This window comes from Triticum aestivum, chromosome 7B (genome assembly GCF_018294505.1).
Source record: "Triticum aestivum cultivar Chinese Spring chromosome 7B, IWGSC CS RefSeq v2.1, whole genome shotgun sequence".
Classification (NCBI taxonomy): Eukaryota; Viridiplantae; Streptophyta; class Magnoliopsida; order Poales; family Poaceae; genus Triticum; species Triticum aestivum.
In genome coordinates, this window is record NC_057813.1 from 215,658,980 (window position 1) to 215,721,907 (window position 62,928).

Consider the following 62,928-nt stretch of genomic DNA (forward strand, 5'->3'; position numbering starts at 1 on the left):
CTGCCACGGGAGGGTAGGACAAAATATGTCATGCAAGTTCTTTTCCATAAGCACGTATGACTATATTCCGAATACATGCCTACATTACATTGATGAACTGGAGCTAGTTCTGTGTCACCCTATGTTATAACTATTACATGAGGAATCGCATCCAACATAATTATCCATCACTGATCCAATGCCTACGAGCTTTTCACATATTGCTCTTTGCTTATTTACTTCATCGTTTCCACTGTTACAATTACTACAAAACTGCTACTGTTACTTTTGCCATTGTTACCGTTACTTCCATACTACTTTGCTATTAAATACTTTGCTGCAGATATTAAGTTATCCAGGTGTGGTTGAATTGACAACTCAACTGCTAATACTTGAGAATATTCTTTGGCTCCCCTTGTGTCGAATCAATAAATTTGGGTTGAATACTCTACCCTCGAAAACTATTGCGATCCCCTATACTTGTGGGTTATCAATGACAAAGGCAATAACGTATGTTGTCATTACGGTAAGACCGATAAAGAACTTCGTAGAATATGTGGTAACCAATATGAGAATCCAGGTTCCGCTATTGGTTATTGACTGGAGAGGTTTCTCGGTCATGTCTACATAGTTCTCGAACCCGTAGGGTCCGCACGCTTAACGTTCGATGACAATTTTGTATTATATGAGTTATGTGATTTGGTGACCGAATGTTGTTCGGAGTCCTGGATGAGATCATCGACATGATGAGGAGTCTCGAAATGGTCGAGAGGTAAAGATTGATACATAGGACGATGGTATTTGGACGCCGAAAGTGTTTCGGGATGCACCAGGTACTTATCGGGTCACCGTAAGGGGTTCCGAGCACCCCTGGCAAAAGGTATGGGCCTTATGGGCCAAGAGGGGAAACACACCAGCCACAAAGGGGCTGGTGCGCCCCCTCCCCCTCCCATATGGGCTTGCCAAATTGGATAAGGAAAGGGGAAGAAGGAAAGGAAAAAGGGAATAGGATTTCCCCTTCCCCCTCTTCCCTTCCTACTCTGAATAGGAATAGGAAAGGGGGAGGCCGAATTGGGAGGACCCCAAGTAGGATTCCTCCTACTTGGGGTGCCCCCTTGGCTGCCTCTACTCCCCTCCAACTTATATATATGGGGGGGCACCACTAGAACACACACCAACAATTGCTAGCCGTGTGCGGCGCCCTGATACGACCATTTTGCATCATGCTTTTATATCTATATTTATTACATTATGGGCTATTATTACACGTTATGTCACGATACTTCTGGCTATTCTCTCTTATTTTACAAGGTTTATCATGAAGAGGGAGAATGCCGGTAGCTCGGATTCTGGGATGGAAAAGGAGCAAATATTGGAAACCTATTCTGCATAGCTCCAAAAGTCCTGAAACTCTAGAAAGTCATTTTTGGAATTAATAAGAATTATTGAGCGAAATAAGTACCAGAGGGGCCCCACACCCTGGCCACGAGGGTGGGGGCGTGCCCACCGTTATAGGGCACGCCCCCTGCCCTGTGGGCCCCCTGGTGGCCCTTCGGTGCCCATCTTCTGCTATATGAAGTCATTTACCCTAGAAAAAATCAGAAGCAAGCTTACGGGATGAAACTCCACCGCCACGAGGCGGAACCTTGGCGGAACCAATCTAGGGCTCCGGCGGAGCTGTTCTGCCGGGGAAACTTCCCTCCGGCAGGGGGAAATCATCAACATCGTCATCACCAATGATCCTTGAGGGAGTCCTGGACTAGGGGGAGTCCGGATAGCCGAACTATCATCATCCGCCGGACTCCAAGACTATGAAGATACAAGATTGAAGACTTCGTCCCGTGTCTGGATGGGACTTTCCTTGGCGTGGAAGGCAAGCTTGGCGATACGGATATGTAGATCTCCTACCATTGTAACCGACTCTGTGTAACCCTAGCCCTCTCCGGTGTCTATATAAACCGGATGGCTTTAGTCCATAGGACGAACAACAATCATACCATAGGCTAGCTTCTAGGGTTTAGCCTCCTTGATCTCGTGGTAGATCTACTCTTGTAACCCACATCATCAATATTAATCAAGCAGGACGTAGGGTTTTACCTCCATCAAGAGGGCCCGAACCTGGGTAAAAACATCGTGTCCCTTGTCTCCTGTTACCATCTGCCTAGACGCATAGTTCGGGACCCCCTACCCGAGATCCGCCAGTTTTGACACCGACATTGGTGCTTTCATTGAGAGTTCCTCTGTGCCGTCGCGATCAGGAAGGATGCCTTCTCCCATCTTTAAAGACGGCACCGTCATCAAGAGAGCTTTGGCCGCCGGCCAAACTGTCCGGTTAGGTGGTTTTCTTATGACCGCATGTTCGGCCACCGGTCCGACAATGACCTCTCAGGTCATCAAAAGCGATCTTCACGTCAGCCCGGAATTGACCGAGCAGTTAGGTCCGATTGAGCTCTCCTCTGTAAACGAGCTCTTGGATCGCATCGCCGCCCTGGGAGTCACCACAGACTACGATCAGATTGGGCTTAAACCCGATCTAAGAGAGATTAACTCTCCTCAGGCCACCCACCACGTTGTCGTGGTAGAGGAACAATGCGTCAACCCTTCTTGTACGTTGAAAACCAACTACGTCCGGATTCCCGATCCCTCCAAGCCGGATTCCGGCGAAGGGACAGACGCTAATCAAATACTGAACTTAGAGTCAGGCATCGGACTAGATTCATTGGAAAGCATCCAGCAAGTCAAGCTTCCAAATCCGGAAACTTCTTGGCCTTTGAGCCTCAGATCGGGTGGGGTTCCAAACTTGATTCCACCCGCCCACCCAAACATAAGCGATCTATCTCGAACACGGCAAGAGCCCGATGAAACAGTAAATCATTACTGGGCCAGATTCCTCCTGGTTATGAACAGGATAAAGGACTGCTGCGAAGAAAGCGCGATTTCAATTTTCTGGAACAATTGCACGGACAAGGGAATCATGAACGCCATAAGTCGTCGCGAAGTTACACGCTTCATCGACCTAGCGACTATCGTACAAAAATACTGTGCGGTAGAGAGTGCCAGGAACACCGAAACTAGGTTTTGGGACAGTCCGGCCTTGACCACAACCCTAGTCCGAAGTAAAAGGGTGCGCCATACTCAAGCACCTGGGTTAAAAACCAAAAAGCAAAGACCCCCTAAAGGCATGGAACCGTACTGGAGGGCTGGCTCAACGGACCCTGCAAAATCCATAGTACGGAGGGCGCCACTCCAACACACAGCCTTCGAGCATGTTGGATACTACGGCAGGTGGCCAAAAGTGGCGAAGGCTTTTTAGCCCCGGGCAAACAGCCCAGCAGTACCGGTACGGTATTAACAGTCTTCGAGACTTTCGCATCAAATAACATGCGAAAACGAACAATCCGCGGCCTCACCGAAATCTACCAAGTAGCAACAGCAAATCCATGGAGTGACACGGCTATCACCTTCAACGCCAGCGACGAACCTAAATTCCGAACAGCTAGAGCACCAGCCGCATTGGTCCTCAGTCCGATAGTGGACGGATTTTGCCTTACCAAGGTACTCATGGATGGCGGCAGCAGATTAAACCTCATCTACGAGGAAACCCTTCAAAAAATGGATATTCACTGGAGCCGCATCAAGCGAAGCAGCACAACCTTCAGAGGGATAATCCCTAGTCGAGAAGTACGCTGCACAGGAAAAATCACACTAGATGTAGTGTTCGGCTCACCGGACAATTACAGGTCCGAGGAGGTCACGTTCCAAGTGGTCCCATTCGGCAGCGGATATCACGCTTTGTTAGGGCGAGAGGCATTCACAATCTTCCAAGCTATACCCCACTACGGGTACATGAAGCTCAAAATGCCCGGACCCAATGGGATAATCACTCTTGCCAGTGATCCAGATACAGCACTCCGCGCTGAAAATAAGACAGCCGCACTGGCCTTAGAGGCATTGTCCGAAGCCCTAGCGGCAGAGGAACTAACTATGCTGCGATCCACGGTGGATAGGGATGATGTGATACTCAATAAGAGGTCCAAGTCCACCTCTTTTAAACCAGCAGATGAAATAGTCAAATTTCAGGTCCATCCAACGGACCCCACAAAGACGGCCTCCATTGGGGCACAATTAAGTCCTGATGTCGAAGCCACACTACGAGAATTCCTTTGAGAAAATTGGGACATTTTTGCCTAGCACCCTTCAGACATGCCAGGAATCCCACGCAGGCTGGCAGAGCACAGGCTAAACATCCTAAAAGGATTCAAGCCAGTTAAACAAGCTCTTCGGCGATTTTCCGAACCCAAAAGACAGGCAATGGGAGAAGAGCTAGCCAAACTCTTAGAAGCCGGATTCATCAGAGATATAAAACATTCGGACTGGCTAGCGAATCTAGTAATGGTGCCAAAAAAGGACAAATCCTGGCGCCTCTGCATCGATTTTAAAGACCTTAACAAGGCCTGTCCAAAGGACCCTTTCCCCCTCCCTTGCATCGACCAAATCATCGATGCTACCGCAGGGCAGGATTCATTGTGCTTCTTCGACGCATACTCCGGATACCATCAAATCAAGATGGCGGAGAAAGACCAGGCCGCAATGGCATTCATTACTCCATATGGGCCATTCTGCTTCAACACAATGCCCTTCGGACTCAAAAACGCCGGCGCAACATATCAGCGCATGATTCAAACATGTCTGGCTACCCAGATAGGCAAAACAGTAGAGGCATACGTAGACGATGTGGTCGTCAAGACCAAACACGTCGAAACTCTAGTAGAAGACTTGAGGGTGACATTCGACAACCTCCGAGCATATGACATTAAGCTCAATCCGGAAAAATGCGTCTTCGGCGTACCAGCCGGAAAGCGCTTGGGCTTCATCGTATCCGGTAGAGGAATTGAAGCAAACCCGGCCAAAATCCGAGCTCTGTCACAATTGGATATTCCAAAAGACCTCAAACAAATACAAAAACTAACCGGATGCGTAGCGGCCTTAAGTCGCTTCATCTCCCATTTGGGAGAAAAGGCTCTGCCCCTCTACCGCCTCCTCTGGCGCACCGAACATTTCGAATGGACGGATGCTGCCACAGCCGGACTCGAAGAAATAAAGGCCATACTGGCAACAAATCCGGTCCTGGCCGCGCCCAACCTGGGCGAACCTATGTTATTGTATATCGCAGCAACACATCAAGTTGTCAGCGCGGTACTCGTCGTCGAGCGAGAGACAGAAGGGCACAGATTCCCTCTTCAAAAACCAGTGTACTACGTATCCACCGTTCTAACTCCATGCAAGTCCCGGTACGCACATTATCAAAAGATAGCATATGCGGTGTTCATGGCATCCCGGAAGCTGTGACACTACTTTCAAGAGTGTTCCATAATGGTGGCCTCCGAAGTACCTCTCAACGATATTATAAACAATCGCGACGCAACGGGCAAGATTGCAAAATGGGCTATTGACCTCTTACCATTTGACATAACCTATAAACCACGGCGAGCTATAAAATCGCAGGTTCTGGCCGACTTCGTCGCCGAATGGACCGAAGCCGAACTCCCTAAAGAATATGGTGCATACTCCAATTAGATCATGCATTTCGACGGATCCAAAATGTTGGCTGGCTTGGGGGCTGGTGTCGTCCTGACGTCCCCAACTGGAGACACAATCCAATACGTACTTCAAATAATGTACATGGACTCCAATAACGCAGCTGAATACGAGGCCCTTCTACATGGCCTCCGGATGGCAATCTCCATGGGCATTCAACGCCTAGAGGTGTGCGGGGATTCAAACCTCGCAATATCCCAAGTAAATGGAGACTTTGATGCCAAAGATCCAAAAATGGCAGCTTACCGCAACGCCGTCCTAAAAATGTCAGCTCGGTTCGAAGGACTCGAATTCCACCATGTAGCCCGGGATAATAACCAGGCAGCAGACGTGCTAGCACGCATCGGTGCGAAAAGAGATGTCGTCCCTCCAAACATCTTCCTGGAACGGCTCTTCAAGCCATCCGTGTTATGGGAAGAGGAGTCCAGAAATAACAATCTGGAGCCAGCTGCATCACCTAACTCAGACCATTCTGACACAATCGGCGGCTCAGCCAACGAAATAACATCTTTAGCTCACGAAATAATGGCAGTAATTGCCCCGTGGACAGAACCATTCCTAGCCTACTTAATTCGGCAGGAACTTCCCGAAGACCAAAATGAGGCCCGCTGCATAGTTCGGCGATCTAAAGCCTACAAGGTCCATGAGGGAGAACTTTATAAGAAAAGCACAACCGGAGTCCTTCAAAGGTGTATCTCCGAAGAGGAGGGGCGGAATCTCCTGGCTGAAATTCACGCTGGACTCGGCGGGCACCACGCTGCAGCCTGGGCACTCGTAGGCAAGGCCTTCCGTACAGGATTTTATTGGCCGACAGCCCGGGCAGATGCTCAGGACTTAGTCCAACGATGTGTCGGTTGCCAGCTCTTTGCTAATCAGAGCCACATGCCACCCACCGCCCTCAAAACTATACCCATTACCTGGCCGTTCGCGGTCTGGGGGCTTGACATGGTTGGACCCCTTAAAGGGGGAACCCACAAGCACAAATACTTATTGGTCATGGTGGACAAATTCACCAAATGGATTGAGGCCAAGCCGGTTAAAATGGCAGAATCCGGACCGGTGATAGACTTCCTATCCGGGGTAGTACACCATTTTGGCGTCCCCCACAGCATCATCACTGATAATGGCACGAACTTCACTGCCAACGAGGTTAAACTCTGGTGCAAAAACATGGGCATCAAGCTCGATTACGCTTCAGTCTATCACCCCCAAACTAACGGTCAAGTCGAGCGAGCAAATGGTCTAATCATGAGCGCCATCAAACCCAAACTAGTGCGGTCCCTCAAGGAATCTAACACGCACTGGGTAGAGGAGCTCGACTCCGTACTCTGGGGGCTGCGGACCATGCCAACCCGAACTATTGGATTCACACCATTTTTCATGATGTATGGCGCAGAGGCAGTTCTGCCTTGCGATATAATTCATGACTCACCTCGTGTGCGCATGTACGAAGAAAGAGAAGCCGAGTTGGATCGGCAGGACAGTTTGGACGCCTTAGAGGAGGAGCGGGACATGGCAAAGGCTCGTTCCGCATTCTATTAGCAGCAGGCTCGAAGATATCAAAGCAGAGAAGTACGGGCCAAAACTTACAATGTCGGCGAACTCGTTCTACGCCTGCCGGACAAGAAAAAGGACAAACTTAAGCCCAAGTGGGAAGGTCCCTTCATCATCGACCAAGTCCTGACCGGCGGAGCATACCGTCTACATAAAGCATCTGACAACCGACTCGAGCCGAACCCATGGAACGCAGCCCGTCTCCGAAGATTCTACGCCTAAACACCGGACTCAGAGTTCGTCTCACTCTCCCGTCCACCTTTTTATATTTTTTACTGTCTCTTGTCCCCCTCCTTCTTCCCACTTTTTTTCAATACCTTTTATAGGCTGATTTGCGCTTTGTTCGCACACACTTGATGTGCCCCTAGCACTCATTATACCTGGGGGCTTCTTTACCAGAAGCTTATTAATATGGGCTTCACGCCCAATACATGTGTCATACTTCTGCATGTACCTTTTATTCACCATTATATGCATCGATATGACTTAAGTTTTGGCCAAGCTGGGTTGCCTGGCTCCTGTGCTTACCCCTACGTTCCCGATTGTTCGGCTAGGAGGTAAAGGGAGCACCTCTGCGATTGTTACTGCCGGGTCAGCCGGATGTGTACCTCAGACTGGGTGAAGCCAAAAGCTAGCATTCTTAAGAGAATATTCGGTCGGTGACTTGAAAGATGATTTATTACTTACTTATTTATAAGCCCCCAGATGCTTTTTCTGCTATTTTCGTAGTCCGGCATTGCACCTTAGGGCATGCCTCCCAGGGAAAGGAACCCTTAACGGAACTATTCTCCCTGGAAGATGTTTCTTACTAACCATGTAATATAACATAACTAGTTGGGCACTTGTCTGATAAAGCAATTATGACACCGACGCCTTGTCTCCATGCATGCCCCGGTTCTTTTATAACCGTACGGGTATTCGGACACACTCCGGACTGTTGGGTCCCGAGGTTGAAGCGAAATGGTACGCAAAGACAAACGATCTACAATCCGGCTAGAAGGCATCTTACATGTCATTTCAAATTACATCGTCAAACCGACTGATTGTACTCCTCCTCAATCCCATCTAACAGTCTGTCTAATTTACAGTCCTGTTGGGAATATTTCGCGGCCAGTTCTACTTGGCCATACATCAAGCTCACAGGGATCTCCTTCTCATCAGGCCCCGCAGGTCCGACCTCGGCCATGTGGTTTGGGTCAGCCTTCGGGTAGCGCGTCTTCACCATGGCCCAGGCCTCCCTGGCGCCCTGACGGCAGGACGATATCTTCCACAAACGGAGGCGTCGCCGTGCTCCCTGGAGCTTCTCAGCAAGCTCACCAAGGCCCTCGGGTAGGAAGACGGATGGCCATAAAGCCTGAACGACGCCACTCATCGCCTGCCGAACACGTTGGAACAATTGCGCTAGCTCGGGAAGTTGGTCACCTGTTGACCCAGGCATTTCCTCCTCAGGGCGACCTGTGAGCACACCTAAAGACATATTTCTGTCAAACGACTTCCTCGCCGAATTCTTCTTTTCAAAGGAATTTGCTCAAGCACTTACTATAAATGCCGCGACGAAGTCGCTGATTCTCCTTCAAGGAGCCAGACAGCTGGGCCCGAACACCTTTCAGCTCTTCTCCTAGCTGGGTGTGGGCATCTTGGAGCTTGTTTCTCTCCTGCTGCACCTTCATAAGCACCCTCTCGCCAGCCTTTAGCTATCACAGTAGTTGTTGCTTGTCCGGATCTAGTCCGGCGCCCTCTGCAATATTATTGTCAGATTCACGCCGCACTTTGTTAATTAATTATCTTTTCAAAGTACGTCTTACCAGCGGGGGTCTCTGTGGCTCCCCCTGTGGCGGCCAGTGTGGCATCAAGTTGGGCCTTGCACTCTTGGAGCTCCTGGGACATATGGGTATTCTTCTCCGTAAGATCCTGCATAAAAATTGATCCTTAAATTAGTTATTTTAACCATTTTAAGTCTCGGGGGCTACTAGCATATATAACTATTAAAATTACTTACACGTATGTATTTCACATACTGCTCCGTGGCTCTGGTTAACCCATCTTGAGCGGCACGGAGGTGCGCGTTTCCCGCATCAAAGGCATTTAACGCCTCCAGGGAGAAACACGCGTCACGAAGAACTGTCCGGCGACGCCTGTGATTCATGGCCCTCTCCACCTCAGACCGGGTGGCGGACAGCCTGTCGGCATCCTCCGTCGGAGGAGCGTCCGACTCATGCCTTGTATTCGCCTCCCCTTTCGGGCCATGCGTTGGAGCATGGCTGGGGGAGGCTTGATTGGCAACCTCTCCGGACACTGTCCGGCGAGCGCTCTTTCTGGAAAAGTTATGAGCATTAATATACCTCCTGGGAATCCTTCCCTTAAAAAATAGCGGTGCTCCGTACCGTTGCGGCGACGTTTCAGTTCACGTCGCACTCCTCTTCCGCCTGCTGGGCCGGACTGACCCTTGTTGGCCGGTCGCCGCGGGCTCTACTTCCTGCCGTAAAGGCGCTTCCTGTCGAACACCATTGGTGCACGGTGGTCAGAACTAAGCATTAAAGAAGTAACGGCGCCAGGACTTCGGTCGTACTCACCGGGGAAGCCGGACACAAACCGGGGTAGTCAGCCATAATGGCGACTAAAGCATTATCTATGCTGAGCTGGTGGCACACCCCGTCGATCAGTTCCACCGCTAAGTCCGGATCCTCTTCGGAGGCCGGATCAAGGGACCTTTCTGGGTCTTCGGGTTGTGGGGCTGGGCTTTTTATGCCCTCCACATCCCGACGCAGTTCCTGTGTCAAAATCATACAATAAGACAATTGCCTTTAAAGGCACAGATATGCATGCGACCGCTTACCCAGCTCCGAGGGTTGTTCATGGAAAATCCGTTCAGAGGATTCGTGCGGAGGAAGTCCTCCTTCTCCCCCTTGTACAAGCCGGACAGGATCTTCACCAGATCGTCGGCCGAGCCAGGTCCTTTGCGGCCGTGATGGGTGGCGTCGTCGTCTCCGTTGAAGTCCCACATGGGGTGGCCCCTATATTGGAGCGGCTGCACCCCACGCATAATGCATGTGGCCATGACTCCGATCATGGTTAATCCGGAATGGGCTAGCAGCCGTATCCGGCCCATCAAGTAATGGACGCTACTATCATCTTCTCGTCGAGGGCTCCATGGGCGCCAACTTAGGCGTTTCTTCAGGGGAGCGTTGCTGAACTCCGGAAGGCCGATCCGGACTGGATCCGGTAGCGGAGCGTCCTCCATATAAAACCACTCTGAAGGCCAATCTTCGGACGTCTTCTTCGGGGTCCCGGATAGGTATCCGATCCCGGCGATGCACCATATTTCGGCTCCGCCCACTTGATATATCGACCCCTCGTGAGAGCGAGGTACGAGGCAAAACAGCCTCTTCCACAGTGCAAAATGGGGCTCAATGCCCAAGAACAGCTCACACAGAGGTACGAAGCCCGCGATGTGCAAAATGGAGGCAGGTGTAAGATGATGAAGCTGGAGTCCGTAGAACTCCAGGAGCCCCCAGAGAAATGGGTGTATAGGAAATCCGAGTCCCCTTATTAAGTAGGGGACGAAGCACACCCGCTCTCCTTTGGAGGGATTGGGGGCGCTCTCCGCCTGCTTCCCACCTTTGTAGGTGGCCAGTCCGGCTCGAACCGGAACCATGAAGGCCGGGGGAAGATATCCCTCTGCTTGGAGCGTCACTAACTCACTGTGCGGGACTGAGCATCTCCTCCAATCTCCTGGCTTAGGGCTGGGAGCGCGAGAAGAGGAGCCGCGTCGACTGTCCATGTTGGAATGGGTTTGGTGTCAGATGCGCCTCGATGAGTGCTTGCGGAAGGAGGATGATGTGATTTGGATCTGGATCCTCGCCTCTCTTATAGGCAGCTTATTTGCACAGCTAGGGGGTAAAACATAAAAATACCATGGCTTTTCGCATTCGTGCGACGCGTGGAAGAAGACCATTATTGGATGCGGAAGCCAAGGGGCGCAGCATTTATGAAGCAACCGGACACTATCCGGCAAACACATGGAGCATGGAGAAGAACACGCCTTGCAAACGCTGAACACAACATACGCGCCGGATTCGTCGTTATTGAAGCCTGGTTCGGGGGCTACTAAGGGAGTCCCGGACTAGGGGGTGTCCGGATGGCCGAACTATCATCATCGGCCGGAATCCAAGACTATGAAGATACAAGATTGAAGACTTTGTCCCGTGTCTGGATGGGACTTTCCTTGGCGTGGAAGGCAAGCTTGGCGATACGGATATGTAGATCTCCTACCATTGTAACCGACTCTGTGTAACCCTAGCCCTCTCCGGTGTCTATATAAACCGGATGGCTTTAGTCCATAGGGCGAACAACAATCATACCATAGGCTAGCTTCTAGGGTTTAGCCTCCTTGATCTCGTGGTAGATCTACTCTTGTAACCCACATCATCAATATTAATCAAGCAGGACGTAGGGTTTTACCTCCATCAAGAGGGCCCGAACCTGGGTAAAAACATCGTGTCCCTCGTCTCCTGATACCATCCGCTTAGACGCACAGTTTGGGACCCCCTACCCGAGATCTGCCGGTTTTGACACCGACAATCCTCTCATCGGGAGGGGGTCAATCTCCATCAACATCTTCACTAGCACAATCTACTCTCAAACCCTAGTTCATCTCTTGTATCCAATCTTTGTACCCAAACCTCAGATTGGTACCTGTGGGTTGCTACTAGTGTTGATTACTCCTTGTAGTTGATGCTAGTTGGTTTATCTGGTGGAAGATTATTTGTTCAGGTCCTTAATGCATATTAATACCCCTCTGATTATGAACATGAACATGCTTTGTGAGTTATTACATTTGTTCCTGAGGACATGGGTGAAGTCTTGCTATTAGTAGTCATGTGAATTTGGTACTCGTTCAATATTTTGATGAGATGTATGTTGTCTCTCCTCTAGTGGTGTTATGTGAACGTCGACTACATGACACTTCACCGTTATTTGGGCCTAGAGGAAGGCATTGGGAAGTAATAAGTAGATGATGGGTTGCTATAGTGACAGAAGCTTAAACCCTAGTTTATGCGTTGCTTCGTAAGGGACTGATTTGGATCCACTTGTTTCATGTTGTGGTTAGGTTTACCTTAATACTTATTTTGTAGTTGCAGATGCTTGCAATAGGGGTTAATCATAAGTGGGATGCTTGTCCAAGAAAGGGCAGCACCAAGTACCGGTCCACCCACATATCAAATTATCAAAGTAACGAACGCGAATCATATGAGCATGATGAAAACTAGCTTGACGATAATTCCCATGTGTCCTCAGGAGCGCTTTTCTCATTATTAGAATTCATACAGGCCTGTCCTTTGCTTCAAAAAGGATTGGGCCACCTTGCTGCACCTTATTTACTTTTGTTGCTTGTTACCCGTTACAAATTATCCTATCACAAAACTATTTGTTACCTACAATTTCAGTGCTTGCAGAGAATACCTTACTAAAAACCGCTTGTCATTTCCTTCTGCTCCTCGTTGGGTTCGACACTCTTACTTATCAAAAGTACTATGATAGATCCCCCATACTTGTGAGTCATCAAGACTCTTTTATGGCGCCATTGCCGGGGAGTGAAGCGCCTTTGGTGAGTGGAACTTGGTAAGGAAGCATTTATATAGTGTGCTGAAATTTACTGTCACTTGTTACTATGGAAACTAATCCTTTGAGGGGCTTGTTTGGGGTATCTTCACCCCGACCAATAGAGCAAAGAGTTGCTCCTCAGCCTACTGAACCTACTGAAAATGTTTACTTTGAGATTCCTTCGGGTATGATAGAGAAACTGCTAGCTAATCCCTTTGAAGGAGACGGAACATTGCATCCCGATTTACACCTATCTATGTGGATGAAGTTTGTGGATTATTTAAGCTTGCAGGTATGCCCGATGATGTTGTTAAGATGAAGGTCTTCCCTTTATCTTTGAAGGGAGATGCATTGACCTGGTATAGGCTTTGTGATGATACGGGATCTTGGGACTATAAATGATTGAAATTGGAATTTCACCAGAAGTTCTATCCTATGCATCTTGTTCATCGTGATCGTAATTACATATATAATTTCTGGCCTAGCAAAGGAGAAAGCATCGCTCAAGCTTGGGGGAGGCTTAAGTCAATGTTATATTTATGCCCCAATCATGAGCTCTGAAGAGAAATGAGTATTCAAAATTTTTATGATCAGCATTCTCTCAATGATCGCACCTGCTCGATACTTCTTGTGTTGGTTCTTATATGCTGAAGACTATTGAATTCAAGTGGGACTTATTGGAAAGAATTAAATGCAACTCTGAAGATTGGGGTTCCGACGATGGTAGGGAGTCAGGTATGCCACCTAAGTTTGATTGTGTTAAGTCTTTTATGGATACCGATGCTTTTCATGGATTTATCACTAAATATGGACTTGACTCTGAGATAGTAGCTTCTTTCTGTGAATCTTTTGCTACTCACGTTGACCTCCCTAAGGAGAAGTGGTTTAAATATAATCCTCCCACTAAAGTAAAAGTAGTTGCACCTATTGAAGTTGAAGAAAAGACTATCACTTATATTGATCCTATTGTTCCTACTACTTATGTTGAGAAACCACCTTTCCCTGTTAGGATAAAGGATCAGGCTAAAGCTTCAACTGTTGTTCATAAGAGTAATACTAGAACATATACACCTCCTGAGCAAATCAAAGTTGAACCTAGTATTGCTATGGTTAAAGATCTCTTGGTTGATAATATTGATGGGCATGTTATTTATTTCTGTGAACAGGGTGCTAACATTGCTAGACCCGATGCTAAGATACATAGACCTGTTGTAGGCATGCGTGTTATTTCTGTTAAAATAGGAGATCATTGTTATCATGGCTTATGTGATATGGGTACTAGTGCTAGTGCAATACCTCATTCCTTATATGAAGAAATTATGCATGATATCGCACCCGCTGAAATAGAAGATATTTATGTTACTATTAAGCTTGCCAATAGAGATACTATTTCACCAATTGGGATTGTTAGAGATGTTGAATTCTTGTGTGGGATAGTTAAATATCATGCTGATTTTCTTGTTCTTGGTTCCCCACAAGATAGCTTTTGTCCCATTATATTTGGTAGATCCTTCTTGAATAATGTTAATGCTAAGATTGATTGTGAAAAGGATGTTGTTACAATTGGCTTGGGGGATATGAAACATGAGTTTAATTTCACTAAGTTTCGTAGACAACCACATGATAAAGAATTTCCTAGTAAGGATGAAATTATTGGTCTTGCTTCTATTGTCGTGCCTCCTACTGATCCATTAGAACAATACTTGCTAGACCATGAAAATGATATGTTCATTTCTGAAAGAAGGGAGATAGATGAAGTATTATTTAAACAGGGTCCTATTCTGAAACACAACTTGCCTATTGAAATCCTAGGGGATCCCCCTCCACCCAAGGGTGATCCCATGTTTGAGCTTAAACCATTACCTGATACTCTTAAATATGCTTATATTGATGAAAAGAAGATATATCATGTTATTATTAGTGCTAACCTTTCAGAGCAGGAAGAGGAAAGATTATTGAAAACTCTGAAGAAGCACCGTGCTGCTATTGGATATACTCTTGATGATCTTAAGGGCATTAGTTCCACTTTATGCCAACACAAAATAAAATTGGACGAAGACGCCAAAACAGTTAGAGATCATCAACGATGTCTAAATCCTAAGATGAAAGAAGTGGTAAGAAAGGAAATACTAAAGCTCCTTGAGGCAGGTATAATTTATCCCATTGCTGATAGTGAGTGAGTAAGTCCTGTCCATTGTGTCCCTAAGAAGGGAGGTGTTACTGTCGTTCCTAATGATAAAAATGAATTGATCCCGCAAAGAATTATTACAGGTTATAGGATGGTAATTGATTTCCGCAAATTAAATAAAGCTACTAAGAAAGATCATTACCCTTTACCTTTTATTGATCAAATGCTAGAAAGACTATCCAAACATACACATTTTTGCTTTCTAGATGGTTATTCTAGTTTCTCTCAAATACGTGTGTCGGCGAACGATCAAGCAAATACTACTTTTACTTGCCCTTTTGGTACTTTTGCTTATAGACGTATGCCTTTTGGTTTATGTAATGCACCTGCTACCTTTCAAAGATGCATGATGGCTATATTCTCTGACTTTTGTGAAAAGATTTGTGAGGTATTCATGGATGATTTCTCCGTTCATGGATCCTCCTTTGATGATTGCTTGAGCAACATTGATCGAGTTTTGCAGAGATGCGAAGGCACTAGTCTCGTCTTGAATTGGGAGAAGTGCCACTTTATGGTTAATGAAGGCATTGTCTTAGGGCATAAAATTTCTGAAAGAGGTATTGAAGTTGATAAAGCTAAAGTTGATGCTATTGAAAAAATGCCATGTCCCAAGGACATTAAAGGTATAAGAAGTTTCCTTGGTCATGCCGATTTTTACAGGAGGTTCATTAAGGACTTTTCTAAAATCTCTAGGTCTCTGACTAATTTATTGCAAAAAGATATTCCTTTTGTCTTTGATGATGATTGTGTAGAAGCATTTGAAATACTTAAGAAAGCTTTGATTTCTGCACCTATTGTTCAGCCACCTGATTGGGATTTACCCTTTGAAATTATGTGTGATGCTAGCGATTATGTTGTAGGTGCTATTCTAGGGCAAAGAGTTGATAAGAAACTAAATGTTATCCAATATGCCAGTAAAACTCTAGACACTTCCCAGAGAAATTATGCTACTACTGAAAAAGAATTCTTAGCATTTGTATTTGCTTGTGATAAGTTCAGACCTTATATTGTTGATTCTAAAGTAACTATTCACACTGATCATGCTGCTATTAAATAGCTTATCGAAAAGAAAGATGCTAAACCTAGACTTATTAGATGGGTTCTCTTGCTACAAGAATTTGATTTGCATATTATTGATAGAAAGGGAGCTGAGAACCCCGTTGCAGACAACTTGTTTAGGTTAGAGAATGTTCTTGATGACCCACTACCTATTGATGATAGCTTTCCTGATGAATAATTAGTGGTCATAAATGCGTCTTGTACTGCTCCATGGTATGCTGATTATGCTAATTACATTGTTGCTAAATTTATACCACCTAGTTTCACATACCAGCAAAAGAAAAAGTTCTTTTATGATTTAAGACATTATTTCTAGAATGACCCACATCTTTATAAAGAAGGAGTAGATGATGTTATTAGATGTTGTGTACCTAAGCATGAACAGGAACAGATCCTATGCAAGTGTCACTCCAAAGCATATGGAGGACACCACGCTGGAGATAGAACTGCACATAAGGTATTGCAATCCGGTTTTTATCGGCCTACTCTCTTCAAAGATGCACGTAAGATTGTCTTGTCTTGTGATGAATGTCAAAGAATTGGTAATATTAGTAGACGTCAAGAAATGCCTATGGATTATTATCTTGTTATTGAACCGTCTGATGTTTGGGGCTACAATTATATGGGAACTTTTCCTGCCTCAAATGGATATACACATATTTTAGTTGATGTTGATTACATTACTAAGTGGGTAGAAGCTATTACAACTAGTAGTGCTGACCATAACACCTCTATTAAGATGCTTAAAGAAGTTATTTTTCCGAGGTTTGGAGTCCCTAGATATTTAATGACTGATGGTGGTTCACATTTTATTCATGGTGCTTTTCGTAAAATGCTTGCTAAGTATGATGTTAATCATAGAATTGCATCTCCATATCACCCGCAGTCTAGCGGCCAAGTAGAGTTGAGTAATAGAGAGCTCAAATTATTTTTGCAAAAGACTGTTAATAGATCTAGAAAGAATTGGTCTAAGAAACTTGATGACGCATTATGGGCATATAGAACTGCGTATAAAAATCCTATGGGTATGTCTCCATATAAAATGGTTTATGGAAAAGCATGTCACTTACCTCTCGAACTTGAACATAAGGCATATTGCGCCATTAAAGAGCTCAATTATGATTTCAGACTTGCCGGTGAGAAGAGGTTATTTGATATTAGTCTCTTGATGAATGGAGAACCCAAGCCTACGAGAATGCCAAACTGTTTAAAGAAAAAGTTAAAAGATGGCATGACAAAAGGATATAAAAGCGTGAGTTTAACGTAGGTGATTATGTTTTGCTTTTCAACTCTCGTTTAAGATTTTTTTGCAGGAAAACTTCTCTATAAATGGGAAGGCCCTTACGTTATCGAGGAGGTCTATCGTTCCGGTGCCATAAAAATTAACAACTTCGAAGGCACAAATCCGAAGGTGGTGAACGGTCAAAGAATCAAACATTATATCTCAGGTAATCCCATAAATGTTGAAACTAATATTATTAAAACCGTAACCCCGAAGGAATACATAAGAGACGCTCTCCAGAATGTTTCAGACTCCGAAAAGGAATAGGTATGTGGTACGGTAAGTAAACCGACTCCAAAACAATTCTAATAGCATTTTTTCTCCGTTTTGGAATATTTAAGAAAATAGGAAAATAAGAAGTAGTCCGAGAAGGACATGATGCCTCCATGAGGGTGGAGGGTGTGCCCTACCCTACTAGGCGCGCTCCCCTGCCTCGTGGGCACCTCGTGTGCTCTCCGGACTCCGTTTTCTTGCACGATACTTCTTTTGGTCGATAAAAATTCATTATATAATCTCCCGGAGGTTTTGACCACCGTATCATGCAAAAATCTTCTATTGTCATTTCGAGTTGTTTTTCTGACAGATCTGGAGCATCATGACATCACCCTCCTCCAACAATGAAGACAAGGATGATTGGCTATTGAAGATAGAGCTGAAAAGAGAAGAACCAGAGGAGATCAACAAGGATGAAGGGATCAAGAAGGCCACGGAGGATCAAGCTCCGGCGGCGGGAGAAGAAAACATCCCTCAACCTCTACCTAACCTATTTACCCCAGCTGAGATTGAAGCTTTCAAGATGATTAAGTTGGCTCACATACAAAACAAGTATCTCACATATGAAAATATTTTGTTGAAGGATCATATCGTCGCACTCAAGGGCATTATCCGCAAGTTGGAGGAGCTTTTACGCTTAATGTGCGATTATCCATCATCATCACCACCTTCATCACCTACGAGGACATAATCACTTGGGTATGGGCACTCCCCTTGGCAACTTCCAAGCTTGGGGCAGGTGCCCCGGTATCGTATGACCATCACACTCCTATCTTTACCGTTTTACTTAGTTCGATCCTTTTGGTAATATCTTGATCTAGTAGAACAAAGCTTTGGTATGAATTAGTTTTGAGTTTTGCTTTGTGATCCCTCTATGTAATCGAGTCCGTGAGCTTTATATAATAAAGATTAGTGTTGAGTCAAGGGCTTTGCTATCTTGCTATGATCTTGAGAAAATAGAAAGAATAAAAAGAAATAAAAGATTTCATATTGATCTTACGGATAGTAATGACTTCACACATAAAGAGTATGAGGCTTAAAAGTTGTTGAGAGTTGGCAAACATAGTTTTGGTCATCGTTGCAATTAATAGGAAGTAATAAAGAAAGAGAGGTTTTCACATATAAATATACTATCTTGGACATCTTTTATGATTGTGAGCACTCATTAAAGTATGACATACTAAAGAGTTGATGTTGGACAAGGAAGACAACGTAATGGGTTATGTTTTCTCACATCTCAGTTAAAGTATATTGTCACGGATCATTCAAACATGTTGAGCTTGCCTTTCCCCCTCATGCTAGCCAAATTCCTTGCACCAAGCAGGAATACTACTTCTGCTTCCAAATATCCTTAAACCCAGTTTTGCCATGAGAGTCCACCATGCCTACCTATGGATTGAGTAAGATCCTTCAAGTAAGTTGTCATGTTGCATGCAATAAAAATTGCTCACTAAATATCTATGACTTATTAATGTGGAGAAAATAAGCTTTATACGATTGTGTGATATGGAAGTAATAAAAGCGACGGACTGCATAATAAAGGTTCATATCACAAGTGGCAATATAAAGTGACGTTCTTTTGCATTAAGATTTCGTGCATCCAACCAAAAAGCACATGACAACCTCTGCTTCCCTCTGCGAAGGGCCTATCTTTTACATTATGTAAGAGTCAAGGTGATCTTCACCTTTTCCTTTTTATTTTATCCTTTGGCAAGCACCTCGTGTTGGAAAGATCCTGATACATATATCCAATTGGATGTAAGTTAGCATGAACTATTATTGTTGACATTACCCTTGAGGTAAAAGGTTGGGAGGCAACACAATAAGCCCCTATCTTTCTCTGTGTCCGATTAAAACTCCATAACCATAAGTATTGCGTGAGTGTTAGAAATTGTTGAAGACTAAATGATAGTTGAGTATGTGGACTTGCTGAAAATCTCTATTCTTGACTCTTTTCGATGTTATGATAGATTGCAATTGCTTGTATGACTAAGATTATAGTTTGTTAGTTCTCAATGAAGTTTCTGATTCATACTTGATATTGTGAATAGATTGTTACTTGAGCATAAGAAATCATATGACAATATATATATATATATATATATGTTGCTGTTATAAGAATGATCATGATGCCCTCTTGTCTGTATTTTATTTTTATTGACACCCCTATCTCTAAACACGTGGACATATTTTCCGATTCGGCTTCCGCTTGAGGACAAGCGAGGTCTAAGCTTGGGGGAGTTGATACGTCCATTTTGCATCATGCTTTTATATCTATATTTATTGCATTATGGGCTGTTATTACACGTTATGTCACGATACTTATGGCTATTTTCTCTTATTTTACAAGGTTTATCATGAAGAGGGAGAATGCCGGCAGCTGGGATTGTGGGCTAGAAAAGGAACAAATATTTGAAACCTATTCTGCATAGCTCCAAAAGTCCTGAAACTCCATGAAAGTCATTTTTGGAATTAATAAGAATTATTGAGCGAAAGAAGTACCAGAGGGGGCCCACACCCTGGCCACGAGGGTGGGGGGCACGCCCACCCTTATAGGGCGCGCCCCCCTGCCTCGTGGGCCCCCTGGAGGCCCTACGGTGCCCATCTTCTGCTATATGAAGTATTTTACCCTGGAAAAAATCAGAAGCAAGCTGACGGGACGAAACTCCACCGCCACGAGGTGGAACCTTGGCGGAACCAATCTAGGGCTCCGGCGGAGCTGTTCTGCCGAGGAAACTTCCCTCCGGGAGGGGGAAATCATCACCATCGTTATCACCAACAATCCTCTCATCAGGAGGGGGTCAATCTCCATCAACATCTTCACCGGCACCATCTCCTCTCAAAACCCTAGTTCATCTCTTGTATCCAATCTTTGTACCCAAACCTCAAATTGGTACCTGTGGGTTGCTAGTAGTGTTGAGTACTCCTTGTAGTTGATGCTAGTTGGTTTATCCGGTGGAAGATTATTTGTTCGGACCCTTAATGCATATTAATACCCCTATGATTATGAACATGAACATGCTTTGTGAGTAGTTACGTTTGTTCCTGAGGACATGGGTGAAGTCTTGCTATTAGTAGTCATGTGAATTTGGTATTCATCAATCATTTGATGAGATGTATGTTGTCTCTCCTCTAGTGGTGTTATGTGAACGTCGAATACATGACACTTCACCATTATTTGGGCCTAGAGGAAGGCATTGGGAGGTAATAAGTAGATGATGGGTTGCTAGAGTGACATAAGCTTAAACCCTAGTTTATGTGTTGCTTCGTAAGGGGCTGATTTGGATCCACTTGTTTCATGCTGTGGTTAGGTTTACCTTAATACTTCTTTTGTAGTTGCGGATTCTTGCAATGGGGGTTAATAATAGGTGGGATGCTTGTCCAAGAAAGGGAAGCACCCAAGTACCGGTCCACCCACATATCAAATTATCAAAGTAATGAACACGAATCATATGAGCGTGATGAAAACTAGCTTGACGATAATTCACATGTGTCCTCGGGAGCATTTTTCTCATTATAAGAATTCGTCCAGGCTTGTCCTTTGCTACAAAAAGGATTGGGCCACCTTGCTGCACCTTATTTACTTTCATTGCTTGTTACCCATTACAAATTATCATATCACAAAACTATTTGTTACCTACAATTTCCGTGCTTGCAGAGAATACCTTACTGAAAACCGCTTGTCATTTCCTTCTGCCCCTCATTGGGTTCGACACTCTTACTTATCAAAAGGACTACGATAGATCCCCTATACTTGTTGGTCATCACGGCCCCCTCCATAGTTTACGCCTCCGGTCATATCTTTGTATTTCTTACGCGAAGCCGTGCGCAGATCACTTCACCATCACTGTCACCACGCCATTGTGCTGACGGAACTCTCCCTTGACACTTTTCTGGATCAAGAGTTCGAGGGATGTCATCGAGCTGAACATGTGCAGAACTAGGAGGTGTCGTACGTTCGGTGCTTGATCGGTCGGAATGAGAAGATGTTCGATTACATCAACCGCATTAAGAAACACTTCCGCCTTCAGTCTAGGAGGGTACGTGGACACACTCTCCCCCTCTAGTTGCTATGCATCTCCTAGATAGATCTTGCGTGAGAGTAGGAATTTTTTTGTTTGAAATTGCATGCTATGTTTACCTACAGTGGCATCAGAGCTAGGTATATGCGTAGATGATATGCACGAGTAGAACACAAAGAGTTGTGGGCGGCGATAGTCATACTACTTACCACCAACGTATTATTTTGATTCGGTTGTATTGTTGGATGAAGCGGCCCGGACCAACCTTACATGACCTCGTTCATGAGACTAGTTCCACCGACAGACATGCAACTAGTTTTGCATAAAGGTGGCTGGCGGGTGTCTATTTCTCCAACTTTAGTTGAATCTAATTTGACTACGGTCGGTCCTTGTTGAAGATTAATACAACAAATTTGACGAAACACCATTGTGGTTTTGATGCGTAGGTAAGAACGGTTCTTACTAGAAGCCCGTAGCAGCCATGTAAAACTTGCAACAACAAAGTAGAGGACGTCTAACTTGTTTTTGCAGGGCATGTTGTGATGTGATATGGTCAAGACATGATGCTATATACGTTATTGCATGAGATGATCATGTTTTGTAAAAGTTATCGGCAACTGGCAGGAGCCTTATGGTTGTCGCTTTATTCTATAAAATGCAAATGCCATGTAATTGCTTTACTTTATCACTATGTGCCGGTGTCAAAACCGGCGGATCTCGGGTAGGGGGTCCCGAACTATGCGTCTAGGCGGATGGTAACAGGAGACAAGGGACACGATGTTTTTTCCCAAGTTCGGGCCCTCTCGATGGAGGTAAAACCCTACTCCTGCTTGATTAATATTGATGATATGGGTAGTACAAGAGTTGATCTACCACGAGATCAGAGAGGTTAAACCCTAGAATCTAGCCTATGGTATGATTGTTCTTCGTCCTACGGACTAAAACTCTCCGGTTTATATAGACACCGGAGAGGGCTAGGGTTACACAGAGTCGGTTACAATGGGAGGAGATCTTCATATCGTATCGCCAAGCTTGTCTTCCACGCCAAGGAAAGTCACATCCGGACACGGGATGAGGTCTTCAATCTTGTATCTTCATAGTCCGGGCGTCCGGCCAAAGGTCATAGTCCGGCCATCCGGACACCCCCTAATCCAGGACTCCCTCAGTAGCCCCTGACCCTGGCTTCAATAACGACGAGTCCGGCGCGCAAATTGTCTTCGGCATTGCAAGGCGGGTTCCTCCTCCGAATACTTCATAGAAGATGTTGAACACAAGGATAGTGTCCGGCTCTGCAAAAAATAAGTTCCACATACCACCGCAGAGAGAATAACTTCCACACAAATCTAATCTGCCGACGTATCCCGCAGCGTGACATCAGGCCATGGTCAAGCCTTTATTTGAATCGTTTTACTGTTCCACCTCAGCTGTTTAGCGAGGCGGTTTCCTTGGCACGTCTTGTCAAAGCAGAGATCGTCTCCCCTTATTCCGGGATTCTCATCAATACGGGCATGGGTAACCCAACCGCGCCATTAACCGCGGTGCTTGGGGAATAAGCGAGTTTTATTAGGCCGGTGGGGGCTCGTAGTTTCGGCCGCCCATATAAGGGGATAAGATTCTACCCTTTCCATTTACGCCTTCTTCCTCCTTTGCCTATCCTTCCTTGCGCACTCGAGCTCCAACGCCCAAGCCCGCACTTCCCACCTCAACCTTCTCCAATCATGTCCGGAGCGGGAGGTAGATGGATGGCCTCCTCCATCATGGAGGGGCAAATCAAAAAGTTGAGGAAGGCCGGATACTTGTCTGACGACATCGCGCACCGGCTTCCAGATGTGGGGCAGCTCATCCCCACCTCCAGGCCCCATGAGAGGGTTGTTTTTCTTCCCCATTTCCTCCGCGGACTGGGTTTTCCTCTTCACCCGTTCGTCCGGGGGCTCATGTTCTACTACGGCCTGGACTTCCACGATCTGGCCCCGAACTTCATACTCAACATCTCGACATTCATTGTCGTGTGCGAGGCCTTCCTCCGTATCCAGCCTCATTTTGGCCTATGGCTGAAGATCTTCAGCATCAAGCCGAAGGTCGTGGGCGTCCGCCAAGCGGAGTGCGGAGGCGCCATGGTGGGAAAGATAGCCAATGTTACATGGCTCAAGGGCGCCTTCGTAGAGACCATCAAAGGATGGCAATCGGGGTGGTTCTACATCACCGAGCCGCGTGACCCTGAGTGGGCAGCGGCCCCCGAATTCTGATCCGGAATCCCCACACGGCTCACATCTTGGAAATAGACTGGCCTGTTGTGGGGTAATTCGGCAGAAGTGACCGGACTTCAAACCTGCATCAAGGACCTGATCGGCAGGAAGGTTAAACTTGTCACCGTGGTCCAGGTCATGCTCTTTCGCCGGATTCTCCCGTGTCAACGACGGGTGAGGGAGTCCTGGATGAGGGGGTGTCCGGATAGCCGAACTATCACATCGGCCGGACTCCAAGACTATGAAGATACAAGATTGAAGACTTCGTCCCGTGTCCGGATGGGACTTTCCTTGGCGTGGAAGGCAGGCTTGGCGATAAGGATATGTAGATCTCCTACCATTGTAACCGACTCTGTGTAACCCTAGCCCTCTCCGGTGTCTATATAAACCGGATGGCTTTAGTCCTTAGGACAAACAACAATCATACCATAGGCTAGCTTCTAGGGTTTAGCCTCCTTGATCTCGTGGTAGATCTACTCTTGTAACACACATCATCAATATTAATCAAGCAGGACGTAGGGTTTTACCTCCATCAAGAGGGCCCGAACCTGGGTAAAACATCGTGTCCCTTGTCTCCTGTTACCATCCGCCTAGACGCATAGTTCGGGACCCCCTACCCGAGATCCGCCGGTTTTGACACCGACATTGGTGCTTTCATTGAGAGTTCCTTTGTGCCGTTGCGATCAGGAAGGATGCCTTTTTCCCGTCTTTAAAGACGGCACCGTCGTCCAGGGAGCTTTGGCCGCAGGCCAAACTATCCGGCTAGGTGGTTTCCTTATGACCGCCTGTTCGGCCACCGCTCCAACGATGACCTCTCAGGTCATCAAAAGCGATCTTCACGTCAGCTCGGAATTCGCCGAGCAGTTAGATCCGATTGAGCTCTCCTCTGTAAAAGAGCTCTTGGATTGCATTGCTGCCCTGGGAGTCGCTACAGACTACGATCAGATTGGGCTTAAAACCGATCTGAGAGAAATTAACTCTCCCCAGGCTACCCACCACATTGTTGTGGTAGAGGAACAATGCGGCAACTCTTCTTCTATGTTGAAAACCAACTATGTCCGGATTCCCGATCCCTCCATGCCAGATTCCCGCGGAGGGACGGACGCCAATCAAATACTGAACCTAGAGTCAGGCATCGGACTAGGTTCGTTGGAAAGTATCCAACAAACCAAGCTTCCAAATTCGGAAACCTCTTGGCCTTCGAGCCTCAGATCGGGCGGGGTTCCAAACTTAATTCCACCCGCCCACCCAAACATAAGCGATCTATCTCAAGTACGGCAAGAGCCCGATGAAACAGTACATCGTTACTGGGCCAGATTCCTCCTGGTTATGAATAGGATAAAGGACTGCCGTGAAGAAAGCGTGATTTCAATTTTCTGCAACAATTGCACGGACAAGGGAATCATAAACGCCATCAGTCGTCGCGAAATTACACGCTTCGTCGATCTTGCGACCATTGTACAAAAATACTGTGCGATGGAGAGTGCCTGGAAAACCGAAACTAGGTTTTGGGACAATCCGGCCCTGAATACAACCCCAGTCCGAAATAAAAGAGTGCGTCATACTCAAGCACCTGGGTTAAAAACCAAAAAGTAAAAACCCCCTAAAGGGTACGGAACCGTACTGAAGGGATGGCTCCACGGACCCTGCAAAATCCACAATACAGAGGGCGCCACTCCAACACATAGCCTTCGAGCATGTTGGATACTACGGCAGGTGGCCAAAAGTGGCGAAGGCTTTTTAGCCCCGGACAACCAGCCCAGCAGTACCAGTACGGTATTAACAGTCTTTGAGACTTTCGCATCAAATAACATGCGAAAACAAACAATCCGCAGCCTCGCCGAAGTCTACCAAGTAGCAACAGCAAATCCATGGAGCGACACGGCTATCACCTTCAATGCCAGCGACGAACCTAAATTCCAAACAGCCAGAGCACCAGCCGCATTGGTCCTCAGTCCAATAGTGGATGGCTTTCGTCTTACCAAGGTACTCATGGATGGCGGTAGCGGATTAAACCTCATCTACGAAGAAACCCTTCAAAAAATGGAAATTGACTGAGTCGCATTGAGCGAAGCAGCACAACCTTCAGGGGAATAATCCCCAGTCGAGAAGTACGCTGCACAGGAAAAATCACGCTAGATGTAGTGTTCGGCTCGCCGGACAACTACAGGTCCGAAGAGGTCACATTCCAAGTGGCCCCATTCGGCAGCGGATATCATGCCTTGTTAGGACGAGAGGCATTCACAATCTTCCAAGCTATACCCCATTACGGGTACATGAAGCTCAAAATGCCTGGACCCAATGGAATAATCACTCTTGCCAGTGATCCAGATACAGCACTCCGCGCTGAAAATAAGGCAGCCGCACTAGCCCTAGAGGCATTATCCGAAGCCTTAGCGGCAGAGGAACTAACTGCGCTGCGCTCCATGGTGGATAGGGACGATGTGATACTCGATAAGAGGTCCAAGTCCACCTCTTTTAAACCAGCAGACGAAATAGTCAAATTCCAGGTCCATCCAACGGACCCCACAAGAACGGCCTCCATTGGGGCACAATTAAATCCTGATGTAGAAGCCGCACTACGAGAATTCCTTCGGGAAAATTGGGACATTTTCGCCTGGCACCCTTCGGACATGCCAGGAATCCCATGCAGGCTGGCAGAGCACGGCCTAAATATCCTAAAAGGATTCAAGCCAGTCAAACAGGCTCTTCGGCAATTTTCTGAACCCAAAAGACAGGCAATGGGAGAGGAGCTAGCCAAACTCCTAGAAGCCGGATTCATCAGAGATATCAAACATCCGGACTGGCTAGCCAACCTGGTAATGGTACCCAAAAAGGACAAATCCTGGCGCCTTTGTGTCGATTTCAAAGACCTTAACAAGGCCTACCCAAAGGACCCTTTCCCTCTCCCTCACATCGACCAAATCATCGATGCTACCGCAGGGCACGATTCATTGTGCTTCCTCGACGCATACTCCGGATACCATAAAATCAAGATGGCGGAAAAAGACCAGGCCGCAACAGCATTCATTACTCCATATGGACCATTCTGCTTCAACACAATGCCCTTCGGACTCAAAAACGCCAGCGCAACATATCAGCGCATGATTCAGACATGTCTGGCCACCCAAATAGGCAGAACAGTCGAGGCATACGTAGACGATGTGGTCGTCAAGACCAAACACGTCGAAAATCTAGTAGACGACTTGAGGGTGACATTCGACAACCTCCGAGCATATGACATTAAGCTAAACCCGGAAAAATGTGTTTTCGGCGTACCAGCCGGAAAGCTCTTGGGCTTCATTGTATCCGGTAGAGGAATTGAAGCAAACCCAGCCAAGATCCGAGCTCTGTCACAATTGGATATCCCAAAAGACCTCCGGCAAATACAAAAGCTAACCGGATGCGTGGCGGCTCTAAGCCGCTTCATCTCACGTCTGGGCGAAAAGGCACTGCCCCTTTATCGCCTCCTCCGGCGCACCGAACATTTCGAATGGACGGATGCTGCCACGGCCGGACTTGAAGAAATTAAAGCCGTATTGGCAAAAAATCCGGTCCTGGCCGCGCCCAACCTGGGCGAACCAATGCTATTATATATCGCAGCAACACATCAAGTTGTCAGCACGGTACTCGTCATCGAACGAGAAACAGAAGGGCACAAATTCCCTCTTCAAAAACTAGTGTACTACGTATCCACTGTCTTGACTCCATGCAAATCCCGGTACCCACATTATCAAAAGATAGCGTATGCGGTGTTCATGGCATCCCGGAAGCTGCGACACTACTTTCAAGAGTGTTCCATAACAGTGGCCTCCGAAGTACCTCTCAATGATATTATAAACAATCGCGACGCAACGGGCAGGATTGCAAAATGGGCCGTTGAGCTCTTACCATTTGACATAACCTATAAACCACGGCGAGCTATAAAGTCGCAAGTCCTGGCTGACTTCATCGCCGAATGGACCGAAGCCGAACTCCCTAAAGAGTACGGCGCATACTCCAATCGGATCATGCCTTTAGACGGCTCCAAAATGTTGGCGGGCTTGGGGGCTGGCGTCGTTTTGATGTCCCCAACCGGAGACACAGTCCAATATGTACTTCAAATAATGTACATGGACTCCAACAATGCAGCCGAATACGAGGCCCTTCTACATGGCCTCCGGATGGCAATCTCCATGGGTATTCAACGCCTAGAGGTGCGCGGGGATTCAAACCTCGCAATATCCCAAATAAATGGAGACTTTGACGCCAAAGATCCAAAAATGGCAGCCTACCGTAGCGCTGTGCTAAAAATGTCAGCCCGGTTTGAGGGACTCGAATTCCACCACGTAGCCCAGGATAATAACTAGGCAGCAGACGTGCTGACACGTATTGGCACAAAACGCGACGCCGTCCCTCCAAACATCTTCCTAGAACGGCTCTTTAAGCCATCCGTATTATGGGAAGGGGAGTCCGGAAATAACAACCCGGAACCAATCGCACCACCCGACACATAACATTCTGACACAATCGGTGGCTCAGCCAATGATATAACACCTTCAGCCCACGAAATAATGGCAGTAATTGCCCCATGGACGGAACCATTCCCGGCCTACCTAATTAGGCAGGAACTCCCCGAAGACCAAAATGAGGCTCGCTACATAGTCCGGCGATCTAAAGCCTACAAGGTCCACGAGGGAGAACTTTATAAGAAAAGCACAACCGGAGTCCTTCAAAGGTGTATCTCCGAAGAGGAAGGGCGAAATCTCCTGGCTGAAATTCACACCGGACTCGGCGGGCACCACGCTGCAGCCCGGGCCCTTGTAGGCAAGGCCTTCCGTACAGGATTTTATTGGCCGACAGCCCGGGCAGACGCTCAGGACTTAGTCCAGCGATGCGTTGGCTGCCAGCTCTTTGCTAATCAGAGCCATATGCCACCCACCGCCCTCAAAACCATACCCATCACCTGGCCGTTCGCGGTCTGGGGGCTTGACATGGTTGGACCCCTTAAAGGGGGAACCCACAAGCACAAATACTTATTGGTCATGGTGGACAAATTCACCAAATGGATAGAGGCCAAGCCGGTTAAAACGGCAGAATCCGGACCTGTGATAGACTTCATATCCGGGGTAGTACACCATTTTGGTGTCCCCCACAGAATCATCACTGATAACGGCACGAATTTCACGGCTGACGAGGTTAAACTCTGGTGCAAAAACATGGGCATCAAGCTCGACTACGCTTCGGTCTATCACCCTCAAACTAACGGTCAAGTGGAACGAGCAAACGGTCTAATCATGAGCGGCATCAAACCCAGATTAGTGCGGTACCTCACGGAATCTAACACACACTGGGTAGAGGAGCTAGACTCCGTACTCTGGGGGCTGCGGACCATGCCAAACCGCACAACTGGATTCACACAATTTTTCATGGTATACGGCGCTGAGGCAGTTTTGCCCTGCGACATAATTCATGACTCACCTCGCATGCGCATGTACAAGGAAAGAGAAGCCAAGTTAGATCGGCAGGACAGTCTGGATGCTTTAGAGGAGGAGCGCGACATGGCAAAATCCCGTTCCGCATTCTATCAACAGCAGGCTCGAAGATATCAAAGCAGAGAAGTACGGGCCAAAACTTACAATGTTGGCGAGCTAGTTCTACGCCTGCCGGACAAGAAAAAGGACAAACTTAAGCCCAAATGGGAAGGTCCCTTCATCATCGACCAAGTCCTTATCGGCGGTGCATACCGTCAACGCAACGCATCTGACAACCGACTCGAGCCAAACCCATGGAACGCAGCCCGTCTCCAAAGATTTTACGCCTAGCGCCAGACTCAGGGTTCGTCTCCTTCCTCCATCCACCTTTCATATTTTTTCGCTGACCTTGTTTTCCCTCCTTTCTCCTCCCCTTTCTTCAGCACAAACCTCTTGAGGGCTGATCTGTGCTTTGTTCGCATTTACTCGATGTGCTACTCGCACTCGTTATACCTGGGGGCTTCTTTAACAGAAGCTTATTTATATGGGCTTCATGCCCACCACATGTGTCACACTTCCGCATGTACCTTTTGATCACCATTATATGCATCGATATGACTTAAGTTTTGGCCAAGCCGGGTTGCCTGGCTCATGTGCTTACCCCTACGTTCCCGATTGTTTGGCTAGGAGGTAAAGGGAGCACCTCTGCGATTGTTACTGCCGGGTCAGCCGGGTGTGTACCTCAGACTGGGTGAAGCCGAAGGCTAGCGTTCTTAAGGGAATATTCGGTCGGTGACCTGAAAGATGATTTATTACTTACCTATTTATCTGCCCCCAGATGCTTTCTTTGCTTTTTTCGCAGTCCGGACATGCACTTTAGGGCATGCCTCCCAGGGAAAGGAACCCTTAACGGAACTATTCACCCTGGAAGATGTTTCTTACTAACCATGTAATATAACATAGCTAGTTGGGCACTTGTCTGATAAAGCAATTATGACCCCTACGCCTTGTCTCCATGCATGCCCCGGTTCTTTTATAACCGTCAAGGTATTCGGACACACTTCGGACTGTTGGGTCCCGAGGTTGAAGCGAAACGGTCCGCAAAGGCAAACGATCTACAATCCGGCTAGAAGGCATTTTACATGTCATTTTTAAATTACATCGTCAAACTGACTGATTGTACTCCTCCTCAATCCCATCTAACAGGCTGTCTAATTTACAGTCCTGTTGGGAATATTTTGCGGCCAACTCTACTTGGCCGTACACTAGGCTCACAGGGATCTCCTTCCCATCGGGCCCTGCAGGTCCAACCTCGGCCATGTGGTTTGGGTCAGCCTTCGGGTACCGCGTCTTCACCATGGCCCAGGCTTCCCTGGCGCCTTGACGGCAGGCTGATATCTTCCACAAACGGAGCCGCTGCTGTACTCCCTGAAGCTTCTCAGCAAGCCCTCCAAGACCCTCGGGTAGGGAGACGGACCGCGATAAGGCCTGAACGACGCCGCTCATCGCCTGCCGAACACGTTCGTGCAGTTGCAGCAGCTCGGAAAGAGGGTCTCCCGCGGAACCAGGCATCTCCTCCACAGGACGACCCGTGAGCACACCTACAGACATATTTCTGTCAATCGACTTCCTCGCCGAACTCTTCTTTTCAAAAGAATTTGCTTAAGCACTTACTATAAATGCCGCGACGAAGCCGCCGATTCTCCTTTACGGAGTTCGACAGCTGGACCCGAACATCTTTTAGTTCTTCGACCAGCTGGGTGTTGGCATCTTGGAGTTTGTTCCTCTCCTGCTGCACCCTCATAAGCGCCCTCTCGTCGGCCTTCACCTAGCACAACAGCTGTTGCTTGTCCGGATCTAGTCCGGCACCATCTGCAATACTATTGTCAGACTATACACACACGCCACACTTCATAAACTACTTCTCTTTACAAAATATGAATTACCAGAGGGGGTCTTCGTGGCTACCCCGGCACGGCTAGTGCGGCCTCAAGTTGGGCCTTGCACTCTTGAAGCTCCTGAGATAGGTGGGTATTCTTCTCAGTAAGATCCTGCATAACAAATGATCCTTAAATCAGTTAGTTTAACTATTTTAAGTCTCGGGGGCTACTGGCATGTATAGCCATTAAAATTCCTTACCCGTATGTCCTTTACATACTGCTCCGTGGCTTTGGCTAAACCATCTTGAGCAGCACGGAGGTGCGCGTCTCCCGCATTAAAGGCATTTAACGCCTCAGGGGAGAAACACGCGTCATGAAGAACTGTTCGACGGCGCCTATGATTCATGGCGCTCTCCACCTCAGATCTGGTGGCGAACAATCTATCGGCGTCCTCTGTTGGAGGAGCATCCGGCTGACGCCTTGCGCTCGCTTCCACTTCCGGACCAGGCGGTGGAGCCTGGCTGGCAGAGGCTTGGTGGGCACCCTCTCCGGACTCAGTCCGGCGAGCGCTTTTTCTCCTGGAAGAATCACGAGCATTAATATGCCTCCTAGGAGTCTTTCCCTTAAAGTACAATGGTGCCCCGTACCTTTGCGGTGATGTTTCGATTCGCGCCGCACTCCTCTTCCGCCTGCTAGGCCGCACTGACCTCGGTTGGTCAGCCGCCGCGGGCTCGGCTTCCTGCCGTGAAGGCAGCTCCAGCCAAACACCATTGGTGCACGGTGGTCAGAAATAAGCACTACAAAATTAATGGTGTCAGGACTTCGGTCGTACTCACCTGGCAAGCCGGACACAAACCGGGGTAGTCAGCCGTAATGGCGACTAAATCATTATCTATGCTGAGCTGGTGGAACACCCTGTCAATCAAATCGACCTTAGTGGCCGGATCCTCTTCGGAGGCCGGATCAAGGGATCTCCCCGGATCCTCGGGTTGTGGAGCCAGGCTTTTTATGCCCTCCACGTCCCGGCGTAGTTCCTGCATCGAAACCATAAGGTAAGACACTTATCTTTGAAAGCGCGGATCAGATATTTAAGCATCCGCTTACCCAGCTTCGAGGGTTATTCATGGAGAATCCATTAAATGGACTCGTGCAGAGGAAGTCCTCCTCCTCCCCCTAGTACAAGCCGGACAGGATCTTTACCAGATTTATCAGGATCCCGATCCTAAGTCACACCGATCTAGCATGTAACACATCATATCACTTTGCGGCCTCACGCACGGTATTCCCACGGGTGCCACCTTACCTGGCCCGGGACCGTTTGCGCCTTTTGGCTCACGTATATGATAGTGTCGCTAGCATCCATATGACAAAGAACCCGGGCTGACATGGCTAGTCGTGAACCCAAAGTGGCACTAACTTACAGGGACAGGCATCCATGACCCAGCAACGAACGTGTCGGTCATCAGCGAGTGAATCCAGGCTGTAGCACTGGGCTAGCAGGACTCCGGTGAACCGGGCTGTAGCGGGCTAACAGGACTCCGGTATTCATCGCGTGACATTTCCCCGAAGGGACAGACACAGGAACAAAGAAGGACACATGCCGGCCAGCCTAAGTGTTCCGGAGCAGTAGTAAGCTACCATGGCTCAGTGGAAACACTAGGAGACATTTCCTGGTAAGAGAGGCTACTAAGGATAAACAACTAGATAGTCAGATCCCACACATACCAAGCATTTCAATAACATACACACAATATGCCCGATATGTGCAAATACAACATGGCATCACAACATGACTCTACGACTCAAGTATTTATTCAATAGGCTCCGAGGAGCGAGATATTACAAACATGGGCCTCATGACCCAACAATCAGAGCATACAAGTCAAAGCACATGCGGAAGCTTAACATGTCTGAGTACCGACAACTATAAATGAAAAGGGCTGAGAAGCCTGACTATCTACCAGATCCTGCCGAGGGCACAATATCGTAGCTGAGGTAACAAGCTAAACGTCAAAGTCCAGGCGGAACTACTAGTGAGACTGAAGTCTCTCTGCAAAAACATAAAATAGGCAAACGTGAGTACAAATGTACCCAGCAAGACTTACATCAGATCTATCTACATATGCATCATTATCAACAAAGGGGATGGTGGGGTTTAACTGCAGCAAGCCAGCTTTGACTCGGTGGCTAACCTGAACTATGACTGTAAGTAGCTCTTTTGAGGTGGCGCACACGAGTCCACATATTCACCATATCAATACACCACTATGGATCCGCTCCCGTCTCCCTACGAGAACGCCATCCATATCACTCACTCTTATCTTGCGTATTTTAGAGTATCCACTTTCACTTGTCTATGAACTATGCAAGGGGTCCAAGTTTCCATATCCGAGGAATCCGGCTATTCGAATAGATAATGATAACCCTGCAGGGGTGTACTTCTTCACACACGCTCCCGCCACTTATCGCCCTGTACACGTCATGTACCTCGGCAACCTTCAAGCGGAAGCCGGGCGAGGGAGTCGGCCACGACCTGACTAACCGAACAAGTCTCTAGTCCAGGTTTATCGCCTATTCGGGTTCCATCCGCAAGGAGATCCGGCCGGGGTGTCGCTCATGGCCCCAAACGATGTGAGCAGGGTTCCCAAGCCCACCATCCGGGTGCCACTTGGTACATCGTGCCACTGTGCCTAGTCTGTCCCAAGCCCACCTGTACCGGGTGCCACTTGGTAGACTACTAACACTACCTACAAACACCAGAAACTAGTTGCAACTCCTGGACAGAGATCATGTTGATTAATAACTCGAGAGAGTCAATTAAGGATCCCAATGTGTGGTAGTAGCTGTTCATGGATCACAAACACAGAACTCAGTTCCTGAGGACGGCTGCAATGAGACAACCCACCATGTACTCCTACATGGCCTCTCACCGCTACCTTTACCAAAAACGTGTTCACACACTTAGCTCACACACAGTAGGACATGTTCACACACCTCTGATTCATCCCCGATGAATCAGACCTGACTCAACTCTAAGCAGTAGCAGGCATGACAAACAAACATGAATGAGTAGGCACATCAGGGCTCAAACAACTCCTACTCATGCTAGTGGGTTTCATCTATTTACTGTGGCAATGATAGGTCATGCAAAGGATAAAGGGGTTTAGCTACCGCAGCAAGTAGCAAATATGTCGTTGTTGTCCTAATGCAGTAAAAGAGAGCAGGAGCGGGAGAGTGGGATTTTATCGGAATGAACAAGGGGGGTTTTGCTTGCCTGGCACTTCTGAAGATAACATAGTTCTTCATCGGTGTCATCGAAGTCATCGCCGGAACCACGTCTAGCGAGAGGGGACAAACACCGGCAAACAAGGAAGAAACACGATCAATGCAATGCACAATATGATGCATGCTCTGACATGGCAATATGAATGTGTTTTGGGCTAATGCACTTAGCTATGATTTAAATGAAGTTGGTTTGAATACATGATTCAAATTCAAACTCCATATGTGATTATTCAAATGCCATTTAATTGATTTGTGCTAAACAGCAGCTATAAGTTGTTCTAACATGCATGAAAATGGTACAGATGGATTCCTTGAATTTTTCTGATAATTTTTCATATATAAATTATTTAATTTGGAGTTACGGTTGAATTTCTATGATTTATTGAGGTTTATACAATTTTCTGGAATTTCAGAATATTAATAATTCCAGAAATGATTTATGGCGTCAGCACCACGTCACTGTGACGTCAGCAGAGTCAACTGGGCATCCTAGGTCAAACCTGACCAGTGGGGTCCACTGGTCAGTGACACAGTGTTGGTTTGTGTGGCTGACGGGTGGGACCAGGTCAACGGCCACGTCAGCGGGTCAATGCTGACGTGTGGGTCCACACATTTTATTAATTAATCTAACTATTTTGGTTAGCCGGTAACCTAATTATGTGGGTCCCACTGTCAGTGGCTCTAGGGGTTAATTAGTTGGATCATTAACACTAATTAAGCGTGCCACGTCGGCAGTCGCCGGAGTATCGCCGGCGGCGACCATTCCGCACGGCGGCGCGGCTCGAATTTGAGCTAGGGGCGATGGTTTGGTGCGCTGAGCGCACCGGGGAGGAGCTCTTGCACTCGCGCATCTAATGGACCAGACGGGTGGTCACGGGGCAGCCGGAATCTCGCCGGCGACGAGCTTTGGCGGCGACCGGAGTTCGGCTGGGAGGGGAGAAGGAGCTATGGTGCATGGCAGGGGCCGGTGCTGGACGCGTTCGGCTCCTGGGAGCTCGGTGAGCACGGAGACACGCTCAAAAATGGGCGGGGGCGGCTGTGGCCACGACAACGACATGGCACGGCGGCGGCAAGCTCGGCCGTGGTCGGAGGACGGGGCTAGGGGACGGGAATGGAGGGGCGAGCAAGGGGGAAAAGGAGCAGGAGCTCACAGGGATGCGGCAGGGTAGGTCAGCGGGCTCGGGGGCGTCTTCGGTGCTGTGAATCGAACGGCGGCGATCGCCGGCCGTGGCGATGAAGATGGCGGTGATGGCGTGGCTTCAGGGCACCCGGCGTCGCGTGCGTCGTGGTAGAGATTCTCGGATCCAAGGCGGAGCTCGTGGCCTAACTGGCTGGGCGTGGGGATGCTGGTGGCTCCGGTGGTGCTCGTCAGCGGTCTCGGGTGCGTCCGGGGATGAGCGAGGGAGAGAGATAGAGGAGGGAGAGGGGATGCAGCGGGTGAGGGAAAAGAGCGAGGGGACACGGGGCGTCTTCATGGCGTTGCTAGGAGGGCCGGGGAAGCAGGAGGTGGCCGGGGCGGCGTCGGCGCTTGCCACCGAGCTGCTTCGGTGCGAGGGGAGGAAGACGACAGGGGGGGGGAAAGCGGCGGTGGGCTGGGCCGCTGGAGGAGCTGGGCCGGCTGGGCTGCCAGGTGAGCAACAGGTAGGTCTTCTGCTCTTTTTCAAATTTTATGTTCTGTTTTATTTTTATTTAATTCTTTTGCCACTGTTTTGAATTAAAATAATTCAAACAATGCCAAAAACTCCTCTGAATATTTTTATTTGCCTAGATGGACTTTTCCAAAAGCTCATAAAATATTTCAGGGGTATTTGAAATTATATTCTAGTTATATGAATATAATTCAAATTCAAATAGCTAAAGATTTAAATTCAAATTCCCAAAAATAAATCCTTTTAAAATGTTCATTATTTTTGGTTTGGATCAAAACCCTTGCCAAAAATATTAAACATCTAAGAAGAGCATTTTGGAACAATGAATGAGATTTTAGGGTTTTTGCCCCTCTTTTATTTAGGGTTTTGAGGCTTCTGAATTCCTCAGTTCAAGTTTCAAAAATTTAAACATGATGCACAGATGGAAGCAAGCATAGGTCAGGCCAGAACTAGGGATATGACAACTCACCCCCACTAAACAAAAATCTCGTCCCGAGATTCAAGCGTAGGGTAAGGTGAAGGGGGAACGCAAACTAGCACAATCTTCACGATCCAGTTACACTTCAAATGAACATGGATTCGTTCACCATCATTATCTTGATGTTTTGTTCCGAGAACTCCAACCAACATGACAACGAGAGGAGAAGGGAACTCTAGAAGGATCAATCTTCTCGAAGGTCGAACAACTCAGAATTAACTCATGGGATGAGACATAGCAACATCACTCGAGCTGAGGCACAAGACACACATCTAGAGGGATGGAGTGGAACAATTGATGAGGGTTCACTAGGTAGACAACAATTCCGCGCTTAAAAGAGTGGTGAATGGTTGCCAACGTAGCGAGGAGTTGAGTTGCCATGATACCATAACGATGCACCTTAGGGAAGGTGACTCGTAGAAATATCCCCTTAAGTGGCAAAAAGAATTACCTTTGATTCAAAGATCATTGAAACTCTTTATACCAGCCTAAGGCAATCCTCGAGCGATCGTTTGGAGGGGTTCGATAGAATGGCATACTCAGACTTGGATGATGTGGATTACCTTGTTGAAGACAACGTAATGGATGAATTTGCTTATCACCGGAAATGGAAGAGACCCATGGTAGAATGGCACATTGGCGGTGCAAGCTGGGAACAAAATGCAAATGATGGGAATGATTCTAGTAATTGGGGAGAGGCTCAACAATAGAGAGTTATTCCACTATTGGAATGGTTATAGCATAACCGAGGAAATCTGGGGCAATCCCAGTTAGTGTCGCTGATAACACCTAGAGCTTATACGTGCCCTCAAGAACTTGAGCATTTCCATAGTCATCAAGGTTTTACCAACATCCGTGTCAAGGATCCTGGCAACACAACTTGCTACCATGATGAATGATGATGGATGATGCAGATGCAAGGAAGATAACACTTTCTCAGATTTCACCCTTGGCAGAGCCAAGGAGACAAAAATCTAGATGATCGACCGAGAGACATTTAGCACTTGGCTTCTAATGTTCTCCTTGACGTGCTAGTGTATCCCATTCATAGATATGGTTTGATAACTAGAACATCAAGTAAAGGTCGGACTTCGGGAGCAATAGAATCCATAAGGAACAGTTACGGAGGTAAATCCTACGAAATCCTTATGGGGAGGTGGCCAACTTCCTCAAACAAGATACTACAATAATAGGTCTTCCGGCTGGGTGTGTTGGCCACGACATCCACTTAACCGGTTATCGAGGGACCAATATTATAGTTCTTGGGAAATGTTCCAACCATCATATCTGCCTGAGATTCAGATCTGATTGGTGTCAGGATATTCCAGACTCATCGAGTCTAGGAAGAAAAACGAAAGTTTGCAACACAAATCGACGAGATGACGTTGCAAGATTCTCGGGAAATGAACTACGATAGCAAACTCCAAAACATGAGCTGGTTCTGCTACACACGTGTGAACATGCTGTCACAGACAAACATGAACACATGGTAGTCTTATAATAAAACACTACCGAGTTCCGGGGGAAAACCATCATCGAGGATATCGAAGTCCTTGCATAAGGTATACTCTTAAGAAGGAACTTCTTCTCCTTGAACAAATCAATCAGTGGCTTGGTGTGCTCGGGACACATATAGAATGGAGGTAGCTAATCTCACAATCCAATGTATACTTCACACATGCATGACTGACTTGGGATGATTCCAAGGAAGCTAAAACAATCTTTCTCGGATACACGGCGGCAACTTACACCAAGTGCACGTGAATTAGAGAAAGTCACATCTGTCATCCGGACATATGCTCCATGAGCAGGTCATGAAGATAATGCTTAGAAAGTTTCCAATACTAGCTGGATGTTCAACACAATTATGGAGAGGTTAAATATGTTGCTGATGGCTTAACAACAATTCATCGGGATGACCATATAAATGGAATTCCATAATTATGTGAACAAGGACATAGCATTGGTCAGACCCAAAAGATGTAATGGTGTATGCTCGAGGGATAACCATGAGTAAGACACCATTACGAACATCGTTGGTTCTGATTTGATTTGACAATAGCCCATACTCAAATCAAAGTTTTTATAAGATAATAGGTCCAACAACTGATCACAGGGACCAATCGATGAAGATATCATCTTTCTTCAACATACACACATACACGGAAAGATATCCCTTAACATGAACTAAGTCAGACAAGCTTTTATCTTCCAACTCTCCAAGTTGCTGTTCAGCTTAACCAACTAGCTCAGGGTATCCAACACCGATTCTTGGAGAGAGGGTGGTTCACAAGAAACCAACTTGATCACGAGCTCAACATAACAGTCAGGGGACAACCTGGTAATACTTCCGAGAAGATATTCGGAAAATCACGAACCACCGGTATGTTACTAAGCTCGAGAACAATCTCGCTTTTGAGGCAAGACGATATGATCAAATGAGTGAGGACTTGACAAGATCCTAACTCATCAATCGAAGGGTGCACCGAAATAAGGACTAGGTAGCACAATCTATCTTAGAATGGTGATTCAATAACCAACATGCTAAGAATGAGAATATTGTCCATTTACTACCAAGCAACTAGCTGCTAGGGGTACTAATTTCACACATCACAATTCCTATAACATTCCCGATAAAAAGATGGTAATACTCCAAGGTAGAGCAGAACAAAAGCTGAATTAGCAATTTGATCTGCGAAGCACAACTTCTTTGACCCAACCCTGGATATGGAAGAGGTACTGGAGTTTGTTTCTCCTAGTCATTCCGCGATAGAATGGCTTGACGGACCACAAGAGTAATAGGCATCGATAAACGAACGCACGCATACTCTTGACTATCAATTGATAGACGAAGGTCAGTAGACAACTAGAGCGGGACAACCCAAAGGAACATATAACTTTTTGAGTTGTGGATGCGTAGATTAGTATGTCGAACCAGGTTCAACATAATTCTTCCGGATAACCCATGCAGAAAGGTAGAACTGGCAGAGCCACAATATATAAAGGAGAACTCATCAAGAGCACTCTGGTTGTGATCGTTCAGTTCAAAAGAACTCCTGCCAAGAATGGTTCATGGTATTTGGAAGAACGATATACCACGGACCTCGAGGACTATTGCAAAGGTTGCTAATAACCTAAAGGAACGAGCAAACCCTATCAACATGAAGCAAGTAGGGTGAATCTCGGGTTCAAAACCCAGGAGTAGAATACCTACTACTAAGTGGCATCACGGGATGCTTACGAGAATGATGGCCAGAATCATCACACTGGGAACAAATCATGGCTAAATTACTAGATGATCCCCTAAGACACCTAGGGTCATAATACCAGCTCCAACATATATGTCAAGGCAATAAAGTACCTCAACTCACCGATTAGTGTGGTTAATCTGGCCCAAAGGAACATCGAAACAGGAGGAAGGAATTTGCAAATTGCTTCAGACTATTTAGAAACCTGGGATGACTCGGACAGCATAACGGCTGTAAATGCTCAGAAAAGATCTGAGACATTCACAAAAGGGTGGCATAACCACTCAGAAGCACAATATCAAGGTTTGGAGATCAACAATTAACATACAGAAATAGTAGGAACTGAACTGAGACTTAAATCCAACAATCTATAAGTCTACGGATTAGTAACACGTGATCCTGATAGAAAGAAGAGATAGCCTAGTTCCTTAACCCCGTAGGAAAGATAAGATGACTCAGATCAGAAGGGCATAAGGTATAAGGAGTAAAAAGAGCCTTACGTTCCATCCCACAATCAATTCCCTTATATAACTAAAGAATTTCTAGACTCAACTTCGACCAGTTTGGCTTGGTAATCCTACAGGCAGTCAAGCTCTGATACCAACGCTGTCAGGACCCTGATCCTAAGTCACACCGATCTAGCATGTAACACATCATATCACTTTGCGGCCTCACGCACGGTATTCCCACGGGTGCCACCTTACCTGGCCCGGGACCGTTTGCGCCTTTTGGCTCACGTATATGATAGTGTCGCTAGCATCCATATGACAAAGAACCCGGGCTGACATGGCTAGTCGTGAACCCAAAGTGGCACTAACTTACAGGGACAGGCATCCATGACCCAGCAATGAACGTGTCGGTCATCAGCGAGTGAATCCAGGCTGTAGCACTGGGCTAGCAGGACTTCGGTGAACCGGGCTGTAGCGGGCTAACAGGACTCCGGTATTCATCGTGTGACATTTCCCCGAAGGGACAGACACAGGAACGAAGAAGGACACATGCCGGCCAGCCTAAGTGTTCCGGAGCAGTAGCAAGCTACCATGGCTCAGTGGAAACACTAGGAGACATTTCCCGGTAAGAGAGGCTACTAAGGATAAACAACTAGATAGTCAGATCCCACACATACCAAGCATTTCAATAACATACACACAATATGCCCGATATGTGCAAATACAACATGGCATCACAACATGACTCTACGACTCAAGTATTTATTCAATAGGCTCCGAGGAGCGAGATATTACAAACATGGGCCTCATGACCCAACAATCAGAGCATACAAGTCAAAGCACATGCGGAAGCTTAACATGTCTGAGTACAGACAACTATAAATGAAAAGGGCTGAGAAGCCTGACTATCTACCAGATCCTGCCGAGGGCACAAGATCGTAGCTGAGGTAACAAGCTAAACGTCGAAGTCCAAGCGGAACTACTAGTGAGACTGAAGTCTCTCTGCAAAAACATAAAATAGGCAAACGTGAGTACAAATGTACCCAGCAAGACTTACATTAGATCTATCTACATATGCATCATTATCAACAAAGGGGATGGTGGGGTTTAACTGCAGCAAGCCAGCTTTGACTCGGTGGCTAACCTGAACTACGACTGTAAGTAGCTCTTTTGAGGTGGCGCACACGAGTCCACATATTCACCATATCAATACACCACTATGGATCCGCTCCCGTCTCCCTACGAGAACGCCATCCATAGCACTCACGCTTATCTTGCGTATTTTAGAGTATCCACTTTCACTTGTCTATGAACTATGCAAGGGGTCCAAGTTTCCATATCCGAGGAATCCGGCTATTCGAATAGATAATGATAACCCTGCAGGGGTGTACTTCTTCACACACGCTCCCGCCACTTATCGCCCTGTACACGTCATGTACCTCGGCAACCTTCAAGCGGAAGCCGGGCGAGGGAGTCGGCCACGACCTGACTAACCGAACAAGTCTCTAGTCCAGGTTTATCGCCTATTCGGGTTCCATCCGCAAGGAGATCCGGCCGGGGTGTCGCTCACGGCCCCAAACGATGTGAGCAGGGTTCCCAAGCCCACCATCCGGGTGCCACTTGGTACACCGTGCCACTGTGCCTAGTCTGTCCCAAGCCCACCTGTACCGGGTGCCACTTGGTAGACTACTAACACTACCTACAAACACCAGAAACTAGTTGCAACTCCTGGACAGAGATCATGTTGATTAATAAGTCAAGAGAGTCAATTAAGGATCCCAATGTGTGGTAGTAGCTGTTCATGAATCACAAACACAGAACTCAGTTCCTGAGGACGGCTGCAATGAGACAACCCACCATGTACTCCTACATGGCCTCTCACCGCTACCTTTACCAAAAACGTGTTCACACACTTAGCTCACACACAGTAGGACATGTTCACACACCTCTGATTCATCCCCGATGAATCAGACCTGACTCAACTCTAAGCAGTAGCAGGCATGACAAACAAACATGAATGAGTAGGCACATCAGGGCTCAAACAACTCCTACTCATGCTAGTGGGTTTCATCTATTTACTGTGGCAATGACAGGTCATGCAAAGGATAAAGGGGTTCAGCTACCGCAGCAAGTAGCAAATATGTCGTTGTTGTCCTAATGCGGTAAAAGAGAGCAGGAGCGGGAGAGTGGGATTTTATCGGAATGAACAAGGGGGGTTTTGCTTGCCTGGCACTTCTGAAGATAACATAGTTCTTCATCGGTGTCATCGAAGTCATCGCCGGAACCACGTCTAGCGAGAGGGGACAAACACCGGCAAACAAGGAAGAAACACGATCAATGCAATGCACAATATGATGCATGCTCTGACATGGCAATATGAATGTGTTTTGGGCTAATGCACTTAGCTATGATTTAAATGAAGTTGGTTTGAATACATGATTCAAATTCAAACTCCATATGTGATTATTCAAATGCCATTTAATTGATTTGTGCTAAACAGCAGCTATAAGTTGTTCTAACATGCATTAAAATGGTACAGATGGATTCCTTGAATTTTTCTGATAATTTTTCATATATAAATTATTTAATTTGGAGTTACGGTTGAATTTCTATGATTTATTGAGGTTTATACAATTTTCTGGAATTTCAGAATATTAATAATTCCAGAAATGATTTATGGCGTCAGCACCACGTCACTGTGACGTCAGCAGAGTCAACTGGGCGTCCCAGGTCAAACCTGACCAGTGGGGTCCACTGGTCAGTGACACAGTGTTGGTTTGTGTGGCTGACGGGTGGGACCAGGTCAACGGCCACGTCAGTGGGTCAATGCTGATGCGTGGGTCCACACATTTTATTAATTAATCTAACTATTTTGGTTAGCCGGTAACCTAATTATGTGGGTCCCACTATCAGTGGCTCTAGGGGTTAATTAGTTGGATCATTAACACTAATTAAGCGTGCCACGTCGGCAGTCGCCGGAGTATTGCCGGCGGCGACCATTCCGCACGGCGGCGCGGCTCGGATTTGAGCTAGGGGTGATGGTTTAGCGCACTGAGCGCACCGGGGAGGAGCTCTTGCACTCGCGCATCTAATGGACCAGACGGGTGGTCACGGGGCAGCCAGAATCTCGCCGGCGACGAGCTTTGGCGGCGACCGGAGTTCGGCTGGGAGGGGAGAAGGAGCTACGGTGCATGGCAGGGGCCGGTGCTGGACGCGTTCGGCTCCTGGGAGCTCGGTGAGCACGGAGACACGCTCAAAAATGGGCGGGGGCGGCTGTGGCCACGACAACGACATGGCACGGCGGCGGCAAGCTCGGCCGTGGTCGGAGGACGGGGCTAGGGGACGGGAATGGAGGGGCGAGCAAGGGGGAAAAGGAGCAGGAGCTCACAGGGATGCGGCAGGGTAGGTCAGCGGGCTCGGGGGCGTCTTCGGTGCTGCGAATCGAACGGCGGCGATCGCCGGCCGTGGCGATGAAGATGGCGGTGATGGCGTGGCTTCAGGGCACCCGGCGTCGCGTGCGTCATGGTAGAGCTTCCCGGATCCAAGGCGGAGCTCGTGGCCTAACTGGCTGGGCGTGGGGATGCTGGTGGCTCCGGTGGTGCTCGTCAGCGGTCTCGGGTGCGTCCGGGGATGAGCGAGGGAGAGAGACAGAGGAGGGAGAGGGGATGCAGCGGGTGAGGGAAAAGAGCGAGGGGACACGGGGCGTCGTCGTGGCGTTGCTAGGAGGGCCGGGGAAGCAGGAGGTGGCCGGGGCGGCGTCGGCGCTTGCCACCGAGCTGCTTCGGTGCGAGGAGAGGAAGACGACAGGGGGGAAAGTGGCGGTGGGCTGGGCCGCTGGAGGAGCTGGGCCGGCTGGGCTGCCAGGTGAGCAACAGGTAGGTCTTCTGCTCTTTTTAAAATTTTCTGTTCTGTTTTATTTTTATTTAATTCTTTTGCCACTGTTTTGAATTAAAATAATTCAAACAATGCCAAAAACTCCTCTGAATATTTTTATTTGGCTAGATGGACTTTTCCAGAAGCTCATAAAATATTTCAGGGGTATTTGAAATTATATTCTAGTTATATGAATATAATTCAAATTCAAATAGCTAATGATTTAAATTCAAAGTCCCGAAAATAAATCCTTTTAAAATGTTCATTATTTTTGGTTTGGATCAAAACCCTTGCCAAAAATATTAAACATCTAAGAAGAGCATTTTGGAACAATGAATGAGATTTTAGGGTTTTTGCCCCTCTTTTATTTAGGGTTTTGAGGCTTCTGAATTCCTCAGTTCAAGTTTCAAAAATTTAAACATGATGCACAGATGGAAGCAAGCATAGGTCAGGCCAGAACTAGGGATGTGACAAGATTGGCGGTCGATCCCGGTCCCGTGCGACCATGACGGGTGGCGTCATTCTTCCCGTTAAAATCCCACATAGGGTGGCCCCTATATTGAAGCGGCTGCACCCCTCGCATAATGTATGTGTCCATGACTCCAATCATGGTTAGTCCGGAATGGGCTAGTAGCCGTATCCGACCCATCAGATAGTGAAAGCTCCTGTCCTCTTTCCGTTGAGGACTCCGCGGGCACCAACTCAGGCGTTTCTTCAGAGGAGCGTTGCTAAACTCCGGGAGGCCGATCCAAACTGGATCCGGCAGCGGGGCGTCTTCCATATAGAACCACTCCGAAGGCCAGTCTTCGGAGGCCTTCTTTGGAGTTCTGGACAGATATCCGGTCCCGGCGATGCGCCATATTTCGGCTCCGCCCACTTGATATATCGAGCCCTTGTGAGAATGGGGTACGAGGCAAAACAGCCTCTTCCACAGCGCAAAATGGGGCTCGATGCCCAAGAATAGCTCGCAAAGAGCTACAAAGCCCGCGATGTGCAAAATAGAGGCAGGCGTAAGGTGGTGAAGTTGGAGTCCATAGAACTCCAAGAGCCCTCGGAGAAACGGATGTATAGGAAATCCGAGTCCCCTTATCAAGTAGGGGACGAAGCATACCCGCTCTCCTTTGGAGGGATTGGGGACACTCTCCGCCTGCTTCCCGCCCTTGTAGGTGGCCAGTCCGGCTCGAACCGGAACCATAAAGGCCGGGGGAAGGTATCCCTCTGTTTGGAGCGCCACTAACTCGCTATGCGGGACTGAGCATCTCCTCCAATCTCCTGGCTTAGGACTCGGAGCGCGAGAAGAGGAGCCGCGTTGACTGTCCATGTTGGAATGGAATTTTTGTCAGATGCGCCTCGATGAGTACTTGCGGAAGGAGGATGGTGTGATTTAGATCTGGATCCTCGCATCTCTTATAGGCAGCTTATTCGCGCAGCTAGGGGGTAAAACGTAAGAATACCCTGGCTTTTCGCATTTGTATGACACGTGGAAGAAGGCCATTATTGGACGTGGAAGCCAAGGAGCGCAACATTTATGAAGCAACCAGACACTATCCGGCAAACACATGGAGCATAAAGGAGAACCCGCCTTGCAAACGTTGAAGACAACACGCGCCGGACTCGTCGTTATTGAAGCCTGGTTCGGGGGATACTGAGGGAGTCCTGGATGAGGGGGTGTCCGGATAGCCGAACTATCATCATCGGCCGGACTCCAAGACTATGAAGATACAAGATTGAAGACTTCGTCCCGTGTCCGGATGGGACTTTCCTTGGCGTGGAAGGCAAGCTTGGCGATATGGATATGTAGATCTCCTACCATTGTAACCAACTCTGTGTAACCCTAGCCCTCTCCGGTGTCTATATAAACCGGATGGCTTTAGTCCTTAGGACAAACAACAATCATACCATAGGCTAGCTTCTAGGGTTTAGCCTCCTTGATCTCGTGGTAGATCTACTCTTGTAACACACATCATCAATATTAATCAAGCAGGACATAGGGTTTTACCTCCATCAAGAGGGCCCGAACCTGGGTAAAACATCGTGTCCCTTGTCTCCTGTTACCATCCGCCTAGACGCACAGTTTGGGACCCCCTACCCGAGATCCGCCGGTTTTGACACCGACAACGGGCTTTCAACTTATGGGAGTTCGACCCGGCCTAGCACCAGACTCTGTCCCGGCTCTTCGACACAAAGCACGAGGATGCCTGGAAGGTGCTATTAAAGAGCTCCGAGGTCTCCCCTCCCGTCACCGAGGATCGCAGATTCTGCGCCAAGCGCCAAGCCAGCGCGGTGAGCTTAATTTTCCCATTACCGGGTACTTGTTTTTTCATAGATTGACTCTATGCGGGATCTAAACTCCCTTACCTTTGACAGGTCTGGCTGGAGAAGTTCGAGCGGGTTAGCTGTCCGGCTCCCTTACCAGAAGATCCAGCGGACGCCCAATTGACGGGGCTGCTGGTTCCGGCACCTCACGTGGTGCCGGAGAAGAAGGCCACGGGGACTCGAAAGAGCTCCCGGCGCTTGGTGGTGTCGGATTCAACGCCCGACAACCCCGAAGTGCCCTTCGCCTCTGAAGACGAGAAGGAGGAAGGAGAAGAAGCCTCTCCCCCTCCGACGGGGGGAGGAAAGAAAAGGAAGGCCGCCCCGACTGGGGAGGCCGGAGGGTCCAAGAAGGGGAAGACCCTTCTGCCGGACTACGCCTACGATGCCGAAGACGGCGGGGAGGAATGGCCATCTAGGGTCAAGCCCCTGGCAAAATTGTAAGTGTCCGGTTACCCGAACGACTTATGGCGCTCCTCTATTATTCGGTAGTTTCTGACACCGAATTTAATTATGTAGTCCCCCGAGAGCTCAGCTTGGCGATTCGTCGAGCGACTCCCTGAATTCGTCGGATGTGAACAGTGCTTCACTTCCGACGGCCTCCTCCCCTCTCCCTACGGACGACGCCGAGGTGGGGTCCCGAAGGGGACCGAACCAGGAGGAGGTGGTCCTGGAGGCGCCTCAAGGTGACCTCCCGGACTCCAGGCCCAAAGGGGGTAAAGCTCAAGAGGGATCTAAGTCCGGCCCCGGGCCGGACACTGCTCCGGAACCATCAACGGTTCCAGAGTCCGACAGGTGGTGCCTTCATAAGAAGGGCAAGCCTACAACGCCGGAGACCTCCGTCCATCCGGAGGCGCCGGATAATTTGTTGGAGGTGCTTAACGGCGCCTCCATCAACGAGGAACACCGCACCGTTATGAGTGCGGTGATTCAGAAGGTTCAGTCCGCCAAGAGTGGGCTGACAGAAGCATGTACAAGTCTGTTAACAGGCTTTGAGGTATGTGTTCAAAACATATAAAAATGTTACCGCATAGACAGTAGCCCCTGATGCTCGGTTTGGCGTTCGGAAAGAAAAGCCGAGCTGAGGATCTAAAAAGATATACGCAGGAGTCTAACATAAATGTGTCAATATGGGAATGCAGGCTGCGCTGCTGACCTCTACCGCACTCACTGCAGAGGTCAATGCATTAAAGGAGAGCCTCGATCGGTCCGAGAACGAGCTCGGTCGTGCCAAGAAGCATCTCGAGGACAAGGAGGGTATGTAGTACCGCATGTAAATGTATATAGAAATACTTGGTTGCAAATAATGACAGGACCAACATAAATGCTGCAGGGGCCATGACCGAGGTGGCGACCCTGAAGGAAGCGGTCTCCAAGGCCGAAAATAGTGCGGCCTTGGAGCGCACCGAGCGAGAGAAGCAGGAGGCGCGGGTGGCGGTGGTGAAGCAAGAGCTCCAGGCTCTCGTGGAGAAACACGAGAGTTTGGAGCGTGACTCGAAGACTCGAGAGTCCGAGCTCGCCTTGGCTCTTGAGAGTGCCAAAACCTCTAAGGCCGAAGCCCAGAAGGCCCTCCAGGAGACCGAGGCGATAAAGAAGATAGAGGCGGGTAAGGCATTCTTTATGCAAAGCAAGAATATAAAAGTAAATTATCTGTTACTTACCTAGATCCAGAGCTCTCCAGGAGCGTTCGCCGATCTGCCCCGTAGTGTGTCTGATGCTGCCGCGTTCTACCGAGCCAAGGAGGGGAGCTCGATGGAAAAGGTGTTCTGGTCTCAGTACGCTGAGGCCGAACATCCGGTGCCCCTGAGCGACCAGCTGAAGCAGCTGGTCGAGCTCCACAAGGTGGCCGAACAGGCCATGAAGGGCCTCATAGTTCGGCTGTGGCCTGGAGAGGCCATGCCTGGGAGCTACTTCGGTCTGGTGCGGCGACTGGTGGACGCGTGTCCGTGGATTGAAGTCATCAAACGCTCCGCCTGTATTGAAGGTGCCCGTCGGGCCCTTGCCCGTGCGAAAGTGCACTGGGGCAAGCTGGACGCGGAGAAGCTTTTGACGGACGCGCCACCGCCGGGCAAGGAGTATCGCACGCCCGAGATGTATTATAAGGGCGTCCTGAAGGGTGCCCGCCTTATAGCAGATGAATGATCCAAAGATGTAATTTTTTAGTAGACTCGCATTTGTTATCATGTACGCTGAAAACTTTGTTCATATGCGTTAAGCAATGCTTGTTAATTTAAAATATTACCTTCTGTGCGACCGTTTATCAAATCTGAGAGATGCAAGTCGTCGGCTTCTACCCCCATGCCACGAGTGCTGGGGTGTTCGGGATAAACCTGAGCGCTCTTGTTCCCATTCTTGGGTCCATTTAGGGAGGCGCTCAGCACAATGAACCAGGCCATCGGACTTATAATGCTTTATCACTCTCACTTAGCCATAGAATTCTATAATTTTAAATTTCGGTAAAGCCCCTAGTATTCGGAAGGCCGAGTTCGGGGCGCTATCCACGCCTTGGCCAGATAAATCCGGCTCCTCGCTCTAAGCGGCATAAGTCTTTAAGGACTCAAAAAACCTCGCGAACAGCAACTGATCTCTCGCACTATCATGACGGTCAGTTTTAGCTTTCTCTACTGAGGTGTTAACCCAGCTCAACTGGGGCACAATCGCAGTAGTTCTCCCAGCGCTACCTTAGCCAACATTGCGGAATGTAAGGTACCAAAACATGGGAGCCGGGCAAAACCAACTATTGACCCAAGACATGATTTGGAGCCGATGCATATAATGCTATAAGTTCGGGGTGCCGCACTTAGGAGAGTGTTCGGTCTTCTCACACCATGTTATGGGGTACTTAAGCCCCTGGTGTATTGGTCGTACCAAAGTGTACGGTTGCGTAATGTCATGACTGAACATATATGTATAAAAATAGATTAATACAATAAAAGATAAGAGCTATGTCTTGTTTATTAAAAAGGGCTGCCATGAAAGCAGAACGATACAAATAGTGCGATAAGCAAGAGATGGGATTATTTGACATGTCCCCCTCCAGGGGCAAGCTGTGGGTCTTTAAGTAAAAACAGGTATTTAACTCGTTATAGAGGCCACCTGGACCAATGCGGCGAATCCGCCGTGATGGATGCTAGTGGGGTGGTCCCTTCGATCAAAGGTGATCGGGCAGGTTTGGGGTGACTGGCTCCAATGCATAGACGTCCTTGAGAGCACGCTTCCGCTCCCTTTTGGGGATGTGGGTTGCGTATATCATGTTCACCGTCCGCACTTGCAGGGGGAATCCCTTCTGTCCTTTGTTGTTCGGCGGCCGGGGCTCCTCCTCGTCATTGCTACGCAGCCCCTTGTGTCTGGTTTCGGCACTTAACTTGCCTACCTGCTTGAACACCCTGTTGGTGTGGTTGGCTGGTTGTTTGGGGGTGCCGTGTATCTGGCACGAGCGATCGAGTATCCGGTCTAAGTTGGATGGGCCCGGAGGGTTTCTTTTGAATGGCTTCTTCCGCTGACCTGGTTTAGAGCCTCTGAATCCGGCATTGACTGCCGTATCCTCAGCATTGTCGTCGTTAATGTGGCGCTTGTGCTTGTTGCGACGTGACCTTCCATTGTTGTCCTTGGTATCCGAATTGCCAGGGCTCTTGGTTATGTTATTGCTACGAGCTAGCCAGCTATCTTTGCCCGCGCAAAAGCGGGTCATGAGTGTCATTAGGGCTGCCATAGATTTCGGCTTTTCCTGTCCTAGGTGCCGGGCGAGCCATTCGTCTCGGATGTTGTGCCTTAAGGCTGCAAGGGCCTCGGCGTCCGGACCATGACGCTACAATGGAGATCAAGGTGTCAAGCTGGTGACGATGGAGATCATGACGATGCTTTGGAGATGGAGATCAAAGGCACAAGATGATGATGGCCATATCATGTCACATATTTTGATTGCATGTCATGTATATCTTTTATGCATCTTATTTTACTTAGTACGGCAGTAGCATTATAAGATGATCCCTCACTAAAATTTCAAGGTATAAGTGTTCTCCCTGAGTATGCACCATTGTGAAAGTTCTTCGTGCTGAGACACCATGTGATGATCGGGTGTGATAGGCTCTACGTTCACTTACAACGGGTGCACGACGGTTTTGCACATGCGGAATACTTGGGGTTAAACATGATGAGCGTAGCATGTACAGACATGGCCTTGGAACACTGGAGACCGAAATGTCGAATGCGAATCATATAGTAGATATGATCCATATAGAGATGTTCACCAATGAAGACTACTCCATCTCACATGATGATCGGACATTGTTTAGTCTATTTGGATCACGTGATCATTTAGATGACTCGAGGGATGTCTATCTAAGTGGGAGTTCTTATGTAATTTGATTAATTGAACTTTAATTTCTCATGAACTTAGTCCTGATAGTATTTGCAAATTATGTTGTATATCAATAGCTCGCGTTATAGCTCCCTGTGTTTTTTATACGTTCCTAGAGAAAAGTTGAAAGATGATAGTAGCAATGATGCAGACTGGGTCCATGATCTGAGGATTATCCTTGTTGCTGCACAGAAGAATTATGTCCTTGATGCACCGCTAGGTGACGAACCTATTGCAGGAGCTGATGCAGAAGTTATGAATGTTTGACAAGCTCGGTATGATGACTACTTGATAGTTTAATGCACCATGCTTTATCGCTTAGAACCGGGACTTCAAAAACATTTTGAACGCCACAGAGCATATGAGATGTTCCAAGAGTTTTTTTTTGAAGAGGTTTACAATATCCTTCCGATAGGATCTCAGAAAATCAGTACAAAACAACTTACAATCTAGTAGCAACATAGGAGAAACAATTATTTCGCACTGCAAATGAACTTCGGTAGGTAACAATGGATCACCGTTGTGATAGTCCTAAAACAAAAATTACTAGCCACATTGAAAACAAAATAACAGCACAACAGGAATTCACTCCTGTGGAGAATATATGTTGGTATGTATTGGTTTTAGGCTCTTAGCCTATGACCATCTTGTTATCTTCCAAGAAACTGTAGGTGGGCACCTCAAGGTTGTACGAGGCAGGGCCCTTGAGGATTCTGCCAGAGATGTCATAGTGGGAGCCATGGCACAGGTTGAACCAGCCACCAAAGTCTCCAGAGTTGGGAAGGGGAATGCAACCAAGATGAGTGCAGACACCAATAACCACCAGCCACTCTGGGTTCTTCACACGCTCAGCGTCTTGCTCTGGGTGGCGCAGGGATGCAACATCCACGATGTTGGCCAGCTTGATGTCATCGTCTCTCCGTCGCCTGATGAAGGCTGGCTTTCCATGCCACTTGACAGTCACTGTGCTGCCGGGTTCAATGCTGGATAGATCAACCTCAAGGGAAGCAAGTGCAAGCACATCCTTACTTGCTGACATTCTGACAAACTTCAAGACAAGGAGACCCAGCAGTGACGCATATACGAATCTCCCACCACTCAGAACAAAGTAGGCAAAGGCATGCTTGCTGGGATCTCCAAGAGGATATCTTTCATGGTTGTACCGGTCATAAAGGATATTTGAGTTGGGGTTCTTCAGTGCAGCAACAGTGGCTGGGAGTTCAACCAACCTAGCATCTTGGTTTCGTGGAAAAAGTGTTTCAGCCGAATAAAAGCCTCTCGCGGCGGTGAAGAAGGGGGACTCGATGGCGAACCGCCGCTGGTAGGTCGAACCATCGCCGTCGTCTCTCCTAGGTCTGCCGGCGCCGGCGAGCGGGCCCCTGGCTCCGCCGGTTGCCGCAGGGCGCCAGGAGAGGGAAGACGAGAGCCTCCTCCCCGCAACCTTCAGCATCTCGTTGGCGTCATCCTTGTCCTCCTCCGGTTGATTGGGGATGGTAGTCTAATCGATGTTCCAAGAGTTGAAATTGGTATTTCAGACTCATGCCCATGTCGAGAGGTACGAGACCTCTGACAAGTACTTTGCCTACAAGATGGAGGAGAATAGCTCAATTAGTGAGCATGTATTCAGAATGGATGAGTACTACAATTGCTTGAATCAAGTGGGAGTTAATCTTCCAGATAAGATAGTGATTGACAGAGTTCTCTAGTCACTATCACCAAGCTACTAGAACTTCGTGATGAACTATAATATGCAAGGGGTGACGGAAACGATTCCCGAGCTCTTTGCGATGCTGAAATCGGCGAAGGTAGAAATCAAGAAAGAGCATCAAGTGTTGATGGTTGACAAGACCACTAGTTTCAAGTAAAAGGGCAAGGGAAAGAATGGGAACTTCAAGAAGAATGGCAAGTAAGTTGCCACTCCCATGAAGAAGCCCAAAGCTAGACCTAATCCTGAAACTGAGTGCTTCTACTGCAAAGGGAATGGTCACTAGAAGTGGAACTACCCCAAATATGTGGCGGATAAAAAGGATGGCAAAGTGAACAAAGGTATATTTGATATACAGATTATTGATGTGAACCTTACTAGTGTTTGTAGTAGCCTCTAGGTATTTGATACCGGTTCAGTTGCTAAGATTAGTAACTCGAATCAGGAGTTGCAGAATGAACAGAGACTAGTTAAGGGTGAGGCGACGATGTGTGTTGGAAGTGATTCCAAGGTTGATACGATCACCATCACACACTCACTCTACCTTTGAGATTAGTGTTGAACCTAAAATAAATGTTATTTGGTGTTTGCGTTAAGCATGAATATGATTGGATCATGTTTATAACAATACAGTTATTCATTTAAGTTAGAGAATAATTGTTGTTCTATTTACATGAATAAAACCTTCTGTGGTCATACACCCAAGGTGAATGGTTTATTGAATCTCGATCGTAGTGATACACATATTCATAATATTGATGGCAAAATATGCAAAGTTAATAATGATAGTGCAACATACTCGTGGCACTGCCGTTTAGGTCATATTGGTGTAAAGCGCATGAAGAAACTCCATGCAGATGGATTTTGGAATTAGTTGATTATGAATCATTTGATACTTGCGAACCATGCCTCATGGGCAAGATGACTAAGACTTCATTCTCCGGAACAGTGGAGCGAGCCACTGACTTATTGGAAATAATACATACTGGTGTATGCGGTCCGATGAGTTGAGGCTCGCGGTGGGTATCGTTACTTTTCTGACCTTCAAAGATGATTTGAGCATATATGGGTATATCTACTTGATGAAACACAAATCTAAACATTTCAAAAGTTCAAAGAATTTCATAGTGAAGTGGAGAATCATCGTAACAAGAAAATAAAGTTTCTACGATCTGATCGCGGAGGCGAATATTTGAGTTACGAGTTTGGCCTTCATTTAAAACAATGTGGAATAGTTTCACAACTCATGCCACCTGGAACACCACAGTGTAATGGTGTGTTCGAATGTCGTAACCGTACTTTATTAGATATGGTGCGATCTACGATGTCTCTTACCGATTTACCACTATCGTTTTGGGGTTATGCATTAGCTGCATTCACTTTAAATAGGGCACCAAATAACTCCATTGAGATGACACCGTATGAACTATGGTTTGGCAAGAAACCTAAGTTGTCGTTTCTTAAAGTTTGGGGTTGCGATGCTTATGTGAAAAAGCTTCAGCCTGATAAGCTCGAATCCAAATCGGAGAAGTGCATCTTCATAGGATACCCAAAAGAAATTGTTGGGTACACCTTCTATCACAGATCCGAAGGCAAGATCTTTGTTGCTAAGAATGGATCCTTTCTAGAGAAGGAGTTTTCTCTCAAAAGAAGTGAGTGGGAGGAAAGTAGAACTTGATGAGGTAATTGTACCTTCTCTAGAATTGGAAAATAGCTCATCACAAAAATTAGTTCCAGTGATGTCTACACCAACTAGAGAGGAAGCAAATGATAATGATCATGAAACTTCAGATCAAGTTACTACCGAACCTCATAGGTCAACCAGAGCATGTTCCGCACCTAAGTGGTACGGTGATCCTGTTCTGAAAGTCTTCTTACTAGACCATGATGAACCTACGAACTATGAAGAAGCGATGATGAGCCCAGGTTCTGATAAATGGCTTGAGGCCATGAAATCTGAGATAGGATCCATGTATGAGAACAAAGTATGGACTTTGGTGGAATGGCCCAATGATCGATAAGCCATTGAGAATAAATGGATCTTCAAGAGGAAGACAGACACTGATGGTAGTGTTACTATCTACAAAGCTCGACTTATTGCAAAAGGTTTTCGACAAGTTCAAGGCATTGAATACGATGAGATTTTCTCACTCGTAGCGATGCTTAAGTTTGTGTGAATCATGTTTCAATTGCCGCATTTTATGATTATGAATCTGGCAAATGGACGTCAAAACTGCATTCCTTAATGGATTTCTTAAAGAAGAGTTGTATATGATGCAACCAGAAGGTTTTGTTGATCATAAAGGTGCTAACAAAGTGTGCAAGCTCCAGCAATCCATTTATGGACTGGTGCAAGCATGTCGGAGTTGGAATATACGCTTTGATGAGGTGATCAAAGCATATGGTTTTATAGAGACTTTTGGAGAAGCCTGTATTTACAAGAAAGTGAGTGGGAGCTCTGTAGCATTTCCAATATTATATGTGGATGACATATTGTTGATTGGAAATTATATAGAATTTCTTGATAGCATATAAGGATACTTGAATAAGAGTTTTTCAATGAAAGACCTCGGTGAAGCTGCTTATATATTGGGCATCAAGATCTATAGGGATAGATTGAGATGCTTAATAGGACTTTTCACAAAGTATATACCTTGGTGAAATTTTGAAGAAGTTCAAAATAGATCAGTCAAAGAAAGGGTTCTTGTCTGTGTTGCAAGGTGTGAAATTGAGTAAGACTCAAAATCGACCATGGTAGAAAATAGAAAGAAAATGAAAGTCATTCACTGTGCCTCAGCCATAGGTTCTATAAAGTATGATATGCTATGAACCAAACCTATTGTGTACCTTGCCATGAGTTTGGCAAAGGGGCACGATAGTGATCCAGGAGTGGGTCACTTTACAGCGGTCAAAGTTATCCTTAGTTACCTAAGAGGACTAAGGAAATATTTGTCGGTTATGGAGGTGATAAAGAGTTTGTTGTAAAGAGTTATGTTGATGCAAGCTTTCGCACTGATTCAGATGACTCTAAGTCTCAATCTAGATACATACTGAAAGTGGGAGCAATTAGCTAGAGTAGCTCCACGCAGAGCATTGTACAAATAGAAATTTGCAAAACACATACGGATCTGAATGGTGCAGACACATTGACTAAACTTCACTCACAAGCAAAACAAGATCACACCTTAGTACTCTTGGGTGTTAATCACATGCCGATGTGAACTAGATCATTGACTCTAGTAAATCCTTTTGGTGTTGGTCACATGGTGATGTGAACTATGGGTGTTAATAACACAACGATCTGAACTATTAATGTTTAATCACATGGCGATGTGAACTAGATTATTGACTCTAGTGCAAGTGGGAGACTGAAGGAAATATGCCCTAGATGCAATAATAAAGTTGTTATTTTATATTTCTTTATATCATGATAAATGTTTATTATTCATGCTAGAATTGTATGAACCGGAAATTTGATAAATGTGTGAGTACATAGACAAAACACCGTGTCCCTAGTAAACCTCTACTAGACTATCTCATTAATCAAAGATGGTTAAGTTTCCTAACCATAGACATGTGTTGTCATTTGATGAACGGGATCACATCATTAGGAGAATGATGTGATGGACAAGACCCATCCATTAGCTAAGCATGTTGATTGTTCAGTTTTATTACTATTGCTTTCTTCATGTCAAATACATATTCCTTCGACTATGAGATTATGCAACTCCCAGATACCAGAGGAATACCTTGTGTGCTATCAAACATCACAACGTAACTGGGTGATTATAAAGATGCTCTACAGGTATCTCTGAAGGTGTTTGTTGGGTTGGCATAGATCGAGATTAGGATTTGTCACTCCGAGTATCGGAGAGGTATCTTTGGGCCCTCTAGGTAATGCACATCATAATAAGCCTTGCAAGCAATGTGACTAATAAGTTAGTTGTGGGATGAGGTATTACAAAACGAGTAAAGAGACTTGCCGGTAACAAGATTTAACTAGGTATGAAGATACCGACGATCGAATCTCGGGCAAGTAACATACCGATGACAAAGGGAATAACATATGTTGTCATTACGGGATGACCGATAAAGATCTTTGTAGAATATATGGGAACCAATATGAGCATCCAGGTTCCACTGTTGGTTATTGACCGGAGAGGTGTCTCGGTCATGTATACATAGTTCTCAAACCCGTAGAGTCCGCACGATTAACGTTTGATGACGATTTTGTATTATATGAGTTATGTAATTTGGTGACCGAATGTTGTTCGGAGTCCCGGATGAGATCACGGACATGACGAGGAGTCTCGAAATGGCCGAGAGGTAAATATTGATATATAGGACAATGGTATTCGGACACCGAAAGTGTTTCGGGATGCACCGGGTACTTATTGGGTCACCGAAAGGGGTTCCCGGCACCCCCAGCAAAAGATATGGGCCTTATGGGCCAACAGGGGAAACACACCAGCCACAAAGGGGCTGGTGCACCCCCCCCCCATATGGGCTGGCCAAATTGGAGAAGGAAAGGAAAAAGGGAATAGGATTCCCCCTTCCCCATCTTCCCTTCCTACTCCGAATAGGAATAGGAAAGGGGGGAGGCCGAATTGGGAGGACCCTAAGTAGGGTTCCTCCTATTTGGGGCACCCCCTTGGCTGCCTCCCCTCCCCTCCAACTTATATATATGTTAGGGGGGCATCGCTAGAACACACACCAACAATTGTTAGCTGTGTGCGCCCCCCCCCCCACTCCACAGTTTACGCCTCCGGCCATATCTTCATAGTGCTTAGGCGAAGCCCTGCACAGGTCACTTCACCGTCACCGTCACTATGCCGTCGTGCTGACGGAACTCTACCTCGACACTTTGCTGGATCGAGAGTTCATGGGACATCACCGAGCTGAACGTGTGCAGAACTTGGAGGTGTCGTACATTCGGTGCTTGATTGGTCAGAATGAGAAGTTCGACTACATCAACCGCGTTAACAAACGCTTATGCTTTCGGTCTAGGAGGGTACATGGACACACTCTCCCCCTCTCATTGCTATGCATCTCTGGAGGATCGGAAGTATGTCTAGAGGGGGGTGATTAGACTACTTGACCAAATAAAAACTTATCCTTTTCCCATTCTTAGTCTTTGGCAGATTTTAGCTATCTTAGCATAAGTCAAGAAATCTTAACACAATTCAAGCAAGCATGCACAGAGTATATGAGCAGCGGAAAATAAAGCATGCAACTTGCAAGAATGTAAAGGGAAGGGTTTGGAGAATTCAAACGCAATTGGAGACACGTATGTTTTTGTCGTGGTTCCAATAGGTGGTGCTATCATACATCCACGATGATGGAGACTTCAACCCACGAAGGGTAACGGCTGCACGAGTCCAAGGAGGGCTCCACCCAAGAAGGGTATGTCGGATTTCAGGTTCTGGCAGACCCTAAAGGTTTGAACTCTGGGGTGCGCGCGGATATCACACCTCCTACCTACCTACGTATCGTCGCCTCGCAAGGACCTAAACTACACGAAGAACAACACAAGGGACACAAGGTTTATACTAGTTCGGGCCACCATTGTGGTGTAATACCCTACTCTAGTTTGTGGTGTGGTAGATTGCCTCAAGGGCTGGTGATGAACAATAGAAAGGAAGAACTGCCTCGCGAGGGGAGGAGTTCTTGTGGTGGTGGTGCTTCTTGAGAAGGATTGAATCCGGATCTCATCGGTCTCTCCTCTCTCTCTCTCTCTAGATCGATAGATAGATAGATGGATGCCCTCCCACTATGGTGGCTAGTCCTATTTATAGAGCGAGGCCTTGGCCTCTTCCCAAATATTGAGCGGGAAGGGCGCCAACAATTGGCCATTTTGAAGGGGAACATCTAGTACACTTATCCTGGCTAAAGTCGGTCCTCGCCTGCCAAAGACTCTGACGGTAACGCCGTCTTGGGCTCCACGATGACCTCTATCCTGCCGTTCTGCTGGTCTTGGTCTTGTTGCACCGAAATGGTTGCTTTTTCTTGATACTCTTGCCTGCGCTTGCCCCCTTTGCCCCAAAAAGGAAACAAGGACTCTGCGCAGGCCGGCGCCCGCCTGGCGCCTGCCTGGCTCTGGTCGTCATGGCTTGTGTCATGAGCACCTCGTGAGGTACCCTGCCTTGATCTCTCCGCCTCCTCGCGAGTCAGCCTGATGAGGCTGTGCCCAAGGAAGCTTCCTGTCGTCCGCCCCACGAGGCTTGGCCCCTCGCGAGGGTCTTGAGCATGTGTTGATGAAGATGGGCCATACCGGGCCGCTCCCTGAGCCACGCCGCAGGTCGCAGGCAGGCAAGTCTGGGTACCCCCGTTCCCAGAACGCCGACAGTAGCCCCCGGGCCCAAGGCGCGCCTGGACTTGGCTTAGCATAGAAGCAAAGGGTCAAGTGCGAAGCGCCGCGGGCCCCATCAGCCTGCGGCCTTGGGCGCCGCGTGGCGGTTGATTGGACGTGGGCGTCCCTGCTTCCCCATGACGCCTCGGCAACTGCACGAATTGACAAGTCCCTGCATGCAAAACGGGTCATGATTACCTGTGATCGTGGAGGCCGGCGGTTGGCCTCCCCCGGCTATATGTACGGAACGGCGCGAGCCCTTCTAGCCCATCTTTTCCTGCAACTCCCTGTCTCCTCCTCCGTCCTTGCTCCACCATACGCCAATGGCACCAATCCGTCAGTTTTCTGCCAAAGATAAGGGGAAGGCCCCCCCGAGAGGGTCCTGTCCAGCTTCCGCCGAAGAAACGGCTCGTCTCTTGCCGCGGAGAAGGGGGTGCTCGGCAGGAGGTGTCGAGGCCATGGTTTGAGCGGCCGTCTCCTGGATTCCCATTGCCCTTGTACGCCCGGATCGAGGGTCCTGAAGGCGCACGTGCCGAGCAGTACCGCTAGAGGCGCCGTCGCCGCCGGCAGATTACGGCGGTGCCCATCGTTCCTCCTCGAGTTCACGCCGAGGGCTCCTCTCGCGAGCTTGTGCTTCACACTGCCATGCCTCCTCGATCTTGGATTCGTCTTCCTCCCTCCTTCACCTTCGAGATTCCGCAAAGGGGGCCTCTCAAACTCTGGCTGCAGCACGCCGAATGTCGTACTCCTGCGACCGAAGCGGATGTCGAGGTCGTCACTCCAGGCAAGGTCTTCATGACCCAGGGCTGGGGCGAGATCGCCCGAGTCTGCCGATCGGAGGGGCCCCTCATGATCCATCTGGATTACGATGGCGCCTCCTTGAGGCTCTTCAAGGTCTTCGGCGAAGATGGGTGCCGGCTGGAGTGCTGTCCCAGAGGCAGCGGCCGAAGTTCCGGAGTGGCAGGGACCAGGCCTACCGTCGCCTGCTCTTCCAGCAGCTCCTCTGATGGCAGCGGGCGTTTCGGAGGGTCCGGTGACTCTTCCGAGCTCCTTCTAACTCCGGCGACGAGCGACGACAGCTATGAGCCTCTGAGCTCACGCTGTGCCCGGAGCAGGGCCGGCACGCCCGGCAGCCGACGCAGCTGATCAGGATGAGGCTGGCGCTGGCCTTGCGCGGCCCACTGTTGATGATAGCGTCTCCTGTTAGGGTCCCTGTAGTTAGACCTGCTTAGGTTTCGCGTCTTCTATTCCTGTGAGGAGCCAAGAACACACCCCGTGGGGGTTTGTAAGGTGCATGTTGTCGTGGTATTCTCACGGGGGGTGTTGCAAGACGACATATGCCACAGGGTGGCTTCGTGTGAGGGCAAGACTGCTGTCGAAATATCCGGGGACGGGTATGCGAGTAGCACGCGCTAGTTTACCCAGCTTCGGAGCTCTCCGGAGAGATAATACTCCTACTGCTGCATGTCTGAGTGTATCTATCTGGGGTGTACATCGGGCAGTACAAAGTGCTCCTGGAGCTGTATCTGAGATCAGTGCCATAGGCATCTGGCTTGGTATATGTCTCATATGTGTATGTGAGCTAGCTAGTGGCCGGCCATGCTCATGGCCGTGAGCAGATGAGTGCTCATGCGTGAGAGTGTGTGAGTCCATGGGTGTCCATCCCCTGGATGGATGGATGTGTGCCTTATATAGGCAAGGCTAGCTTACTATCTAAGCTATGTGGTGGTATGGGAGCAAGGCATGGTGGGTGTCATCCTTGTCCCCTGGGTCACTTCATAAATAGTGCCAGGGGACAAGTGACACTGTACATGATGGCTGGGGGGTCATGTGAACAGTGCCGGGTACGGTCGTCACGTCGGGGTCACGTCGGGCTGCAGTCGGCAGTCGGCTGGTTGGCGTAGTCGGTAGCCCGCAGTCGGCCTGGGCGGCCGGGGAGTCGGCAGCCAGCAGTCGGCCTGGTGGTGCAGTCGGCAGCCCGCAGTCGGCCTGGGTGGCCGGGGAGTCGGCAGCCAGCAGTCGGCCTGGTGGTGCAGTCGGCAGCCTGCAGTCGGCCTGGGCGGCCGAGGAGTCGGCAGCCAGCAGTCGGCCTGGTGGTGCAGTCGGCAGCCCGTAGTCGGCCTGGGCGGCCGGGGAGTCGGCAGCCAGCAGTCGGCCTGGTGGTGCAGTCGGCAGCCCGCAGTCGGCCTGGGAGGCCGGGGAGTCGGCAGCCAGCAGTCGGCCTGGTGGTGCAGTCGGCATCCCGCAGTCGGCCTGGGCGGCCGGGGAGTCGGACTGAGGGGCTTTGCTAGCCCCGATGTCTTGGAATATCGTCTTGCCGTCTTCGGGGTATCCGTGTCCAATTACTCCGACAGTAGCCCCCAAGCCTCCGGGCAACTTGGCAAAGTTGGGCGGAGGTTTTTTGGCGAGTGTTCACGGAAATGATCATGAAAAAAGACAAAGTTAATCCACGCAGATATATCAAATGATTTCTTTTAGCATTGCAAGTTTTATACGGAGGGTGCCGACCCGGTTTCGTCCGAGCCCCCTTAATCTTTTTCGTGTTCCCTCTGCTTTTTGGCTTGTGCTCTCGCTCGCCGGACAGCCGCTCTGCGGTCTGTGGCTGAGAGTGGGCCGCAAAGTGGAGTGTACAGTACTCAGAGTCTGGGAGCAGATTCGACCGAGCAGATACTCATAAAGGAAACGGTCGGGTCGCCCGAAGCGTTTCTCTTCCCCGACGTTTTTTCACGTGGGGTGACCTCCAGCTTTTGCTCTTGCTAGCCGGACAGCCACTCTGTGGTCTGTGGCTGAGAGGTGGGCCTTTGGTACTGCACACGCTACTAAGCTGTCTGCGGGAAAAAACGTCTCAGGCCAAGCGGCCAGCCCCTGGGCCAACTCTGGCTGGCGCCGGGGCGAACAGTGGTGCAACTACAATAAAAATGCAGAGATAGCCCCCGAGCATCGCTCGGGGTTATCCGTGCTTGTGTGATGCAAAAATATGCGGGTGAGGAGCTCATATTGATTTTCGCGTAGCCGAGGCGGAGTTTGCCGAAGACAGCCGGCGCGGCTCAACGCTTGCTGAGCGCGCCGGCGCACCCGCTGGGTGTAGTCGTCGAGCCTCCGGGTGCTCGAGGGGGGGTCCCGGCCGGTCAGGCTCGACCAGCCAGGCGGCGACGCGTCTTGCAATGCCCTTTTTGTCTTTTTCTCTTCTGCTGGCTGCTGGCAGCCAGACAAAACTCTTCTCTTGTCTGCAATCTTCGCGGGGGCGCGTCAGCGTACCCGCTGGGTGTAGCCCCCGGGATTTGGGCCGACTGCTGAGCAGTCGGGGCGGATCTCCCGACAACTACTTTGTCTTCTTCCTTGCGGGGGCGCGCCAGCGCATCTGCTGGATGTAGCCCCCGAGATTCGGGTTGACTGCTGAGCAGTCGGACCGGATCTCCCGGCAACTACTTTGTCCTTTTTGTTGAAGTTGATTCATTTTTCTTCTTCTCTTTGTCCGGCTGTTGGTAGCCGGACGCTTCTTTTTCTTGTGAGCCGGCTATGGACAGCCGGACGCACGTCCCTTTTTTTTGGCAGTGGGCGGTCGGCTCTTTGACTTTTCAGTCGAACTCCTCCTCTCTTTTTCTTTCTTTTATTTTCTTTCTATCCGACTTCACGCGGGGAGCCGGACCCTTCTTTCCGCTTGGGCAGCCAGCATCTCTCCACCCGACCCCATTTCTTTTTCTCTCTATTTTTTTTCTGCCAGTCGGCTGTGGGCAGTCGGCTTCCCACTCTTTTTTTTTCTTTTGCTAGCAGTCGGACCGACTCTTCTCTTTCTCCGTCTCCGGGGGGCAGCCGGACCTTGACTTTTCTTCGCCGGCTCCACACGAGCAGCCGACGCCCACTTCTCTTTCGACGAGCAGTCGGCCACAGGAGGGGGTTGTAGTGGAGGGAAGCGGAGCCGGCAGGTGGCCGGAGCGGTGTGGCCGGCTAGCGGCGAGCCGGCTGGCGCGCCCCTCGGGCGGCCGGGACGCGGCAGCAGCCAGCGCGGAGTCTGGGGGAGCCGACCAGCCAGCGCAGGCCAGAGGGCGGAGGCAGCACAGCAACAGCCGGGGGCGCGGAG

The 62,928-nt window shown here is 48.2% G+C and overlaps 1 protein-coding gene across 1 annotated transcript; it reads right to left on the reverse strand.

Moving 5' to 3' along the window:
• Window positions 1-51,415: 51,415 nt before the first annotated feature.
• On the reverse strand, window positions 51,416-52,243 carry LOC123162336 (cytochrome b-c1 complex subunit Rieske, mitochondrial-like). Its single transcript, XM_044580132.1, has one exon. The coding sequence runs from the start codon at window positions 52,241-52,243 to the stop codon at window positions 51,425-51,427; it is 819 nt and encodes a 272-aa protein (XP_044436067.1). The 3' UTR covers window positions 51,416-51,424.
• Window positions 52,244-62,928: the final 10,685 nt, after the last annotated feature.

What these genes read in the sequence shown, in the direction of transcription:
- LOC123162336 (XM_044580132.1), bottom strand. Translation starts at nt 52,243, where the DNA reads ATGCTGAAGGTTGCGGGGAGGAGGCTCTCGTCTTCCCTCTCCTGGCGC.